Raw genomic sequence first — 54,362 nt, 5'->3', positions numbered from 1 at the left:
TTTGAAGCTTTTGGAGACAAATTTAAAAGAAAAAGTTGTGGTCGAGTAATTGATTGGAATTTGCAAAGCGAGGTAAGTGTCGTGGTTAACCTTAACTTGAGGGAATAGAACCCTTAAATTATTTGTTATGTGAAATGCATGTGAACGACGTATAGGCGTGGTGACGAGTGCCTATACGTCGTCAAATTAATTATTTGCATAATTACTTGAAAAATTATAAATTATTTTAAATTATGAATTAATTATTATAATAATTATTTCTCTCCTATTCTTTGCCAAATATTAATTCTTGAATTCCTGCATTAATTGTTATATGCTACTTGAATTATGTGTATTAATTGTTATTTGACATTTAGCATATTAAAGATTAAAGTGCCTATTTTCTCCTTGATTTCTATAATAATTTGCTATTTGACATTGTTTGTTTCATGATTAAATCATAATTATTGTATGCTTGTTGTCTTATAATTTCATATTAATTGTTGCATTTATTGGGGAAATTCCTTTATAAGAATTGGTAAATGAATATGTTGGAGGAGCGGGTTGCACGCCGCAATAGAATTGATTATAATGAACATATCGGAGAATTGGGTTGCACGCCGCAACAGACTTATTAAAAGTCCATATTGGAGGATCGGGTTGCACGCCACAACAGACTTATTGGAGGATCGGGTTACACGCCACAACAGACTTATTAAAAGTCTATATTGGAGGATCGGGTTGCACGCCGCAACAGACTTATTAAAAGTCCATATTGGAGGATCGGGTTGCACGCCGCAAACAGACTTATTAAAAGTCCATATTGGAGGATCGGGTTGCACGCTGCAACAGAATTGAATGTGAATATATTGTGAGAGCGGGTTGCACGCTGCAACAGAATTGATGAAAATGATAATTGGTTATGACTGTTGAGTTGGCTTCAATTATTATAAACAAGTTACCTGATTTATTTCTATTATTGTTGTTGTTACTAATATTGCGTACAGGTAATGTAAGTGACCCGCCTTAGCCTCGTTACTACTTCGTTGAGGTTAGGCTACCAGTACATGGGGTCGGTTGTACTGATACTACACTCTGCACTTCTTGTGTAGATTTTGCAGTTGGTCCCAGCGGCGTACCATAAACTCGCTCGGATTTCAGCTACTCAGAGGAGACTTGAGGTATAACTGCATGTCGTTCGCAATTTTGAAGTCCCCGTCTACTTTACTTTAGCTATGTGTTTGTTTTTCAGACAACTTTATTTTATTCAGACCTTTATTTGTATTTATTCTAGAAGTTCGTGCACTTGTGACACCAATTCTGGGATGGTCTTTAGATACCGTTATTTTTATGAATTATTCACTATATTTCAGGCGTTACTTCCACAATTGTTCTCTGTTATTAATAAATTTTAAAAATTATTTTAAAAATGGATAATATTATTCTAACGTTGATTTGCCTAGCAAGTGAAATGTTAGGCGCCATCACGGTCCGAAGGTGGGAATTTTGGGTCGTGACAGTTGGTATCAGAGCACTAGGTTACATAGGTCTCACGAGTCACGAGCAAGCTTAGTAGAGTCTGAAGGATCGGTACGGAGACGTTTATACTTATCTCTCAGAGGCTATGTAGTTTAGGAACAATATCACTTCTTTCTTATTTTGTCGTGCGATTTTATTCTATCATCGATGATTGAACCATTCTACTCTTATTTTCTCGCAGATGATGAGAACATGTAATACCTCTACCGATGGGTAGGGTCCAGAACCGTCGGTGGCAACTATGGCCAGGGGTAGAAGTCGAGGCCGAGGTCGTGCTAGAGGCCGAGGCCGAGGCAGAGGTAGAGCTCAGTCCAGAGTTCGAGCAGTTGCATCTGTCGAAGAACCTCAGGTGGACCTTCAGGAGGAGCTTCCAGTTTAGAATGTACCAGTTGGACCAGTTTAGGTCCCGGAAGGATTCATAGCCACTCTAGCACTTCAGGACGCTCTAGACCGTTTGGCAAGTCTTATGGAGGGCGTGGCCCAGAATGGTACATTTCCAGTAGCACCAGCTATCTCACAGGCTGGGTGAGGAGCACAAACTCCTACTACTCCCACTCCGGAGCAGATGGCTCCCCAGAATCAGGCTCCAGCAGCCCCGCCAGTTGGAGTAGTTCAGCCAGTTGTTGCGGCACAGATCCGTGATAGGCCCGCCATATCTTTTGAGGCCTGAGACTGGATAAGTTTACCAAGCTCTTTCCAGTTCACTTCAGTGGTACATCTTCTGAGGACCCACAGGATTATCCTGAATGCTGCCATGAGGTGCTATGGAACATGGGTATAGTTGAGACCAATAGGGTTGATTTTGCGGTATTTCAGATGACGGGTTCCGCCAAGAGGTGGTGGAGAGATTATACATTGACCTGACCAGTCGGATCGCCTGCACTTACATGGGAGCAGTTCTCTAAGCTATTTTCTGGAAAAGTTCCTCCCTATCACACCAAGAGAGGAATTCCGTAAGCAATTTGAGCGTCTACAGCAGGGTAGTATGACTGTTAGTCAGTATGAGTCCCGTTTTGTAGATTTGGCCCGTCATGCTCTCCTTTTATTACCTACAGAGGGAGAGAGAGTGAGGAGGTTTATTGAGGGACTCACTCACCCTATCAAACTTCAGATGGCCAAGGAGACCGGAAGTGAAATTTCTTTTCAGGCGGCTGCTAATGTCGCAAGGAGGATCGAGATAGTTCTTGCACAGGAGAGAGGGCAGAGGTCCGATAAGAGGCCTCGTCAGTTCGGTGGTTTCAGTGGTGCCTCGTCTGGAGGCAGAGGTAATTTTGGTAGGGGTCATCCTCCCAGACCGTTTCATTCAGCACTTCATGTATCTCCCGGTGCTTCAGGGGGTCACGGTCCTATTATGCCTTACTCTGGGCAGCCAGTATTCAGTGCACATTCAGCTCCTATCAGTGCATCACCACTCCAGAGTTACTACATCGGTTATATAGCCCATTTGGGTCAGCTTCAGCAGCCACAACATTAGGATGGGTGTTATGAGTGTGGTAACATTGTCACATCAGGAGGTATTGCCCTAGATTGGCGAGTAACAAATCTCGGCAAGATTCTCGTGCCATCATACTGGCACCGGTTGCTTCACCGCCTGCTCAGCCAGCTAGAGGTAGGGGTCAGGCAGCTAGAAGGGGAGGTCAGGCCATTAGAGGTGGAGGTCAGGCCATTAGAGGTAGAGGTCAGACCGTTAGAGGAGGAGGCCAACCAGTTAGAGGCCGTCCCAGAGGCGCAGTTCAGAGTGGTGGGCCCCAACCTCGATTTTATGCTTTTCCAGCTAGGCCTGAGGCCGAGTCATCTGATACTGTGATCACAGGTATTATTCCAGTTTTCCATAGAGATGCTTCAGTTCTATTTGATCAAGGATCTACTTATTCTTATGTGTCCTCCTATTTTGCTTCATATTTAGTTGTGCCTTGTGATTCTCTGAGTGCTTCTGTTTTTATATCTACACCGGTGGGAGACTCTGTTATAGTAGATCATGTTTATCATTTGTGTGTGGCTACTATTGTTAATCTTGAGACTAGTGTGGATCTTCTACTCCTTGATATGGTAGATTTTGATGTCATATTGGGTATGGATTGGATGTCCCCTTATCATGATATATTGGATTGTCATGCCAAGACAGTGACCCTAGTTATGACGGGGTTACCTCGGTTAGAGTAGAAAGAAACTCTTGGTCATTCTGCCAGCAAGGTTATTTCTTATATGAAAGCTCGACGTATGGCAGAGAAAGGGTGTCTAGCCTATTTGTCTTATATTCGCGATCCCAGTACGGATGTTCCTTATATGGACTCAGTACCAGTTGTTCGTGAATTTTCAGAAGTATTCCCTGCAGATTTGCCGGTGATGCCACCCGACAGAGATATTGACTTATGTATTGATTTGGCTTCGGGCACTCAGTCCATTTCCATTCCACCATACCGTATGGCCCCTCCATAGTTGAAAGAATTGAAAGAGCAGTTACAAGACTTGCTTGATCAGGGATTAATTAAACCCAGTGTCTCACCCTGGGGTGCACCAGTATTATTTGTAAAGAAGAAAGATGGCTCTATGCGGATGTGTATAGACTATCGGCAGTTGAACAAGGCAACTATCAAAAACAAATATCCGCTGCCAAGAATTTGTGACTTATTTGATCAGCTTCAGGGTGTCAAGGTATTTTCGAAGATCAATTTGATGTCTGGTTACCCTCAGTTGAAGATTAGGGCATCTGATGTCCCTAAAATAGCTTTTCGAACTCGGTATGGGCATTACGAATTCCTAGTGATGTCATTTGGGTTGACAAATGCCCCAGCAGCATTTATGGATTTGATGAATCGGGTGTTCAAGCCTTATTTGGATTCTTTTGTGGTTGTATTCATTAATGATATCTTGATTTACTCCAGCAGTCGAGAGAAACATGAGCAGCATCTTCGAAGTATGCTTCACACCTTGAAGAATAATCAGTTATACGCCAAGTTTTTAAAATGTGAGTTTTGGTTAGACTCAGTTAGCTTTTTGGGGCATGTTGTATCGGCAGGAGGCATAAAGGTGGATCCTAAGAAGATTGAGGCTGTTCAGAATTGGCCTAGACCTACTTTAGTTACAAAGATCCAGAGTTTCCTGGGTTTGGCAGGTTATTATCGTCGGCTCATGGAAGGGTTTTCATCTATAGCAAGCCCATTGACCAGATTGACCCAGAAAGGTGTCCCATTCAGATGGTCAGACGAGTGTGAGTTGAGCTTTCAGAAGCTCAAGACCGTTTTGACTATGGCGCCAGTGTTGGTATTACCCACAGGTTCAGGATCGTATACGGTATATTGTGACGCATCTCACATTGGGCTTGGTGCAGTATTAATGCAAGATGGCAAGGTAATTGCATATGCGTCGCGGCAGTTGAAAGTTCACGAGAAGAATTATCATGTTCATGACTTAGAATTGGCAGCCATTGTTCATGCGCTGAAGATTTGGAGGCATTACCTCTACGGTGTCTTGTGTGAGGTATTTACCGATCATTGTAGCCTTTAGTATTTGTTCAAACAAAAGGATCTTAATTTGAGGAAGAGAAGATGGTTGGAGTTGTTGAAAGACTATGATATCACCATTTTGTATCACCCCGGAAAGGCCAATGTGGTGGCCGATGCTTTGAGTAAAAAGGCTATGAGTATGGGCAGTCTTGCGTATATTCTGGTTGGTGAGAGTCCATTAGCTGCGGATGTTCATACTTTGGCTAATCAGTTCGTGAGGTTAGATGTTTCAGAACCCAGTCGGGTTCTAGCTTGCACAGTCGCTCAGTCTTCTTTATATGAGCGCATCAGAGAGAGGCAGTATGATGATCCTCATTTACTTGTCCTTAAGGACACGGTGCGGCACGATGATGCCAAACAGGTTGTTGTGGGGGGAAGATAGGGTTCTACGAATGCAAGGTCGTATTTGTGTGCATAATATGGATGGGCTTCGTGAATTAATTCTTGAAGAAGCACACAGTTCCAGGTATTCTATTCATCCAGGTACCGCCAAAATGTATCAAGATTTGCGGGAACATTATTGGTAGAGGAGAATGAAAAAGGATATAGTCGCATATGTAGCTCGGTGTCTGAATTGTCAGCAAGTTAAGTACGAGCATCAGAGACCTCGTGGTTTGCTTCAGAAGTTAGAAATTCCTGAGTGGAAGTGGGAGCGTATCACTATGGATTTTGTTGTTGGGCTCCCACAGACTCAGAGAAAATTTGACGCAGTTTGGGTCATTGTGGACAGGTTGACCAAGCCAGCACATTTTATTCCAATGACAGTTACATATTCTTCATAGAGGTTGGCTAAAATTTACATTCATGAGATTGTCCGCCTTCACAGGGTTCATGTGTCTATTATTTCAGATCGAGGTACGCAGTTTACCTTACATTTCTGGAGGGTTGTACAGCGTGAGTTCGGTACGCGGGTGGAGTTGAGTACAATATTTTATCCACACATAGACGGACAGACAGAGTGCACTATTCAGATATTGGAAGATATGTTCCGCACTTGTGTTATAGACTTTGGAGGTTCTTGGGATCATTTCTTGCCACTTGCGGAGTTTGCTTATAATAATAGCTATCGGTCGAGCATTCAGATGGCTCCATATGAGGCATTATACGGAAGGCGATGCCATTCGCCAGTTGGCTGGTTTGAACCGGGAAAGGCTCAGTTATTGGGTACCGATTTGGTACAAGATGCCTTGGATAAGGTCAAGATTATTCAGAATCGACTTCGCACAGCTCAGTTTAGGCAAAAGAGTTATGCCGACCGTAAAGTTCGTGATATTGTATTCATGGTTGGAGAAAAAATATTGCTTCGGTTATCACCCATGAAGGGTGTTATGAGATTTGGGAAGAAGGGTAAGTTGAGCCCTAGGTATATCGGGCCATTTGAGATCCTCGAGAGAGTGGGGGAGGTAGCTTATAGACTTGCGCTGCCTCCAGGGTTATCCTCAGTTCATCCGGTATTCCATATGTCTATGCTCCGGAAATATCATGGTGACCCGTCACACGTGTTAGATATCAGCTCTGTCCAATTGGACAAGGATTTGACTTATGAGGAGGAGCCGGTAGCCATTCTAGGCCGGCAGGTTCGTCAGTTGAGGTCAAAGATTTACCCTTCAGTTCGAGTGCAGTGGAGAAGTCAGCGTGTTGAGGCAGCTACTTGGGAGTCTGAGTCGGACATGCGAAGTAGATATCCCCACTTGTTTGCCAGTTCAGGTACTTTTCTATGTCCGTTCGAGGACGAACGATTGTTTTAGAGGTGGAGATCGTGATGACCCAAAGGGTCATCTTGTGAATTAAGACTCTATCCCGGGCCTGTTAGCCTTAAAAACCTTATTTTTATTCACATCGATTTGCGTGAGCAGTCCGGGCGTAAATCCGAAAAGCCTTTATGTGGAAATTTATGAAGTAATAATTTTTGTGATTTAAAATTAATTTTTAGTTGACTTTGGTCAACATTTTGAGTAAGCAGACTCGGATCCGTGTTTTGACATTCCCGGAAGGTCCGTAGTAAAATATGGGACTTTGGCGTATGCCCGGAATCAAATTCCGAGGTCCCTAGCTCGAGAAATAATTTTTTGATGAAAATTATAAGACTGAAATTCTATGGATTTAAAGAAATTGATTAGTGTTTGATCTCATTGGTATCGGGCCCGTATTTTGGTTCCGGAGCCCGGGACAGGTTTAATATAATATATAAGTCATGTCTGTGAAATTTGGTAGAAATCAGAGTTGATTTGACGTGATTCGGACGTCCGGTTGAGAAGATAATAGTTTTGAAAGGTTCTTGAGGAATTCATGAGTTTTGGTGCTAAATACATAGTTTTAGGTATTATTTTTGTGATTTGATCGCACGAGTAAATTCGTATGATATTTTTAGACTTGCATGCATGTTTTGGTTTGGAGCCCCGAGGGCTCGGGTGAGTTTCTGATAGGCCACATGATGTTTTGAACTTATAAAATTTTTGCTGGTATAACTGAACCTATTGCAGGCCTCTAATCTCGCAATTGTGAGATCAGGAATCGCAAATGCGAACTAAGCTGGTATGGCAATTGCGAAGAAAGCTTAGGCCAACAGTTCTCGCAATTGCGAGTATATCTTCGCAATTGCAAAAGGCCAATTATCGCAAATGCGACATAATCTTTGTATTTGCGAAGACAGCGAAAATGTGAAGGTTCTAGCATTTGCGATGAACCCTTCGTATTTGCGAGCTTCGCAATTGCGAAGCTCAGGTCGCAAATACGACATCCGCAGCTGATAACTTTGGACTTAGACGAGATTTTTCATTCATTCTTTAATTTTTCGAACCCTAAACCTCAAGAGGCGATTTTTGGGCGATTTTCACGGAAAAACATTGGGGTAAGTGTTACTTATCCTATATTGATTATATTTCATGATTTCATACTTATTTATATCATGAATCCGTGAATTTAATGAAGAAAAATCAGATTTTTATAAATTCTTCCAAAAATAAAAATTTAAGATTTGAAGGTCCATTTGATATCGGAATTGGATAATTTTTGTATGGTTGGACTCGTCTCGGAATGGGTGTTCGGATTTCGTAAGTTTTCCCGAAATTTGAGACATGGGTCCCATTGCTGAATATTTTAATGAATTTCAGATTTTATCCGAAAAATTAGTAAATTCATATGAAATTAATTCATATGATTCGTATTGAGTGTATCGAATTGTTTGTGAATAGATTTGAAGCTTTTGGAGACAAATTTAAAAGGAAAAGTTGTGGTCGAATAATTGATTGGAATTTGCAAAGCGAGGTAAGTGTCGTGGTTAATCTTGACTTGAGAGAATAGAACCCTTAAATTATTTGTTATGTGAAATGCATGTGAACGACGTATAGGCGTGGTGACGAGTATCTATACGTCGTCAAATTAATTGTTTGCATAATTACTTGAAAAATCATAAATTATTTTAAATCATGAATTAATTATTATAATAATTATTTCTCTCCTATTCTTTGCCAAATATTAATTCTTGAATTCCTGCATTAATTGTTACATGCTACTTGAATTATATGTCTTAATTGTTATTTGACATTTAGCATATTAAATATTAAACTGCCCATTTTCTCCGTGATTTCTATAATAATTTGCTATTTGATATTGTTTGTTTCATGATTAAATCATAATTATTGTATGCTTGTTGTCTTATAATTTCATATTAATTGTTGCATTTATTGGGAAAATTCCTTCTATAAGAATTGGTAAATGAATATGTTGGAGGAGCGGGTTGCATGCCGCAACAAAATTGATTATAATAAACATATCGGAGGATCGAGTTGCACACCGCAACAGACTTATTAAAAGTCCATATTGGAGGATCGGGTTGCACGCCGCAACAGACTTATTAAAAGTCTATATTGGAGGATCGGGTTGCACGCCGCAACAGACTTATTAAAAGTCCATATTGGAGGATCGGGTTGCACGCTACAACAGACTTATTAAAAGTCCATATTGGAGAATCGGGTTGCACGCTGCAACAGAATTGAATGTGAATATATTGTGAGAGCGGGTTGCACGCTGCAACAGAATTGATGGAAATGATAATTGGTTATGACTGCTGAGTTGGCTTCAATTATTATAAACGAGTTGCCTGATTTATTTCTATTATTGTTATTGTTACTAATATTGCGTACAGGTAATGTAAGTGACACGCCTTAGCCTCGTCACTACTTCATCGAGGTTAGGCTCAGCACTTACCAGTACATGGGGTCAGTTGTACTAATACTACACTCTGCACTTCTTGTGCAGATTTTGCAGTTGGTCCCGGCGGCGTACCATAAACTCGCTCGGATTTCAGCTACTCGGAGGAGACTTGAGGTATAACTCCACGGCGTTCGCAATTCTGAAGTCCCCGTCTACTTTACTTTTACTGTGTGTTTGTTTTCAGACAGCTTTTTTTTATTCAAACCTTTATTTGTATTTATTCTAGAAGTTCGTGCACTTGTGACACCAATTATGGGATGGTATTTAGACACCGTTATTTTTATTAATTATTCATTATATTTCAGTCGTTACTTCCGCAATTTTTCTCTGTTATTAATAAATTTTAAAAATTATTTTAAAAATGGATAATATTATTCTAATGTTAGCTTGCCTAGCAAGTGAAATATTAGGCGTCATCACAGTCCGAAGGTGGAAATTTTGGGTCGTGACAGTTGGTATCATAGCACTAGGTTACATAGGTCTCACGAGTCACGAGCAAGCTTAGTAGAGTCTGAAAGATTGGTATGGAGACGTCTATACTTATCTCTCAGAGGCTATGAACTTTAGGGACAATATCACTTCTTTCTTATTCTATCGTGCGATTTTATTCTATCATTGATGATTGAACCATTCTACTCTTATTCTCTCGCAGATGGTGAGAATACGTAATACCTCTACCGATGGGCAGGGACCAGAACCCCTGGTGGCAACTATGGCCAGGGGTAGAGGTCGAGGCCGAGGTCGTGCTAGAAGCCGAGGCAGAGGCCGAGGTAGAGCTCAATCCAGAGCTCGAGAAGCTGCACCTGTCGAAGAACCTCAGGTGGACCTTCAGGAGGAGGTTCCAGTTCAGAATGTACCAGTTAGACCAGTTCAGGTCCCGGAAGGATTCATAGCCACTCTAGTACTTCAGGATGCTCTAGTCCGTTTGGTAAGTCTTATGGAGGGCGTGGCCTAGAATGGTACATTTCCAGTGGCACCAGCCATCTCACAGGCTGGGGGAGGAGCACAAAACTCCCACTACTCCCGCTCCGGAGCAGATGACTCCCCAGAATCAGGTTTCAGCAGCCCCGCCAATTGGGGTAGTTCAGCCAGTTGTGCGGCACAGATCGGTGATAGGCCTGCCATGTCTTTTGAGGCCTGAGACTGGATAAGTTTACCAAGCTCTTTCCAGTTCACTTCAGTGGTACACCTTCTAAGGACCCACATGATTATCTTGAACACTGCCATGAGGTGCTGCGGAACATGTGTATAGTTGAGACCAATAGGGTTGATTTTACTGTATTTCATATGACGGGTTCCGCCAAGAGGTGGTGGAGAGATTATACATTGACCCGACCAGTCAGATGGCTTGCACTTACATGGGAGCAGTTCTCTCAGCTATTTCTGGAAAAGTTCCTCCCTATCACACCGAGAGAGGAATTCCGCAAGCAATTTGAGCGTCTACAGCAAGGCAGTATGACTGTTAGTCAGTATGAGTCCCGTTTTGTGGATTTGGCCCGTCATGCTCTCCTTTTACTACCTACAGAGGGAGAAAGAGTGAGAAGGTTTATTGAGGGACTCACTCACCCTATCAGACTTTAGATGGCCAAGGAGACCGGAAGTGAGATTTCTTTTCAGGCGGCTGCTAATGTCGCAAAGAGGATCGAGATGGTTCTTGCACAGGAGAGAGGGCAGAGGTCCGATAAGAGGCCTCGTCAGTTCGGTGGTTTCAGTGGTGCCTCGTCTGGAGGCAGAGGTAATTTTGGTAGGGGTCATCCTCCCAGACTGTTTTATTCAGCACTTCATGTATCTCCCGGTGCTTCAGGGAGTCACGGTCCTATTATGCCTTACTCTGGGCAGTCAGTATTCAGTGTACATTCAACTCCTATCAGTATATCACCACTCCAGAGTTACTACATCGGTTATCCGGCCCATTTGGGTCAGCTTCTGCTTCAGCAGCCACGGCATCAGGATGGGTGTTATGAGTGTGGTAACATTGGTCACATCAGGAGGTATTGCCCTAGATTGGCGAGTAACGGATCTCAGCAAGATTCTCGTGCCATCATACCGGCACCGGTTACTTCACCGCTTGCTCAGCCAGCTAGAGGGGGTCAGGCCATTAGAGGTGGAGGTTAGGCCATTAGAGGCGGAGGTCAGACCGTTAGAGGAGGAGGCCAACCAGTTAGAGGCCGTCCTAGAGGCGCAGTTCAGAGTGGTGGGCCCTAGCCCCGATTATATGCTTTTCCAGCTAGGCCTGAGGCCGAGTCATCTGATGCTGTGATTATAGGTATTATTCCAGTTTGCCATAGAGATGCTTAGTGATATTTGATCAAGGATCTACTTATTCCTATGTGTCCTCCTATTTTGCTTCATATTTGGTTGTGCCTTGTGATTCTCTGAGTGCTTCTGTTTTTGTATCTACACCGGTGGGAGACTCTGTTGTAGTAGATCATGTCTATCATTTGTGTGTGGTTACTATTGGTAATCTTGAGACTAGTGTGGATCTTCTACTCCTTGATATGGTAGATTTTGATGTCATCTTGGGTATGGATTGGCTGTCCCCTTATTATGCTATATTGGATTGTCATGCCAAGATAGTGACCCTAGATATGCTGGGGTTACCTCGGTTAGAGTAGAAAGAAACACCTGGTCATTCTGCCAGCAAGGTTATTTCTTATATGAAAGCTCGGCGTATGGCAGAGAAAGGGTGTCTAGCCTATTTGGCTTATATTCGCGATCCCAGTACGGATGTCCCTTCTATGGACTCAGTACTAGTTGTTCGTGAATTTCTAGAAGTATTTCCCGCAGATTTGCCAGGGATGCCACCCGATAGAGATATTGACTTATGTATTGATTTGGCTTCGGGCACTCAACCCATTTCTATTCCACCATACCTTATGGCCCCGCCAGAGTTCAAAGAATTGAAAGAGCAGTTACAAGACTTGCTTGATCAGGGATTCATTAGACCCAGTGTCTCGCCCTGAGGTGCACCAGTATTATTTGTAAAGAAGAAAGATGGCTCTATGCGGATGTGTATAGACTATCGGCAGTTGAACAAGGCCACTATCAAAAAGAAATATCCGCTGCCAAGAATTTATGACTTATTTGATCAGTTTCAGGGTGCCAAGGTATTTTCAAAGATCGATTTGAGGCCTGGTTACCATCAGTTGAAGATTAGGGCATCTGATGTCCCTAAAACAGCTTTTCGAACGAGTGTGAGTTGAGCTTTCAGAAGCTCAAGACCGCTTTGACTACGGCGCCAGTGTTGGTATTACCTACAGGTTCAGGATGGTATACGGTATATTGTGATGCATCTCACATTGGGCTTGGTGCAGTATTAATGCAAAATGGCAAGGTAATTGCATATGCGTCGCGGCAGTTGAAAGTTCACGAGAAGAATTATCCTGTTCATGACTTAGAATTGGCAGGCATTGTTCATGCGCTGATGATTTGGAGGCATTACCTCTACGGTGTCTCGTGTGAGGTATTTAATGATCATTGTAGCCTTCAATATTTGTTCAAACAAAAGGATCTTAATTTGAGTCAGAGAAGATGGTTGGAGTTGTTGAAAGACTATGATATCACCATTTTGTATCACCCCGGAAAGGCCAATGTGGTGGCCGATGCTTTGAGTAGAAAGGCTGTGAGTAGGGGTGGCTAGTGGGCCGGTTAGGACGGGGACCGGCCCAGGACCGTAAGCCCACATGGGCGGTGGGCCTAAACGGTCCTAAACGGATATGACCGGGACCGTGGGGTAGTGTGCCGGGTAGTGGGCCGATCTCATAGGGGAGGCCCGCGAGACCGGGACCGTTTAGGACCGGGACCGGCTCAGAAGTGGGCCGGTTCAAGCGGGCCTAAACGGGCCTAAACGGGCCCAATGGATAATTTTTTTTAAAAAATTGTTTGACCGTTTGGCCATTTAAAAACTAGCCGTTTGGTTTGCCAAAATAGTCGTTGGCTATTTGCAAAATAGCCATTTAACCCCCTAAATTTTGTTTTAACCCCAAACTTTTTATAATTATACTTTTTCCCTATTTTCAACTATAAATACCCCCTCATTCTTTTATTTTTCTCACAAAATCATCAATCTCTCTCTAATATTCTTCTATAATTGCTTACTTAATTATTACAATTTGTGCAAAATTGTGAAGTTGGTGAATTGAAGTCTTCAAGTCTTCAAGTCTTCAACGATAATTATTTTTCAATAAGTTGTTCGTCAATTCGGTAAAATCGTTCCAACTCTTAAGTTTTAATATTATAGTTTTGTTTGTTTTATTTACTTTGCTTGATTAATTAAGATGGCTTATTCCCTAAAAAAATATTTAGTAAAAATAAGGAAAAATCCAAGAGTGGTGAATCTAGTGGCCAATCTGTTCCTCTTCTACTTCCCCGGCTCCCCGGCCGAAACCTGTTACCCGTCCTACACCTGCTATTCTTGATAGCGATAATAGTTTATTACAATTTACCGAGAGTCAATTTTACCATAATATTGCACCCGGTGAATAATTAAACCATGAATATATGAATGCTCTTTATGGTAATCCAACTATCGATGAAAATGATGATGAAGAAATAGATTTTGATGAAACGCAACCGGATGACGATACACCCACTAGTCCTGCTCCTAAAATTAACCCAACTAATAATAATCCAAATGATCTCCCGTCTGACCCTCCCGTTACTGCCCCTACTTTTTCTAGACAACCTTTTAAACGGCCAGAAACATCTCTTGTTTAGCCATTTTTTACTCGACTAAGAGAAAAAAAATAGGGCTAACTGTAAAACTTATGGCAAAGAGTTAGTTTTTAAATATGTTGGAAGTCGGAGGGGGGGAGGGGAGTTTGACTAGACACATATTGCAAAAGTTTTGGCCGAGGGGACAAGTGCACCTAGTCAGGCTGACCTTAGTACCGGGTCAAATTAATTTCAACCGGGAAGTAACACTGTTACCGGTGGTATTTTATATTATGATCCAAATAAAGATCGGAAAGAATTGGCAAAAATAGTTACTGTTATATGCTTACCCTATAGTTTTCCTTCTAACCCTCACTTTGTGCATTATATTAGAAAAGTTTATAATCCTACTTATAAAGGTTTTTCTCGCACAACCTTAAAGAGTGATATTTATAAATATAAACATGAATATGAATAATATTTGCGCTATTTATTTAAGGATGGTCCGAGACATTTTAAGGATGGCCCGAGACATTTCCGATTCTTTCAAGGATGGCCCGAGACATTTTAACTATTCAAGCTTCAACAGTGGCATCAGAGAGCGCTTTCAGTCAAGCAAGACTTTAACTCAGTGATTATAGAGCGTCTATGAGGGAGAGCTTGGAAAAATCAGTACTTTTCAGAGATTGGATCCGTTCGGAAAGAAGAAATTTTGGACTTGCTAAATCACAACCAGAGGTAGACGAAACTTATGAAGAAATGCTAGTTGAACTTGTGGAGGATGATGCTTCTCCTGGAAGCGGTGATGACCAAGCTTCATTTCCGCCACCACCAACGAAAATTCTTCCGGACCTTGAAGGATTTATGAAATTTGAAAGAGATACCATGTAAAATTAATATATAACTTGTATTTTGGCATATCTTGATTAGTTTCTTTTTCTTCTCAATGGTGGTATTAGCACCTTGTTGTGCTCAATCCATAGGGGGGAGGAATACTAAGAAAGATATTGCCATAATTTTTTAATGCTATAATAAAAATATAACGCATTGCTTTGAATATCTCTTTACAATATTTTTGTCTTTTTATATACCTTAAGCTATACATATAGTATAATATAGTATATACTATACTCTCTCTCTCTCTCTCTCTCTCTCTATATATATATATATATATATATATATATATATATATATATATATATATATATACATCTTACTATATACATAGTATATAAGCCATATTCGATAGTATACATCTTACGATATACTATATATATATACATAGTATATAAGCCATATTCGATAGTATACATCTTACGATATACTATATATACATCTTAATATAGTAAGATGTATATTTAGTATGTGTGTGTGTGTGTGTGTGTGTGTATATATATATATATATATATATATATATATATATATATATATATATATATATATATATATATATATATATAAAGATATATATATAGTATATAAATCGAATATTAATGTACAAATCTGAAGATGTATATATAGTATAGTATAGTATATATATTATAACGTAATGCTTTGAATATCTTTTTACAATATTTTTGTCTTTAAATTTGAATTAAAAAATTTAGGTGACAATTCTATAATATAATTTACTAGGAATTGCCTTAGATATTTTTATTACCATTTTTTTTCTTTAACTTGTATAAAAATAATTTAAAAAATATAAAGTTTTCGTTGGGCCCACTTGGTCCCGCTTAGGACCGTTTGGGCCCGCTTAGGCCCGGGACAGGCCCACTTAACATGGGACCGCTAGTTCGTGGTCCCGGTCCCGGACCGGTTCCAACGAGAAGCCCGCGAAGCCCGGGACCGCTTAGGACCGGCCCGCCTAGGACCCGACTCGCGAAGCCCACTTAAGACCGGGCCCGGCCCACATGCCACCCCTAGCTGTGAGTATGGGCAGTCTTGCGTATATTCCGGTTGGTGAGAGGCCATTAGCTGCGGATGTTCAGACTTTGGCTAATCAGTTTGTAAGGTTAGATATTTCAGAACCCAGTCGGGGTCTAGCTTGCACAGTCGCTCAGTCTTCTTTATATGAGCACATCAGAGAGAGGCAGTATGATGATCCTCATTTACTTGTCCTTAAGAACATGATACGTCACAGTGATGCCAAACAGGTTGTTGTGGGGGAATATGGGGTTCTACGAATGCAAGGTCGTATTTGTGTGCCTAATGTGGATGGGCTTCGTGAATTAATTCTTGAAGAAGCACACAGTTCCAGGTATTCTATTCATCCAGGTACCGCCAAAATGTATCAAGATTTGTGGCAACATTATTGGTGGAGGAGAATGAAAAAGGATATAGTTGCATATGTAGCTTTGTGTCTGATTTGTCAACGTTAAGTACGAGCATCAGAGACCTGGTGGTTTGCTTCAGAAATTAGAAATTCAGTCAGCACATTTCATTCCAGTGGCAGTTACATATTCTTCAGAGAGGTTAGCTGAAATTTACATTCGTGAGATTGTCCGCCTTCACGGGGTGCCCGTGTCTATTATTTCAGATCGAGGTATGCAGTTTACCTCACATTTCTGGAGGGCTGTACAGCGTGAGTTAGGCACGTGGGTGTAGTTGAGTATAACATTTCATCCACAGACAGACGGACAGACAGAGCACACTATTCAGATATTGGAAGATATGCTTCGCGCTTGTGTTATAGACTTTGGAGGTTCTTGGGATCATTTCTTGCCACTTGCAGAGTTTGCTTATAATAATAGCTACCGGTCGAGCATTCAGATGGCTCCATATGAGGCATTATACGGAAGGTGATTCCGTTCTCCAGTTGGCTGGTTTGAACCGGGAGAGGCTCGGTTATTGGGTACCGATTTGGTACAAGATACCTTGGATAAGGTCAAGATTATTCAGAATCGACTTTGCACAACTCAGTCTAGGCAAAAGAGTTATGCCGACCGTAAAGTTCGTGATATTGTATTCATGGTTAGAGAAAGAATATTGCTTCGGGTATCGCCCATGAAGGGTGTTATGAGATTTGGGAAGAAGGGCAAGTTGAGCTCTAGGTATATCGGGCCATTTGAGATCCTCGAGAGAGTGGGGGAGGTAGCTTATAGACTTGCGTTGCCTCTAGGGTTATCCTCAATTCATCTGGTATTCCATATGTCTATGTTCCAAAAATATTATAGTGACCCGTCCCACGTGTTAGATATCAGTTCTGTCCAATTAGACAAGGATTTGACTTATGGGGAGGAGCTGGTAGCCATTATAGACCAGCAGGTTCGTCAGTTGAGGTCAAAGAGTTACCTTTCAGTTCAAGTGCACTGGAGAGGTCAGCCTGTTGAGGCAGCTACTTGGGAGTCTGAGTCGGACATGCGGAGTAGATATCCCCACTTGTTCGCCAGTTCAGGTACTTTTCTATGTCCGTTCGAGGACGAACGGTTGTTTTAGAGGTAAAGATTGTGATGACCCAAAGGGTCATCTTGTGAATTAAGACTCTATTCCGGGCCCATTAGCCTTAAAAACCTTATTTTTATTCATATTGATTTGCGCGCACAGTCCGAGCGTAAATCCGGAAAGCCTTTATGTGGAAATTTTTGAAGTAATAATTTTTGGGATTTAAAATTAATTTTTTGTTGACTTTGGTCAACATTTTGAGTAAACGAACTCGGATCCGTGTTTCGACATTCCCGGAAGGTTCGTAGTAAAATATGGGACTTTGGCATATGCCCGGAATCGAATTCCGAGGTCCCTAGCTCGAGAAATGAATTTTTGATGAAAATTGTAAGATTGAAATTCTATGGATTTAAAGAAATTGATTAATGTTTGATCTCATTGGTATCAGGCCCGTATTTTGGTTCCGGAGCCCGGGACAGGTTTAATATAATATATAAGTCATGTCTATGAAATTTGGTAGAAATCAGAGTTGATTTGACGTAATTCGGACGTCCAGTTGAGAAGATAGTAGTTTTGAAAGGTTCTTGAGGAATTCATGAGTTTTGGTGCTAAATCCATAGTTTTAGGTATTATTTTTGTGATTTGATCGCACGAGCAAGTTCGTATGATATTTTTAGACTTGTGTGCATGTTTGGTTTGGAGCCCCGAGGGCTCGGGTGAGTTTCGGATAGGCCACAAGATGTTTTGAACTTAGGAAAATTTTGCTGGTATAACTGAACCTGTTGCAGGCCTCTGATCTCACAATTGCGAGATCATGCATCATAAATGCGAACCAAGCAGGTATGGCAATTGCGAGTTTTTTATCGCAATTGCGAAGAAATCTTAGGCCAACAGTTCTCGCAATTGCGAGTATATCTTAGCAATTGCAAAGGGCCAATTGTCGCAAATGCGACATAATCTTCGTATTTGCGAAGGCAGCGGAAATGTGAATGTTCTCGCATTTACGAGCTTCGCAAATTGCGAAGCTCAGGTCGCAAATGCGCCATCCGTAGCTGATAACTTTGGACTTAGACGAGATTTTTCATTCATTCTTCAATTTTTCGAATCCTAAACCTTAAGAGGCGATTTTTGGGCGATTTTCACGGAAAAACATTAGGGTAAGTGTTCCTTATCCTATATTGATTATATTTTGTGATTTCATACTCATTTATATCATGAATCCGTGAATTTATGGAAGAAAAATCAGATTTTTATTAATTCTTCCAAAAAAGAAAATTTAAGATTTGAAGGTCCATTTGATATCGGAATTGGATAATTTTTATATGGTTGGATTCGTCTCGGAATGGGTGTTCGGATTTCGTAAGTTTTTTCCGAAATTTGAGACGTGGGTCCCACTGTCGAATATTTTAATGAATTTTAAATTTTATCCGGAAAATTAATAAATTCATATGAAATTAATTCTTATGATTAGTATTGAGTGTATCGAATTATTTGTGAATAGATTTGAAGCTTTTGGAGATAAATTTAAAAGGAAAAGTTGTGGTCGAGTAATTGACTGGAATTTGCAAAGCGAGGTAAGTGTCGTGATTAACCTTGACTTGAGGGAATAGAACTCTTAAATTATTTATTATGTGAAATGCATGTGAACGATGTATAGGCGTGGTGACGAGTGTCTATACGTCGTCAAATTAATTGTTTGCATAATTACTTGAAAATCATAAATTATTTTAAATCATGAATTAATTATTATAATAATTGTTTCTCTCCTATTCTTTGCCAAATATTAATTCTTGAATTCCTGTATTAATTGTTATATGCTACTTGAATTATATGTCTTAATTGTTATTTGACATTTAGCATATTAAATATTAAACTGCCTATTTTCTCCTTGATTTCTATAATAATTTGCTATTTGACATTGTTTGTTTCATGATTAAATCATAATTATTGTATGCTTGTTGTCTTATAATTTCATATTAATTGTTGCATTTATTGGGAAAATTCCTTCTATAAGAATTGGTAAATGAATATGTTGGAGGAGCAGGTTGCACGCCGCAACAGAATTGATTATAATGAACATATCGTAGGATCGGGTTGTACGCCGCAACAGACTTATTAAAAGTCCACATTAGAGGATCGGGTTACACGCTGCAAAGACTTATTAAAAGTCCATATTGGAGGATCGAGTTGCACGCCGCAACAAACTTATTAAAAGTCCATATTGAAGGATCGGGTTGCACGCCGCAACAGACTTATTAAAAGTCCATATTGGAGGATCGGGTTGCATGCCGCAACAGACTTATTAAAAGTCCATATCGGAGGATCGGGTTGCACGCCGCAACAGACTTATTAAAAGTCAATATTAGAGGATCGGGTTGCACGCCGCAACAGACTTATTAAAAGTTCATATTGGAGGATCGGGTTGCACGCCGCAACAGACTTATTAAAAGTCCATATTGGAGGATCGGGTTGCACGCTGCAACAGAATTGAATGTGAATATATTGTGAGAGCGTGTTACACGCTGCAACAGAATTGATGCAAATGATAATTGGTTATGACTGCTGAGTTGGCTTCAATTATTATAAATGAGTTACCTAATTTGTTTCTATTATTGTTGTTGTTACTAATATTGCGTACAGGTAATGTAAGTGACCCGCCTTAGCCTTGTCACTATTTCATCGAGGTTAGATTCAGCACTTACCAGTACGTGGGGTCGGTTGTACTGATACTACACTCTGCACTTCTTGTGCAGATTTTGCAGTTGGTCCCAGCGGCGTACCATAAACTCGCTCGGATTTCAGCTATTCAGAGGAGACTTGAGGTATAATTGCACGACGTTCGCAGTTCTGAAGTCCCCGTCTACTTTACTTTAGCTGTGTGTTTGTTTTCAAACAACTTTATTTTATTCATACCTTTATTTGTATTTATTCTAGAAGCTCGTGCACTTGTGACACCAATTCTGGGATGGTATTTAGACACCGTTATTTTTATGGATTATTCACTATATTTCAGACGTTACTTCCGCAATTGTTCTCTGTTATTAATAAATTTTAAAAATTATTTAAAAAATAGATAATATTATTCTAACGTTGGTTTGCCTAGCAAGTGAAATGTTAGGCGCCATCACGGTCCGAAGGTGGGAATTTCGGGTCGTGACAAAAAGAGAATCGTGGTTCAACAATAGGGAAAACAATGGCACTATAAGAGAGAGATCGTGTAGAGAGAAATAAGATACGGTGATTTTGGGAGAGAATAAACTGAAAGAATGAGAGAGAAAAATATTAGACAACGTATTTAATGGCTTAACGGTAGGAAGTGACCATAAATACATATTTTGCTATAAAAACTAAAAAGTAGCTATATAAAATAATATTTTAAAAGGGTTTTTATTTATAATAAATAGAGTGTAAAGCTTTACTATAGGAGCTAAAATTTCCTAGTGTTTTCCTTAGAGGACAAAAGTCCATATAGCCGTTTGGTTTCCTTTTAACATACCCCACGTTCTGAGCGACTCTTTCCTCAAAGGTCAGAGTTACCTCCCAAGGTAAAATTCTCAGCCCTTCCTCAGTTCATGGCATGGTATAGTCATTTGATTTTTCCAACTATCTTCTCCTAATAATTCTCCATTCATCCTCATAATTCCTAATTATAATGATATTTAATGTGTATTAATTTTTGATAATTAAATTGATAATTAATCTTGTGCATATTGATACTCCTTTTTAATAGACTATAAATAGATTGGTGGTGAATGTTGTGACTTGCTTACTTTCTCTTGCTTTTTATTATTTTTCTAGAATGTCATACTCTCTTCTTTTAGATTGGATCTTCAGAAGAATGATTGGTCGATTAGTTTTAGAATTTGTAGAATATGGGATTCTTTTAATCCCAAGAAAAATGGAGAGTTGATTGGCTTAGATATAATATTTATTGACGAAAAGGTACCTACATGATTCTTATACTTTTATGTATAGATTCTATTTGTGGCTTTTAATTTTAAAATACTTACCTCTTTTCTTTTATCAGCAAAACTTGATGCATGCTACAATCAACAAGAAACCATATAACAAGTTTAAGGATAAGTTGAGTGAAGGTTCCTTGTCAGTGTCAAGAACTTCAAAGTTGTTGAAAGTAGTGGTGGATATAGGCCTGCTGAAAGTACTTTTAAAATTAATTTCTTACTTAAAACTGACATCAAGAGTCTATAATAAGATATCGTTAGTATTCAGATAAATTGATTTCAGTTTATCAAACCAGATATGATTGACTTAATGATGAACAATAATATTGTATTATCAGGTATATTTATTATTATTATTTGCAATATTTTTTTAAATATTCATGTAATTCTGAAATAACTACTTTATGCTCTTCATTTGTAGATGTGGTGGGTTGTTTGTGCGGAGTTGGAGACATGGAGACTGTTGGCTCGAGGTGAAAAAAAAGGGTGTACATTCAAATTGCTAGTGATTAGTGAGTCACTTCTCGTTTTATGTATCTTTAATTTGTAAATCCTCCAAAACTTTCATTTCCTATAATGTTTCAATGCCTCTTCCTCAAATGTGCTATCTTGGTATAGTAAAATCTTTCAAACAGATATGTTAGTTTGGTTCGGGAAAAATAGGCTTCCTGTATGTTGGAACCAATATTGCCTAAACTGAAAAATTTCACATGCTGTTTTACCAATTATTCTATTGCATATATATATTTTTTGATTATATTTAGATAAATTATATGAATTTTTCCTCTATTAGAATCTGATCCATCTTTTTCTTGTAGTTCTATCAATCGAAAATTATTTTATGGGAAGAATTTGGTGAGAAATTCGATCCTTGTTTGTATAAGAAGGATTATGGCCCGTACATCGTGATAGTAACCGCTACAACAGTTAAAGAATTTTGTGGTAATTGTTTTAGATTTAATGATTAAAGTTATATATTCTAATACTTTAAATTTTAGAATAAAGCTATTTTATTATTGCATTTATTGTCAATAGGTGAGGTTAGCTTCGCCACCACCTACGCAAGCAAAATATATGTAAATCTCGATGTAGACTACATAACTTCTATGATCCAAAAGTTTGCAACTATATATGGTGGAGTACAAACTATTGAATGCTCTAATGTTAATAGCATCCCGATTGAGAAAGAGTTATTTTTGAATAGGATGAACATCATTGAGTTATTAGATTGTGACTGGGGTCCTGAAATAGAGGTTATTTTGCTATTTTGCTTCTTAAGTTTTATGTTTCTCAAAATGCAAGATGCTTATAATATTATTTTTTAAATAGTAGGAATGCATTGTTACCATGAGGGGAAAGATTACATAAATAGACAATTATTTTGGTTGATATTATATTTCATGCAATGCATTCTCAAAGAAGATCGTACATGCGAATGATGTTTATAATTGCTAATTTATAACAAAAAATGCAAGTTTCCTTTGGTGAAGTAAGGAACCAATCTATAATGTGAATTTGATTCATGTTAGTTATTTAAACTAACTGGTTATGTAAAATAAGGTATAAGATACATGTAAAAGTCAGAGACAAAACTGAGAAGAGCAATGTTGTCTATTTAATTTTGTTGCAGAGAAGCTACTTAATACATCAGCTCACAAGTTGTTTAGCAGGCTATTAGTAGATAATAATGATGTACTTGCCCAAATCCACAAGCTTTGTGGAAAACCTTTCTAAATTCTCAAGTGGAATGAAAACCTTTGATATGGTAACATTTTCGAGCCCCGCTTGAAAATTATAATTGTTTAATCTTAAGCTTGAAAATAAAATCATTTTCGCAAAGGCTATGGATTTGGGCAGGTACATCATTTTTATCTGATGACAGCTTGTTGAACAATTTGTGAGCTCTTGTATCAAGTAGGTTTTCTGCAACAATATTAAATACGACAACACTTCTCTCCCCAATTTTGTCTCTGACTTTTACGAGTATCTTATACGTTATTTTATATAATCAGTTAATTTAAATAACAACATGAATCAAATTTACACTACAAATTGGTTCCTTACTTCACCAAAGATAACTTGCATTCTTTGTTGCAGATATGATAATTATAGACACTATTTGCAGGTACAATCTTCTGTGAGCACGTATTGCATGAAATATAGTACCAACAAAAAAAGTTATCTATTTCTATAATCTTCCCCTTATGGTAACAATGTATTTCTACCATTTAATATATACATATATTAGAAACATCTTGTAATTTTGAGAAACATAAAACTTAAGAAGCAAAACAGAAAAAGAACTTCTATTTCAGGACTCGAGTCACAATCCAACAAGTCCTTGACGTTCATCATGTTCAAAAATATCTCTTCCTCCATCGGAATGCTATTAACATTAGAGCATTCAATAGTTTGTACTCCAGCACACGTGGTTGCAAACTTTTGGATCAAAGAAGTTATGTAGTCTACATCAAGATTTACTATTTTGTTTGTGTAGGTGGTGGCGAAACTAACCTTAACTATTGACGATGAATGCAATAATAAATAGCTTTATTCTAGTATTCAAAGTATTAGAATATATAACTTCAATCATTAAATTTAAAATAATTACCATAGAATTCCTTAACTATTGGGGTGGTTACTATCACGACGTACGGGAAAAAATCCTTCTTATACAAATAAGAATCGAATTTCTCACCAGATGCTTCCCATAAAGTAATTTTTGATTTGATAGAACTACAAGAAAAAGATGGATCTGACTTTAATAGAGGAAAATTCATATGATTCATCCAAATATAATCAAAAGATATATGCAATAGACTAATTGGTAAAAAAGAAGGTGGTTTTTTTCAGTTTAGGCAATATTGGTTTAAAAAGACAGGAAACCCACTTTTCCCGAACAAAACTAACATATCTGTTTAAAAGAATTTACTCTACCAAGGGAGCACATTTGAGGAAGAGGCACTGAAACATAATAGGAAACAAACGTTCTGGATGATTTACAAATTAAATAAACATAAAATGACAAGCGACTCACTAATCAATAATAATTTGGATATCCCTTTTTTCCACCTCGAGCCAGCAATCTCCATATCTCAAACTCTGCACAAACAACACACCACATCTACAAATGAAGAGCATAAAGTATTTCAGAATTACATGGATATATAAAAGAATATTGAAAAAAAATATAATAATTATACCTGATAACACAGTATTATTGTTCATCCTTAAGTCAATCATACCTGGTTTGATAAACAAAAATCCGTTTATAGGAATATTAACAATATCTTAATCTAGACTCTTGACGACAGTTTTAAGTAAGAAATTAATTTTAAAAGTACTTTCAACAGGCCTATGTCAACCACTATTTTTAACAACTTTGAACTTCTTGATAATAGAAAAAAAAAACCTTCACTCAACTTGTTATATAGTTTCTTGTTGATTGTAGCATGTATCAAGTTTTGCTAATAAAAGAAAAGAGATAAGTATTTTGAAATTAAAAGCCACAAACAAAATCTATATATAAAAGTATACGAATCATGTAGCTACCTTTTCGTCAATGAATATCATATCTAAGCCAATCAACTCTCCATTTTTCTTGGGATTAAAAGAATCCTACATTTTACAAATTCTAACCCTTATCAACCAATCATCCTTGCGAAGACCCAACTCTAAAAAAAAAGAGTATGACATTCTAATAAAATTATGAAAAGCAAGAGAAAGTAAGCAAGTTATAACATGCGCAACATTCATCACCAATCTAAACAGGAGTATCAATAGGCACAAGATTAATTATCAATTTAATACTCGAAATTAATATACATTAAATATCATTGTAATAGAAAATTATGAGGATGAATAGAGAATTATTAGGAGAAGATAGTTGAAAAAATCAAACAGCTATACCATATCACAAACCAAAGAAAGATTGAAAATTTTATCTTGGGATGAAGCTCTCACCTTTGAGGAAAGAGTCGCTCAAAACGTGGGGTATGTTAAAAGAAAACCAAACGGCTTTATGGACTTTTATTGCCAAAGGAAAAAACTAAACGACTATTGGGCTTAATGTTTTGGGCCATTTATTATTCTGGGTAGTGGACTGATAAAATATTGTTAGAAATAGATGAAGTGAATGAGTGAAATAAAAGAAAAAAATCAACAAAACAAAAATAAAATAAATATGAAAGCCGCTATAGAGAAATGTCACATATCATTCCCAAATTTATATATCTATAGAGATTGTAGTCACAAGTGTTCTATAGAGAGTTCAACCATCCAAAGATTGACCAAGATCACAGGCCAATGCAATTCTTAATGGTTTGGATGGAATCTTTTCAGGAATTTGAGGGGATGTTTTGATTTTTGATGATGAACTCACTACATCCTCTAGGCCAAACTTATTTGTTGTTTAGCTCGTGATGAAATACAAAGAGAGATTGAAGCATCATCAAATTTAATTTCAAGAATCTTCCGAATTAAACTAAGGAATTCATTGTTATGGATTGAAAATTTGAGTCGCAACTCGAACATATAGGAAGAAGGCGAAATTAAAGGATCTCTGTTTGGTAATTACCGTATATTTTGAATGTGAAGTACCTCAAACACAGTAACTAAGTTTTTATTCTTGTCGAGATATCAATACGCTCCGCTGGCAAAAATTTTACCAAGTGAACTTAGTCAACTGACCCTCAATTCTAGCCACTTTAGTATATAATTTCTTTTTACCAACTCCTCTAAAATGGATTGGGCTTAATATATAAGTGAAATTGCATGGCAATAACAACCCAATTTATAAGGGGTGGTTTTACTGTTTAAGTTTTGATCTTATTAAAATTAGTTTAGCAAAAATAGCTTTCGAATCAGAATTAGGTTGCACGACTTTTGATAGATTGACAAAACTTGCCTTGTTACAAGTCCTACTCATATGTCCTAATTGATCTCATGATTGTAGTACAAATTAACATTACTTTGATAAAATAATAGTTCACAAATCCTAATAATCACCAAAAGGTGTGATGAATGGATCGTCATATCTTGTTTGTATAAAAGTTTTACCAACATATTTGTTATTTAAAATTGATTAAAATAAACTTCAAATGACTCCAAAGTTGATATTCAATTTTCTAATACCAATTTTTTATTTTCATTGGTTACATTCAACCCAAAACGAAATTAATAGATCTACTATTTCTTCTTCGACATATTTTTCAAGTTCATTAAAATCCAACAATGATAATCTTTAAATTTTCTCAACCAAACAACATAAATCATTAAGGATAAATAATATAAGCGCAATAGAACATTACCCGCTCACTTCAACCACTTTAAATTTTCTACGCACATAACTCATTCTTTTCGATTTTAATGTTCAAATAGTCGAAACACAATTATTGTGTTTTTACATAAAAAGATCAAAGGAACATGGATGAGATAAGATAATTGCTCTTTAGCCCACAGAAACAATTTATTAGCAAAGCTTGAAAAATAGAAGTTCTATGAAACGCTTGAGTAAGGTTTAGAGCCATTTGAATTGGCTTAAAAAATAATTTTTCACTAGAAATAATTTTTTAGTAAAAAAACAATAAAAGTTGTGGCTGTCCAGATTATTTCTTTTAGCTTGTTTTAAGATATTTTTAACTTATTTTAAATACTCTTTAATTTTGCCAAACATTAAAAAAACTATATAAAAAATTAAAAGCTGATTTGACCAAAGTTGAGGGTCATTTGCTCAAATTCTTCTTCCATACATGACATAGGTGGGCCTCTGAACCACTACTAGGGGTGTTCGTCGGTCGGTACAGTATAATATTTAGACATTTCGGTTCGGTATTTTTGGTATTCGGTTTCTTACAATGCTATACCAATACCGTACCTAATTAAATTCGGCATGATTCGATTTTTCTCCTTTTGGTTTCAGTTTATTTGGTTCGGTAATTTTGGTTTATTCGATTTGAATACTAACTAGTGCGTAGAGTCATAGAATGTAATATTTTAATTAAAGTACTCAAAAGTACAAAACTAAAAACGTTTGTTGAAATAAATTTTGTCCAAAATCAGTAAATATCAACGCAGAGAGTGAAAAGTGTACATAAAAGAATAAATTTGATCATTAAAAATGTCTTATTACTTGTTTAGAGTTAATTGATGAACTTAGAGAATAAAAGAAAATAAAATTTTATTTTTTTATATTTATGTTATAATTAATAATATATGTATTGTGCAATATAATATATATTTCGGTACAATATCGATATTTCAGTTATTTTATTTTAAAATACCAAATATCATACCTAATGCTAATTTTTTTTAAAAATTAAACCAAATACCATACCGAATACCAAAATATCGAATAACAAATATAAAAATTTTCGATTTCGATACGATAATTCGGTATTTACCAAATTATGCACAACCCTAACCACTACCAACATAACAGCTGTTGCAATATGTAAGACCTGCAAAAGTTTTGTCCTTCATTGCAATTATAAAGCTTTTCTTCGTATTAGGGTTTTCCTGTAAACACTATATATACAGGAGTAAGCCTACACAAAAAAAACATCAGTCGGTCACCAATGCCACTCCACTTAAATTGGCTGCCGTTTCTTTTCCTTTGCTCCGCCTGAACAACCTATCTGCTAAGTCTGCTCCTCTTCAAGTTTTGATTGTTGTCGGTAACTAGTTTTCCTCTTACTCTCTATTTTCCCCACTAATTTTATATCTTCATTCTGTTTTCGAACAATATTAGGTAGATTAGCTTCCCTAAATGCATCATTTTTTCAACTATATTTAGGTATAAATATATGCAAACCGAAATCTTTTTGTTTTTATATTATATGATTTTGATTGTAATGTAAAAAAATGGCTTCACAAAAGAGTCAGCAGCAAGTACCAGTTAATGGTAACCCGTCTGCCGCATGAAGCCTAAATAAACCAATATCCAAAATGAAGACCCATGAGATTCATTATTATTTCATGACACAATATTTTTTGGTACATTAAAATTGTTTTCAGAATTTCTGTATAATTTTGATTATTGGAGGAGGACAGGCACTTCTCAGACAACGGGGGTTTATTTATTTCTATAAAAAACTACCTTTTGCACGGTGCCTACAAAAAGCTGCTTATCACGATTGGAGGGTGTTCTGCTTTTTTGCTAAGCATTCCTTCAAATTAAAAGTAGCCAAATTATTTGTGTTAATTTTCCTCCTTTATTAGGCGATGATGAGTTGCTAACACGTAAGAAGATCTAATTTAAGCTTGGATCAGCTTGGATCTTCGATGAAATTCACTTGTTACGCTTGGCTTCTGAGCTTTGTCTATTAAATGGTTATTTATTTTTGAAGTCCGAGTTACAAAACCTGATGATAAAAGCAGGGATCAATTGCCTTATTTGTGAATTGGTCTCTCGTAAACGTCAGGGAAATCAGAATTGCATTGTTATTGGGTGAACCACTTGACCATTTTCATGATGGAATGGTTCAGTAAACGATGATACATATTTATTCTAGATACTATTGTTTTTGTTGTGCTAGATGTCTACTGATTAATGCTTGTGTCCAAAGTTGAAGATAACAGCTGTTTTAGGTGTTTAGCTCATACTGTTTTAGCGGTTTAGCAAATTCAGCTGAGCAATTTCCTATGCCATAAGTTCTACACCATTAGACAGTCTCGAGATCACATATTTCCTATGTTTACTTTTTTTCTTGGAGTATTCACTGCTTACGGCTTGCGGGGCATTGCCAGATATAGTCCGATGATTAACAATTTAACAATAGCAAACCAACCTTGATGATGGTAGTGTACTTATCTTGAGATGTCGAGCGGATTATACAAAGAAGTAGCTCCAAAAGGTTAAACACCAACAGACCACTCTTTAATCTTTAACACCATCGCTAACATAAACTAATATTAAAGGACATTACTTTTTTTAAATGTAGACTACAGATCAGTGTGATTTGGGATTTAGGTACATTGCTGCATTTCAGTATATATTTGTCACGTATGCTTAAAGATTAAATATATTAAATATATCACGAATCCCAAATATATATTTGTCATATCATTGAGATTTGGGATTCGACTTAAATGTAGGTAAAATTTAAGTTTAAATATATATTTGTCAAATAAAATCCAAGTTTTATTGTTGCACTTTAAAGTTTGACCACGTATGCTTAAAGATTTCTATTGCACCCCTTAATTAGCAGCCACCACGTTTCATAAATAAAGGAAAAAACTTAAAAAACCTTTGTCCCAAAACATCCTTCTAACGTTCCCAAAGAAAAAAAGAAAAATGCATAAAAGAAAAAGCCCTGCATACAAATTTCAGATTAAAGCTCAAACCCAAAGCATGATTAAAGCAAATTTGAACTCGATCATAATCATGAATTCAAACTAGGTCCTGAAACGCCAAAATCAACAAGCTTCAATTAAATTTTTAAGTTTTTTCAAAATGTCAATAATGGTGATTTTTACGAGACTCAAAAGCTCCTTTGTTCTTTTTAGTCTTCGGTGTTGGAGAGACAAAACAAGAGCAGATAAGACAAATCTAGGGTGGGGATTGGCGAAGAAGTCGAAACCCATGAGGAAACGCTGTGGTTTTGAGAAGGAATACATGAGTTATGTTTTTTTCTTTTATTTGAAACCGAAATTATTTAAAAAAGGGAAAAATTAAAAAAACTAAATTTGAGGATTTTCCCTCCCTCCTACGACATGATTTATAGCTTTTCATGTGCTTGTTTTATGTGTTACACACGCGTGTGATGTGTAACAGGTGTGTAAGAAGGATTTGGTGACAAGGTCGAATTTCGCCTTATTCTCTATTGACATTTTTTCCTAGTAATACTATAATAAAGACTTTATTACCAATTTTCTCTATGTTTATTAGTTTTTCCAAATGCCCTACATTAACAATTTTTATACAATTAGTATATTAACTTTCCAAGCCCCTAGGTTTTTAATATTAGGGCAAAGGTCCAAATATGCCCTTGTGTGTGTAATACACTTTAATACAATTAACGAAAGAGTTAATTAGTTTGGGTGAATTACGTTTAGAAAAGGGTATATATGAGTCAATTGTATAACTCTAAGGACATAAGTTTTTTTAAATACTGAAAATATAATAATTAAATTTTAGAGAAAATTCCACAAATATTAGAAAAAAATACACTCACAAAAGCTAGTTACACTCAGTACATGAGCATCTATACATCACAAGTCTGGAAAATACGGTCTATAATAGTCAGAGACAATGTATGTGAAACACGACAGCTACCTCTGAATCTTCGAAAAGTCAACTGTGCGAAAGAATCAACACTACTGTGTCCGGGATCACCTGGATCTGCACACGAAATGCATGGTGTAGTATGAGTACACCAACTCAGTATGTAACAATAGTAAATAAGAATTGAAAGTAGTGTCGCGCTTCACATCTAAGTCCAAATACAGTAATTTCCAACATAAAAGAGTAGGCATGCTCTCAAGTTCAACATTTAAAATTCCACAGTAATTTCATATCAACTTCGACTGAAACAGAGGATAATGTCTTTCAGAAATTTTCAAAACAGTGATATATGACAATTGAAATGCAGCAATAATGAAATCAATGCATCCTCTCAAAGTAAAAGTCACTCAGTCCTCCCATTCACTCCAACCTCACAGTCACTCTTTCCTCACAGTCACTCATTCCTCCCAATCATCAACACTCGGCACTCGCACTCACTAGGTAAATGCGCTCAATAGGGGTTTGTACACACTCCGGAGGGGCTCTTTAGCCCAAGCGCTATAACAAGCCAATCATGACATAAATCAATAAAACATGCTGCGGCGTGCAGCCCAATCCCGTAAATACCCTCACAATTAGGCCCTCCGCCTCACTCAGTCATTAACATTTCAAGTCTCGCGGACTCTCACAAATCATGATAAGCAGCCAACAACAATGATATGATGCATCAATAATGAATAAGAGAGACTGAAATGTAATATGTGAATAAAAATCGTGACCGAGTATGAAACAACAATTAAGCACATAATTCAACATGTACACGACCTATATGGATCCCAACAATGTCAACACATAGTTTAAACATGATTTATAGATTAATTTCTCTACATACGTGAAAAAATGTACGGATGCCAGCAGATTATTCAACTACACATTTCAATGGAATTGATCAAGTCATAATTTCTACGGTGCACGCCCACACGTCCGTCACCTAGCATATGCGTTACCTAATAACCAGTCACACAATACATAATCCGGGGTTTCATACCCTCAGGACCAAATTTAGAACTGCTACTTACCTCAATCCGAGCAATAATTTATTCCAATATGCCTTTTCCTCGCGATTCGGCCTCCGAACGCCTCGAATTTTAGTCAAAATAATTCGATACAATCAACACGAGGTATACGAATCAATTCTATATGAAAATGCTAAATTTCATAATAAAATATGAAATTAACTCAAATATCGACAGTGGGGCCCATGTCTCGGAACCCGACAAAAGTTACAAAATATAAACGCCCATTCAACCACGAGTTCAACCATACAAAATTACTATATTCCAACTCCGATTCGACATTCAAACCCTCAAATCAATTTTTTTGAAAAATTTCTATTCTAATCCCCCAAATCATGAAATAAGTGCTGGAAATAATGTTAGATTCATGAATAACGGACCAAATCAAGTTAAGATCACTTACCCCAGTCCAGTTTGTGAAGTTTGCCTCTGAAAATCCCCAAACCGAGCTCCCCAACTATGTTTATGTCAAAAATGGCCAAAAACCCTATTTATAATGCCTCTGATGTTTTCGAGCGCCACAGGTAGCGTGGGGCGCTGCCTGTGGCGCAGTTTCCAGGACCCCAACAATTTCCAGCACGAAGGCTAGTGCCCCACGCTACCCTGGGCGCTGGCGGCGACGGAAAATCTTTTCCGACACGAAAATGGGCATAACTCTCTCATACGATGTTTGAATTCGATGATTCTTTTTGCTATGAATCCTGCTTCAATCAAACCTGAATTTGGATCCCATTTCATTAATGTGATGCCACTTATCTTTGAAGAAACGACGTCGAAACATCCTACATTCGATGCCAAAACCTAGCAAATCAAGTTCGATTGACCTAAATTTTTGCACACAAGTCATAAATGACATAACAGACCTATTCTAATTTCCAGAATCGGATTCCGACTCCGATATAAAAAAGTCAACTCTCCGGTCAAACTTTCAATTTAAATTTCTATTTTATCCATTTCAAGCCTAGTTTAACTACGGACTTTCAAATAATTTTTCGGATACGCTCCTAAGTCCAAAATCACCATACAGAGCTATTGGAATCATTAGAACTCTATTCCGGGGGTCGTTTATACATAAGTCAATCATCCGATCAACCTTTTCAACTTAAGCTTTCATCTTTAAGACTAAGTGTCTCAATTCATTCCGAAATCTTACCGGACCCGAACCCATTACCACGGCAAGTCACATAATAACTGTAAAGCACAAATTGAGTAGTAAATGGGGGAAATAAGTTTTAATACTCAAAACGACCGGCTTACTCGTTACATTCTCCCCCTCTTAAACTAATGTTCGTCCTCGAACAAGTTTAGAATTATACTTGGAGTCTCAAATAGGTGTGGATATTTGATCCGCATCTCCCGCTCAGTCTCCCAAGTAGCTTCTCCAACTAGCTGACCTCTCCACTGCACTTTCACCAAAGTTATATCCTTTGATCTCAACTTTCGGACCTGCTGGTCCAAGATGGCCATCGGCTCCACATCATAAGCCAAATTACCATCCAACTGAACCGTGCTGAAATCCAAAACATGAGACGGATCTCCGATATACTTCCGGAGCATAGATACATGAAACACTAGATGAACACCCGATAGACTAGGTGGGAAAGCAAGTTCATAAGCCACATCTCCAACCTTCTTAAGTATTTCAAAAGGTCCAATATACCTAGGACTCAACTTGCCCTTCTTCCCGAATGTCATAACACCCTTCATAGGTGAAACTCAGAGTAGTACCTTCTCTCCTATCACGTAAGCAATATCGCGAACCTTTCGGTCGGCATAACTCTTCTGTCTAGACTGTGCCGTGCGAAGTCGTTCCTGAATCAATTTAACCTTTCCAAGGCATCCTGAACTAAATCAGTACCTAATAGCCTAGCCTCACCCGGCTCAAACCAACCCACCAATTTTTAAGGGAAAAATTAAAAAAACTAAATTTGAGGATTTTCCCTCCCTCATACGACATGATTTTTAGCTTTCCATGTGCTTGTTTTATGTGTTACATGTGTAACAGGTGTGTAAGAAGGATTTGGTGACAAGGTCGAATTTTGCCTTATTCTCTATTGACATTTTTTCCTAGTAATACTATAATAAAGACTTTATTACCAATTTTCTCTATGTTAATAAAGTCTTTATTACCAATTTTCTCTATGTTTATTAGTTTTTCAATTTTCTTTTATTTGAAACCAAAATTATTTAAAAAAGGGAAAAATTAAAAAAACTAAATTTGAGGATTTTCCCTCCCTCCTACGACATGATTTTTAGCTTTTCATGTGCTTGTTTTATGTGTTACACACGTGTGTGATGTGTAACAGGTGTGTAAGAAGGATTTGGTGATAAGGTCGAATTTCGCCTTATTCTCTATTGATATTTTTTCCTAGTAATACTATAATAAAGACTTTATTACCAATTTTCTCTATGTTTATTAGTTTTTCCAAATACACTACATTAACAATTTTTATACAATTAGTATATTAACTTTCCAAGCCCCTAGGTTTTTAATATTAGGGCAAAGGTCCAAATATGCCCTTGTCTGTGTAATACACTTTAATACAATTAACGAAAGAGTTAATTAGTTTGGGTGAATTACGTTTAGAAAATGGCATATATGAGTCAATTGTATAACTCTAAGGACATAAATTTTTTTAAATACTGAAAATATAATATTTAAATTTTAGAGAAAATTCCACAAATATTAGAAAAAAATACACTCACAAAAGCTAGTTACACTCAGTACATGAGCATCTATACATCACAAGTCTGGAAAATACGGTCTATAATAGTCAGAGACAATGTATGTGAAATACGGCAGCTACCTCTGAATCTTCGAAAAATCAACTGTGCGAAAGAATCAACACTACTATGTCCGGGATCACCTGGATCTGCACACGAAATGCATGGTGTAGTATGAGTACACCAACTCAGTATGTAACAATAGTAAATAAGAATTAAAAGTAGTGTCGCGCTTCACATCTAAGTCCAAATACAGTAATTTCCAACATAAAAGAGTAGGCATGCTCTCAAGTTCAACATTTAAAATTCCACAGTAATTTCATATCAACTTCGACTGAAACAGAGGATAATGTCTTTCAGAAATTTTCAAAACAGTGATATATGACAATTGAAATGCAGCAATAATGAAATCAATGCATCCTCTCAAAGTAAAAGTCACTCAGTCCTCCCATTCACTCCAACCTCACAGTCACTCTTTCCTCACAGTCACTCATTCCTCCCAATCATCAACACTCGGCACTCGCACTCACTAGGTAAATGCGCTCACTAGGGGTGTGTACACACTCCGGAGGGGCTCTTTAGCCCAAGCGCTATAACAAGCCAATCATGGCATAAATCAATAAAACATGCTGCGGCGTGCAGCCCAATCCCGTAAATATCCTCACAATTAGGCCCTCCGCCTCACTCAGTCATCAACATTTCAAGTCTCGCGGGCTCTCACAAATCATGATAAGCAGCCAACAACAATGATATGATGCATCAATAATGAATAAGAGAGACTGGAATGTAATATGTGAATAAAAATTGTGACCGAGTATGAAACAACAATTAAGCACATAATTCAATATGTACACGACCTATATGGATCCCAACAATGTTAACACATAGTTTAAACATGATTTATAGATTAATTTCTCTACATACGTGAAAAAATGTACGGATGCCAGCAGATTATTCAACTACACATTTCAATGGAATTGACCAAGTCATAATTTCTACGGTGCACGCCCACACGTCCGTCACCTAGCATATGCGTTACCTAATAACCAGTCACACAATACATAATCCGGGGTTTCATACCCTCAGGACCAAATTTAGAACTGCTACTTACCTCAATCCGAGCAATAATTTATTCCAATATGCCTTTTCCTCGCGATTCGGCCTCCGAACGCCTCGAATCTTAGTCAAAATAATTCGATACAATCAACACGAGGTATACGAATCAATTCTATATGAAAATGCTAAATTTCATAATAAAATATGAAATTAACTCAAATATCGACAGTGGGGCCCATGTCTCGGAACCCGACAAAAGTTACAAAATATGAACGCCCATTCAACCACGAGTTCAACCATACAAAATTACTATATTCCAACTCCGATTCGACCTTCAAACCCTCAAATCAATTTTTTTGGAAAATTTCTATTCTAATCCCCCAAATCATGAAATAAGTGCTGGAAATAATGTTAGATTCATGAATAACGGACCAAATCAAGTTAAGATCACTTACCCCAGTCCAATTTGTGAAGTTTGCCTCTGAAAATCCCCAAACCGAGCTCCCCAACTATGTTTATGTCAAAAATGGCCAAAAACCCCATTTATAATGCCTCTGATGTTTTCGAGCGCCACAGGTAGCGTGGGGCGCTGCCTGTGGCGCAGTTTCCTGGACCCCAACAATTTCCAGCACGAAGGCTAGTGCCCCACGCTACCCTGGGCGCTGGCGGCGACGAAAAATCTTTTCCGACACGGAAATGGGCATAACTCTCTCATACGATGTTTGAATTCGACGATTCTTTTTGCTATGAATCCTGCTTCAATCAAACCTGAATTTGGATCCCATTTCATTAATGTGATGCCACTTATCTTTGAAGAAACGACGTCGAAACATCCTACATTCGATGCCGAAACCTAGCAAATCAAGTCTGATTGACCTAAATTTTTGCACACAAGTCATAAATGACATAACAGACCTATTCCAATTTCCAGAATCGGATTCTGACTCCGATATAAAAGAGTCAACTCTCCGGTCAAACTTTCAATTTAACTTTCTATTTTAGCCATTTCAAGCCTAGTTTAACTACGGACTTCCAAATAATTTTTCGGATACGCTCCTAAGTCCAAAATCACTATACAGAGCTATTGGAATCATTAGAACTCTATTCCGGGGGTCGTTTACACATAAGTCAATCATCCGATCAACCTTTTCAACTTAAGCTTTCATCTTTGAGACTGAGTGTCTCAATTCATTCCGAAACCTTACCGGACCCGAACCCATTACCACGGCAAGTCACATAACAACTGTAAAGCACAAATTGAGTAGTAAATGGGGGGAAATAAGTTTTAATACTCAAAACGACCGGCTTACTCATTACATTTTCCCCCTCTTAAACTAACGTTCGTCCTCGAACGTGTTTAGAATTATACTTGGAGTCTCAAATAGGTGTGGATATTTGATCCGCATCTCCCGCTCAGTCTCCCAAGTAGCTTCTCCAACTGGCTGACCTCTCCACTGCACTTTCACCGAAGTTATGTCCTTTGATCTCAACTTTCGGACCTGCTGGTCCAAGATGGCCATCGACTCCACATCATAAGCCAAATTACCATCCAACTGAACCGTGTTGAAATCCAAAACATGAGACGGATCTCCGATATACTTCCGGAGCATAGATACATGAAACACTAGATGAACACCTGATAGACTCAGTGGTAAAGCAAGTTCATAAGCCACATCTCCAACCTTCTTAAGTATTTCAAAAGGTCCAATATACCTAGGACTCAACTTGCCCTTCTTCCCGAATGTCATAACACCCTTCATAGGTGAAACTCGGAGTAGTACCTTCTCTCCTATCACGTAAGCAACATCGCGAACCTTTCGGTCGGCATAACTCTTCTGTCTAGACTGTGCCGTGCGAAGTCGTTCCTGAATCAATTTAACCTTTCCAAGGTATCCTGAACTAAATCAGTACCTAATAGCCTAGCCTCACCCGGCTCAAACCAACCCACCAAAGATCTACACCGTCTCTCATACAAAGCCTCATACAGAGCCATCTGAATGCTAAACTGGTAGCTATTATTGTAAGAAAACTCTGCAAGTGGAAAAAATTGATCACAAGAACCCCCAAAATCTATAACACAAGCGCATAACATATCCTCCAGTATCTGAATAGTGCGCTCGGACTGTCACTCCGTCTGAGGGTGAAATGTTGTACTCAACTGAACTTGTGTACCTATTTCTCACTGCACTGCTCTCCAAACCTGTGATGTAAACTGCGTGCCAATAGTTGTTCCTAAACCTTCGAATCGCTATTCCACTTTATCACGCACATATCCGGGGGTGATCCCATGCCATCCTATTCTATATAGGCCATGCAATACCACGTAATTGAAGATCATTACTTCAACCTTAGTCCATAAACCTTGGAATTTAATTTCCAACATTTAAAATTTCTTTTCAAGACCCGAATCTCACATCTATACACTGTATAAGTATGAACAAACTGTATCAAGCCATAGCTATAACTCCAGATATAATCGTATAACATACTACACAACTTACATACTCGCATCACCATTCTCGATCACAGTAACTATTGAAAACCAACCAGGTACTGGTATTAAACCCCATATCAAACAAAACCTCATCCTAAAACCTTCGTACACTGCTGATAATGAAAGAAACACGCGAAATCTCATAACCCCTTATCAGATCAACAAGTCATGGTGCTTTCTCGCCCCAACCAGAACCATAATCACCTTCTAAGATGACTTTCAATATTATCCTCCCAATATACCATAATAAAATCTGATAGTACCCATTCTAGGTCCAATGACCATATACTATTAAACACAACTATCCCACAAACATGCCACACCAATACAACTCAAGCCATAACTGCGCAACCTTGTACCCAATATGGAAGATGTCTCAAAAAAGAGAACCGTATTGCAAGTTCAATAAGCACCACCCCAATTGCAATGCTATAAGCTCATTATATATATAGTAGAAATAAGACACACGAATTTAATAACAGTAACCAGCTCTTCTAGAGCTCACATTAACATCACTCGCACGGATAACTCACGTGCTATAGTATCAATATCTGGACCCGCACGGACAACTCACATGCCAATAAAATCAATATATGAATCCGCATGAACAACTCACGTGCCAATAATATAATCTGCATGGCATGGTCACATGTCTCTAGTCCAAGCATATCAGACATGAGCAATCAAATAAGTACACATGTATATGATAAATGAATTAAGATTCTCATGCTTCTAGATTGGTATAAATAACACGCCACAGAGTAGGCATGTGTAAAGTGTGCTATCACAACTCAATTCAGCAGGTTAACGCAGAAATGGCAACTACCAAGGTTATTCAAGGAATTAGCCTCTTTGAAACCTCAAGTATAGCCTAGGTAGTTCTCAACAAAGGTACGAATACGAGAAACTTTATGACTTTACACTTAACAGTCAACTCTAGGCATATCTTTGCCTAAGCCTTCTTCCGAGTATGAATACTTGCCCCAATGTCCACACTTGGCTCAAACCTCCCATATGTACACACTCATGGCGCGCAACTATAACAAAAAATTAACGCAATTAGTGCCTTTACTGAGTTTAAATAAAATACTCAACAATTTTCTTTTGAGAACTCCTAGTCCCCCAAATTCATAGAACACATGAAACACCGTAACTGATCACAACTCCAGCACTCAAATGACTATCACATCCTTTATGCACGATCATCCCACTAGGAGTACTTCCATAATTCTTTCATGCCACATAACGATAATTGGAATATCAACATTCTATCACCCAGGTAGTACCACAATATCGATGTACATCCGTAAGTCAAAACACAATGCGCCTTCTGAAATACGCACCCTTCTCAGGGATTACCGAGAAGCTATAACATTAATCTAAATGTCTGAAACTGACCATTCTATCCAGAATTCGTGACCTTCCCTTCAAGAATAAACTGTCACCTTGTACATGTAAATCTTAATCTCGCACAACACACCACATCTATCATGCCATCATGTGACAAATACGAGAATCTCATTATCAACTCTGAGTCACCAGCAAATTACATACCCGGTCAGTTAGAAACCTCTATCTTGCTTCATTCCAAGTGAAAATCACAATACATAACACGTTCCCCACACCGGTAGAAAATATCAAACTTAAACCATGGTAGAAGCCATCAAGAACACTTTGAAATCCATTTGCACATAACCAAGCTATCAGAACTGAATTCCTCTAACTCGACCAAGCCACGCAGGTCACCAAACCCAAGAATATTGCCACCAAAACATCTGTAAAGTCTCACCACATCATAATTACCCAAAAGAACCGAGCATACCATTACCATACTGGTCTAGCCTACTACCCAATTGTCCTATTTACTTCGAGTTTCTTCTGAATTACCCTCAAGTTGACACTTCTCCTTGTTAGAACACTATTGTCCTTACCCAAAGCTCACTACAAGACATCCTAAGATAAAACCATACCGCTCTAAGGCCCATAAGCCATTGTATTCTTCTTAAGCACCACAAAAGTACCATAACCGAGACCCCGACACTGAAAAGACCTTATGTGGACTTAAAATTGTTCCTTTTTCCCTTTCTTTCACTGAAATGTAGAATCCATAGTCATACAGAATCACCGTAAGTCCCGAAACCATCCAGTGTAAATAACCGATTCTGGCAATATATAAATTCCAAAAAATTTTCAATTGACACATATACATTTTGAATCCATTAGAACCCTTTCGAAAGTCACCCACTATGCTAAAATCTAAATTGCACCGCCTAAACGGGCCGAAAGACACAAGCCCCATTAGCACAACAGTCCCCAAAGAAGTAACCCCGCCTTAACACCACCAATCAAATTCATACTTCGTGCGCACTACATCCTTCAAAATAACAATTTAATCATTTCATGATTTTTCATATTTTCATAAAGTGCAATATAACCCGCATTTAAGAAATTTTCTTACTCGAGTCATCCCCGATCTCAACCTCTGCAAGTCATAACTAATCAACAAGTATGCCTCAGACCAAAACCAATACCGCACATAATCGTGCAATCAAATCGTAGATAGCAGACTCCCCCACTTGGCTCAAAGCCATATAACAAAACATCCGATAACTCACAATACCCATACTCTACTATTGTCATAATCCCACAGTCAATTCCATGAAAAATCATCACAAGCTTAGGTAACACAAACCATAAAATACCTCATATCATCTACTAAGCTCGCCTTCATCCCCGTGACGGTCAAGTCAACTTTCTCAACTAATCCAAAATCAAATCTCAACATATATACCCCGCTGGGAGAAAAGAAACCCCACACTCAACATTATAAAGAATACACATATGTAGATTACTCCGAAAGAGATAATTCACCTACTTAGCCTCAAATTGGCATCTTGCTATACCCTTTCACAGCCACAATTACTACGGAATCACTTAATATTTCTGAGTTTGAACTCATCAACACGAAATGAAAATCTACTTCGCTCTAGAATTAAACAACATGACAGATCCCTCAACGCACTCACAACTCAAGACTGTACGTCACATCAAAACATGAATCAAGTACACAATAGCAAACTCTTGAGTCACAAGTAAACTTTATTTTCTCATTCAACCCATCTAAACACATCCCGTATTCACATAATACTCATCATGTAGTCATTCAACCGCTCATCAAGCCACAAATTCCACTCATAGGGATACTACCGAACACATAAGTCCAAACGCACAAGTTCTCACAACCGAAACTACCGAGATTAAGTTGCGGTTTAACCCCGGCCTCAAGTCCTCCAGACTGGCCCATCACCAAAATACAGAATACTCATCTTGAACCTCGTTCATGGAATCATAAGCCAGCGATGCACATATGATACCGAACGCTCACATGCGCACACGAATGCGTGGAAGGGATTCAAAGAGTTATGTTTCAAGACGAATCAATGTCGCATGATAGAATACAAGAAAGTGAAATTTCCTAAGGGTTCGACAGCCTCTCGAAGATAAGTACAGACGTCTCTGTACCGATTCGCAAGACTCTACTAAATTTACTCATGACTCGTGAGACATATATAACCTAGATTCTTATACCAACTTGTCATGACCCAAAATCCTAACCTGTCGTGATGACGCCTATCTCAATATTAGGCAAACCGACAATATCGATAACCCATAATTTTTTTTAAATACTGAAAACATAATAATTAAATTTTAGAGAAAATCCCACAAATATTGGATATAAATACACTCCCAAAACCTAGTGTCACTGAGTACATGAGTATCTATACATCACAAGGCTGGAAAATACGGTCTATAATAGTCTGCGACCAAATATAGTAAACAAGAAAATAGGGAAGGAGAGACAAGGTCTGCGAAATACGACAGCTACCTCTGAATCTTCAGAAAATCAATTGTGCGAAAGAATCAACACCCATTTTGTCCGGGATCACCTGGATATGCACACGAAGTTCAGGGTGTAGTATGAGTACAACCAACTCAGTAAGTAAAAATAGTAAATAAGAACAGAAAGTAGTGACGAGCTTCACAACTAAGTCCAAATACAGTAATTTCCAACATAAAAGGGTAGGCATGCTCTCAAGTTCAACATTTAAAATTTCACAGAAATTTTATATCAACTTCGACTGAAACAGAGGATAATGTATTTCAGAAATTTTCAAAAGAGTGATATATGACAACTGAAATGCAGCAATAATGAAATCAGTGCATCCTCTCAGAGTAACAGTCACTCAGTCCTCCCATTCACTCCAACCGCACAGTCACTCTTTCCCCACAGTCACTCATTCCTCACAATCACTCAGCACTCGGCACTCGCACTCAGTAGGTACCTGCGCTCACTGGGGTATGTACAGACTCCGGAGGGGATCCTTCAGCTCAAGCACTATTACAAGCCAATCATGGCATAAATCAATGAAACATGCTGTGGCGTGCAGCCCGATCCCATAAATATCCTCACAATTAGGCCGTCGGCCTCACTCAGTTATCAACCTCTCCACTCTATCGGGCTCTCAGAAATCATGATAAGCATCCCAACATCAATGATATGGTGCATCAATAATGAATAAGAGAGGCTGAGATGTAATATGTGAATAAAAATTGTGACTGAGTATGAAACAATAATTTAGCAGATAATTCAACATGTACACGACCTCTATGGATCCCAACAATGTCAACACATAGTTTAAACATGATTTATAGATTAATTTCTCTAAATACGTGAAAAAAATATTCGGATGTCAACAGATTAATCAACTATAAAGTTCCATGGAATTGACCAAGTCACAATTCCTACGGTGCATGCCCACACGCCCGTTACCTACCATGTGTGTCCCCTCATAACCAGTCACATAACACATAATTCGAGGTTTCATACCCTCAGGACCAAATTTAGAACTGTTACTTACCTCAATCCGAGCAATTCTTTATTCCAATAGGACTTTTCCTCGCGATTCGGCCTCCGAACGCCTCGAATCTTAGTCAAAATAATTCGATACAATCAACACAGAGGTATATGAATCAATTCTATATGAAAATGCTAAATTTCACAATAAAATCCGAAATTAACTCAAAAATCGACAATGGGGCCCATGTCTCAGAACCCGACAAAAGTTACAAAATATGAACGCACATTCAACCACGAGTCCAACCATATAAAAATTACTAAATTCCGACTCTGATTCGACCTTCAAACCCTCAAATCAATTTTTGGAAAATTTCTATTCTAATCCCCCAAATCATGAAATAAGTGCTGGAATAATGTTAGATTCATGAAAAACGAATAAAATCAAGTTAAGATCACTTACCCCAGTCCAATTTATGAAGTTTGCCTCTGAAAATTCCCAAACCGAGCTCCCCAACTATATTTATGTCAAAAATGGCCCAAAACCCCGTTTATAGAGCCTCTGATATTTTCGAGCGCCACAGGTAGCGTGGGGCGCTGCCTGTGGCGCAGTTTCCAGAACCCGAACAATTACCAGCGCCAGGGCTAGCGCCCCACGCTACCCTGGGCGCTGGCGGCGACGTGAAATCGTTTCCGACACGAAAATGGGCATAACTCTCTAATACGGTATCCGAATTCGATGATTCTTTTTGTTATGAATCCGAAATTTCAATACGGATCTAATACTTCAATCAAAACTGAATTTGTAGCCCATTCTCTTTATGTGATGCCACTTATGCTTGAAGAAACGACATCGAAGAATCCTACATTCGATGACGAAACCTAACAAATCAAGTCTGATTGACCTAAATTTTGCACACAAGTCATAAATGACATAATATACCTATTCTAATTTTCAGAATCGGATTCCGACCCCATTATCAAAAAGTCAACTCCCCGGTCAAACTTCCAACTTAAATTTCTTTTTTAGCCCATTCAAGCCTAATTTTACTACGGACTTCCAAATAATTTTTCAGACACGCTTCTACGTCCAAAAATTACCATACGGAGCTGTTGGAATCATCAAAACTCTATTCCGGGCGCGTTTACACATAAGTCAATCATCCCGTCAACCTTTTCAACTTAAGCTTTCATCTTTGAGAATAAGTGTCTCAATTCATTTCGAAATTTTACCGGACCCGAACCAATTACCCCGACAAATCACATAACAATTGTAAAGTACAACTTGAGCAGTAAATGAGAAAATGAGGTTGTAATACTCAAAATGACCTGCCGGATCGTTACACTACCATAAACGGAGTAGCATAAAATCTAAATAGAATCCATTGAATCGGTATTCTCCTACATTTGACGAACAAAATTCATGTGGAGAAGAAAAATCACTGTCACTGTGATATAATTTTGAAGTTTGATAGCGAGTCTAATTCAAAGCCTGATAGAGATTCAAATGGCGACTATGGCAATCTTGCTTCAACACTCAGGTCGGTGGGATATTACTGGCCGATATGTCGATTTCAATGTCGACGGAGTTGTAATCAACATAGAGTCAAGCTACGATGAGTTAATTTCAGTCATTGCTCGGCAATTATCTATAGATACCTTTGTTAAAATAATGGAGATCAAATATATAGTCAATGACAGGTGCCCTCCCATAAAAATTCACAATGAATGGGGCTACAAGTGTATATAGAGACTAAAAGGAACTACAAGGAGTTCAGAATGTATCCATTATGTATAACATTGAAGGAATTCGCGCTGGACTGAAATACGATAAATGAGAATATCATTGCAGGGTCCTTCAAAAATGCACAAAATAGCCTGATACAATTACCATACAATGGTGATACATTCAGCAGTGTTTTTAAGAAAATAAATTTGCTTGAGGTGGATCCATGTGATGACAATGGTGGTTGCGAGTGTTTAATAATAGCAGACACACTACCTAAAAGAATTGAGGTGAGTCAGATTTACCAAGACAAATATACGATTGTGAGTGTGATGAAGCATTATGCAGTTATGAACAAATTCCAATTCAGGGTGAAAAGGTCATGTGAAAATACGTAATTACTTTTGACAAATATAGAAATATAATATTAACATGCAAAGAAATGTATATATTCCTGGTTACTGTCTTTAATTTTGGTATGGTAAGTGGATTAATTTCGCTTGATGCTTAAGTAAGTGGATTTTTGTTAATTAATTAGTGCGTTAAAGGGCTTATACTTTTGGTTTACAATTGTATAACTTTTGTATGTTAATTGTATTTAATCATTTTTTGACTTCCCAGCTACTGCCTCGAGTGCCTTAACAAGCATTGTGCATGGAAATTTAGGTCTACAAGCCTTAACAAATCAACCATGTTCAAGGTAAAGGAATTCAACAGTGCACACACATGTTCGTTGATGGATAATACTTATATACGTCGGCAAGCAACTACCAAGGTCGTTGGGAGTATTATCATGACCAAATATGCAGATCCAAAAACTATATACACACCGAAGGACATACAATTTGACATGCTGAAGGTATATGATGTGAACTTAACATACATGCTGGAGAGCACAACAAAATGCTTTTCGAATGTTGCGAGGTGATCCAAGTGAATCCTACAACCGACTACGTAGCTATTTATATATATTGGAGAAGACTTACCCCGGATCAGTTGTGAGGTTGGACAAAAATAGATGATGAGTGCTTTTTATATGCATTTGTAGCTCTATACACATCAATAAGGGGTTGGGAGTATTGTTGGCCTATTGTAGTTATGGATAGTAGCTTCCTCAAATCCGCATACAGGGGGACCATACTAACTGCAAGCACATTGGAGTATTAATTGTATTATTGGACCATACTAATGTTTTGTTTACTAACAGTATTAATTGTATTTTTTTGTTCTTTGAACAGTTTTGTATGATAAATGTATGTTTATTGTATACCTAGGTGTACATATTACATTTTATTCATTAAATGTGTGGATTTGTTAATCTTTATAGGTGTGGAGTTCAACATAGTATGTGTATACAGTCACAGATGGTTGTAAGAGATTCATAGTTTGCCTATAGAAAAGGAATTGCAGTTGTGGACGTTTTCAATTGGATGAACTGCCATGTGGACATGCATTGGCTGTTTTGCGATAAAAAATCCTAAGAAGTGACGAGTATTGCTTAGTCTACGCAAATCTTCTTAAGACATATGAAATTTCGGTGGAAACTTTTAACGAAGTGAAAGCTAAAAAGTATAAGGTGTCGTGCAACAATTGTGGAGGGTTAGGACACAATAAGAAGACATGTCGCAATGTTCCTTAGAGAAAATATAATAGTTAATTCTTCCAAAAAAGTACTTTTTATGTGATGCAGTTTAGTGTCAAACGTTTATCTGTTGTAGTTTTATATATTAATTGAATGTTTATTTGTTGGTATACTAGCTTTTTTATATTTTTTTATTACAATAAATATATGAAATAAATGAATATAATTTGTATTTCATTATGCATCAGTAGAGTAGAATTTAAAGATGAAACAGAGTTATAAAATCTCGTCAAAATTGTATAGGAATAGTATTATCATTCTAGTGAAATGTAACAAACACCACCTAAATATATTATAATTGTAGGGTAATAGTATTATAATTGTACAACATTTGTAGCATAAATGTTTTGGAGATCGCGTAGATCTAGTATACAAAGGTATCAAATTTTTATCAATTTTGTATTACATTTTGTATATGTAGTTTGAATAATATGTGTATAAATATAGTATTAAATTTAAATGGAACATGTATAAAAAACTGTATCTTAAATTATATAGGAAAATTTTAATACGTAATAATATTATACCTAAATGTCTTGTAATTGTATGCTAATGATATTAAAACTGTATATTATTTGTAGCATAAATGTATTGGAGATCCAGCATATATGTTATACAAAGGTATCAAATTCTTATTAATTTTTTATAACATTTTGCATATACAAATGGTATAATATGTGTATAAATATAGTAATAAATAAAAATGGAAAAGGTGTATAAGAATTGAATCGTAACTGTATGGGAATTGTATCAAACAAAATTTTACAAGTATACGCTAAAAAAATTAAAGTGATTCATGTGTATTCTGCATCCATCCTTGAAAAAGATAACTAATTCTCGAAGCTAACTAACCATTCCTTCAAACAAAGAAACTACTACATCATTTAACAGGACATCAATATTAGTATTCACCAGAAGTTATCTCCAGAACTTTTAATATTATCAAACAAACAATAGAACAACTCAGTCAAAGGCGGATAGCACTACTATACCAGTGTATATTAAATGTATTAAATCAGTACCATGAGTAATAAAGATTATAAATGTATAAAGTTGCGGCAGAATTGTAAGTGTTGTTCAAAAATATAAAATTTCCTGGTAAAGAACTGCAACAATTTAAACAGCATAACATATCAACAAAATACTTAAATTGTAACGTAAGAATCATTATAAAGACATCAAGTCCTTAGCATCCAAACTATTACAGTCCAAGTTCCCAAAAGACATCGTCTCCAAATTTCTTATAACCTATTTGTTGCGAATTCTGAATCTTTGTTTCTTTGGTGGACCACCTCTCTTCCTTGCAATCCTGCCGGTGACCTCACTATCACTAATAGCCCCCAATTCTTGTTTTCTTCTTGCGTAATCCCAAAGGAGAGCTCCAAAACGTCTACGGTGCTCTTCTATATTAAAGTTGATACTTGTAATTGAAAACTCCTGTCACGACCCAAAATTCAACTAGTCGTGATGGCACCTAACCCAACCCGTTAGGTAAGCCAACTATTCACTATCCAATTTCAATGTAATTTAACAAGACAATTAAGTAAAAGAAAATATCTAAATCTTATACAATCCCCAAGGACTGGTAGTACAAATCATGAGCTTCTAAGATTAGAATTTACAAAACTGGTATGAAATAAATACATCATCTGTTCGAAATGTACATAAACAGATTCTTATAAATCTAAAGGTACCATGAACAAGAGGTAGCTACAACCGGAATGCAGGTACGTCTTCAATTCCAGCTCCCGTCGAGTACAACAACATCAACATCCAATATCTGTACGCAAGGTGCAGAAGTGTAGTATGAGTACAACCGACCCCATGTACTCAATAAGTAACAAACCTAACCTTAGGTTGAAAGTAGTGACGAGCTTGTACCAAGGTCGGGTGCAATTTCAATAACTAACAATAGTTCATAACAAAATAAAACAAGTAATACCAGAAGTAACTAAACGATCAAATGCTCAACAAAATATGATTTCTGAAAATAGTTCTACATTTCAAGTACATCAATGAAAACCCAAATCGTTTACCGAAGTTGTCAAAAATATGAGTAAGTTGAAAAAAGTAATTTTCCCAAAAATCCTTTCCACAATAAATAAAATATTTCATTTTCTTTCCAGATAGCTAGTGAAAAATGCATCATTATGCCCATAGGCCAGTATGTGTGAGAAGTCATGAATAACGTGATACCGTACAGCATGAGAAAAATATATTTCTATGCCTGTATGTCATGTGTGCATGTCAATGCAATGTATCTCAGTGATAATATCATATGCATACTCTCAGAGTATCAATTCACTCAGTCCTCCCCAACACTCAGTCCTCACAGTCACTCAATCCTCCCAATCGCTCGGCACTCGCACTCAGTAGGTACATGCGCTCACTGGGGGTATGTACAAACTCCGTAAGGGCTCCTTCAGCCCAAGCGCCATAAACCGCACGGACAACTCACGTGCTATATAAATATCTGGATCCACACGGACAACTCACGTGCTATATAAAGCCTATAAGGCCTGCTACATGGGGGCAACCCCGATCCACATAATAATAATAATGTATATAAAGCCAACATGGTCTGCTGCGACGTGCAGCCCGATCCTAAAAATATCCTCACAGTCAGGCCCTCGGCCTCCCTCAGTCATCAATCTCTCCAGCTCTCTCTCATGGGCTCACAATGTGTGATAACCCAAAAGGTTATCTTTAAATTTAATAATTATTTCTATGTTCTGAGACCTCAAATAGCACCATTCAGCTTTTCTCGACTTGCGTGCATAGTTCGTAAATTTTTTCGGAAAGATTTAACATGAAAAATTGATTAAAATGTGAAATAGACCTTTAAAACTCAATTGGATTGACTTTGGTCAATATTTTTAGCAAACGAACCCGGATCAGTGTTCTAATAGTTTCGGTAGGTTTGTATCGTGATTTGGGACTTGGGCGTATACCCGAAATCGAATTCGGAGGTCCCTAACTCGAATTATCGGGCTTAATGACTTAATGACTTTAAAGAATTGACCAATGTTTGACTTTGTAGATATCGGGTCCGTATTTTGGTTCCAGAACCTGATATATCTCTATTACTATATTTATGACTTATCTACCAAATTTGGTGAGAAACGGAGTTAGTTTGATATGATTCGGACGTCCGGTTGTTAAAATAGAAATTCTAAAGTTTTCTTAAAAATCTCATTTGATTTGGCGTCCGATTTATAGTTCTAGGTGTTAAATTGGTGTTTTAATCGCGCAAGCAAGTTTGTATGAGGTTTTTGGACTTGTGTGCATGTTTGGTTTGGATCCCCGAGGGCTCGGGTTTGTTTCGGACGAGCCTCAGATCATTTTGTTCAAGAAAACATAGCTGGAATTCTGGTGCTTCACAGTACTGGTTTCCTTCTATGCGATCGCGTGACTATGTCCGCGATCGCGAAGGCTTAGTGTCATTGATGAAAATTTAAACTATGCAATCACATAGTAACGTCCGCGATCGCACAGTGACAACAGGCAAAGCACCACAAACGCGAGGGCCAAGCCGCGTTCGCGTAGAAGGAATGAGGCAGAAGCTGAAGCACAAAACAATGTACTACACGATAGCACTGAGATGTTCGCGATCGCGGAAGGCTAAGAAATAGTGCTTCGCGTTCGCGAGAGCACTGCCGCGTTCGTGTAGAGCAAAAAGCCGGGCAGCCAAAAATGTGCTTCGCTATCGCAAAGCATTGTACGCGATCGCATAAGGTAAAATCTGGGCAAACAGAACTTTGAGCTCGGGTAAGACGAATTTTGGGCGATTTTCACCGGAAAATATTGGAGTAAGTGTTCCTTATCCTATATTGATTATATTTCATGATTCCGTGAATTTATGGAAGAAAAATCAGATTTTTATATAATCTTCAAAAAATCTAAAATGAAGATTTGAAAGCCAATCCGATGTCGGAATTCGATAATTTTTATATGGTTGAACTCTTATCGAAACGGGTGTTCGGATTTCGTAAGTTTTTTCAAAATTCGAGACGTGGGTCCCACTGATAATTTTCGAATAAATTTCCAAAATTCGAGACGTGAGTCCCAGTAATTCGCGAGGCAAGGGTGTATTGGAAACTTGAGTTTGGTTGCAAAGCGAGGTAAGTGTCGTGGTTAACCTTGAGTTGAGGAAATATAACCATTAAATTATTTGTTATGTGAAATACATGTGAACGACGTATAGGCGAGGTAACAAGTGTCTATACGTCATCAAATTAATTGTTTGCATAATTACTTGAAAAATCATAAATTATTTTAAATCATGAATTAATTATTATATTAATTATTTCTCTCGTGTTCTCTCCTCAATATCATGTCTTGAATCCATGCTATAATTGCTACATGCTTATTTGATTTATGTGACTTAATTGCCACTTGACGTTTAGCATACTAATTATAAAAATGCTCATTACATCCTTAATTTTCACAATTAATGGCTACTTGTCATCACATATTTCTAATAAATCATAATTATTGTATGCTTATTGTCTTATAATTTCATATTAATTGTTGCATTTATTGGAGTAATTTCTTTTATAAGAATTGGTAAATGAATATATTGGAGAAGCGGGTTGCACGCCGCAACAGAAATGAAAGTGAATATATTGGAGGAGCGGGTTGCACGCCGCAACAGAATTGATTGAAATGAATATATTAGAGGAGCGGGTTGCGTGCCGCAACAGAATTGATTGAAAAGATATATTGGAATCAGGTTGCACGCCACAACAGAATTGAATATGAATATATTGTGGGATCGGGTTGCACGCCGCAACGAAAATTGATTGAAACAATAATTGGTTATGACTGCCGAGTTGGCTTCAACTGTTGAAAAGAGATACTTGTTTTATTTCTATTATTGTTGTTATTATTGTTATTGCGTACAGGTTAATGTATGTGACCCGCCTTAGCCTCGTCACTACTTCATCGAGGTTAGGCTCGACACTTACCAGTACATGGGGTCGGTTGTACTAATACTGCACTCTGCACTTCTTGTGCAGATTTCGGAGTTGGTCCCAGTGGCGTACCATAGACTTGCTCGGATTCAGCTACCAGTGGAGACTTGAGGTATAGTTGCACGAAGTTCGCAACTCTGAAAATTCCCTTCTACTTTATTTTAGTTGTGTGCTTTATTTCATACAACTTTATTTCGTTCAGACCCTTGTTTGTATTATTTTAGAAGCTCGTGCAGATATTTAGACATCGCTATTATTATGGATTATTCACTACATTTCAGACTTTACTTCCGCATTTGTTTCTTTGTTATTAATTAATTTAAAAATTGTTTTAAAATGGCTAATATTATTCTAACGTTGGCTTGCCTAGCAAGTGAATATTAGGCTCCATCACGGTCCCGAAGGTGGGAATTTTAGGTCGTGACAGTTGGTATCAGAGCACTAGGTTACATAGGTCTCACGGGTCACGAGCAAACTTAGTAGAGTCTGAAGGATCGGTATAGAGATGTCTGTACTTATCTTTCAGAGGCTATGAAGTTTAGGAACAATAACGCTTCTTTCTTATCCTGTCGTGCGATTTTATTCTATCATCGATAATTGAACCATTCTATTCTTATTCTCTCGCAGATGGCTAGAAAACGTAATACATCTACCGACGGACAGGGACCAGAGCCCCCGGTGGCAACTATGGCCAAGGGTAGAGGTCGAGGCCAAGGTCGTGCTAGAGGTCGAGGTAGAGGTAGAGGCAGAGCTCAGTCTAGAGCTCGAGCAGCCGCACCTGTTGTAGAACCTCAGGTGGATCTTTAGGAGGAGGTTCCAGTTCAGACCGTACCAGTTGGACCAGTTCAAGTCCCGAAAGGATTCATAGCTACTCTAGTGCTTCAGGATGCTCTAGTCTGTTTGGTAAGTCTTATGGAGGGCGTGGCCCATAATGGTATATTTCCAGTGGCACCAGCTGTCTCATAGGCTGGGGGAGGAGTACAAACTCCCACTACTCCCGCTCCGGAGCATATGGCTCCCCAAAATCACGCTCCACCAGCCCCGCCAGTTGGGGTAGTTCAGCTAGTTGTTGCTGCATAAGCCGGTGATAGGCCCGCCATGTCTTTTGAGGCCTTATTGAGACTAGATAAGTTTACCAAGCTCTTTCCAGTTCATTTTAGTGGTACACCTTCTGAGGACCCACAAGATTATCTTGACCGCTTCCATGAGGTGCTGCGGAACATGGGTATAGTTTAGAATAATGGGGTCGATTTTGCTGTATTTCAGATGACGGGTTTCGCCAAGAGGTGGTGGAGAGATTATACATTGACCAGACCAATTGGATTGCCTGCATTGACCTGGGAACAATTCTCACAACTATTTCTAGAGAAGTTCCTCCCTATCACATTGAGAGAGGATTACTGCAGGCAATTTGAGCGTCTACAGTAGGGAAGTATGACTGTTACTCAGTATGAATCCCGTTTGTGGATTTAGCTCGTCATGCTCTCCTTTTATTACCTACTGAGGGAGAGAGAGTGAGGAGGTTTATTGAGGACTCACTCACCCTATCAGGCTTCAGATGGCCAATGAGGCTAGAAGTGAGATTTTCTTTCAGGCGGCTGCTAATGTCGCGAGAAGGATCGAGATGGTTCTTGTACAAGAGAGAGGGCAAAGGTCTAATAAGAGGCCTTGTCAGTTCGATGGTTTTAGTGGTGCCTCGTCTGGAGGCAGGGGTAATTTTGGTAGGGGTCATCCTCCCAAACTGTTTCATTCAGCACTTCAGGCATCTCCCGGTGCTTCAGAGAGTCACAGTCCTATTATGTCTTACTCTGGACAACCAGCATTTAGTGCACATTCAGCTCATATCAGTGCACCACCACTCCAGAGTCACTATAACGATTATCCGGCCGGTTCGGGTCAGCTTCAGCTTCAGTAGCCACAACATCAGGATGGGTGTTATGAGTGTGGGAACATTGGTCACATCAGGAGGTATTACCCTAGGTTGTCGAGTAACAGATCTCGGCAGGATTCTCGTACCATCATACCGGCACCGGTTGCTTTACCGCCTGCTCAGCCAGCTAGAGGTAGGGGTCAGACAGCTAGAGGTGGAGGTCAGGACATTAAAGGTGGAGGTCAGGCCGTTAGAGGTGGAGGCCAGACAGTTAGAGGTCATCCCAGAGATGCAGTTTAGAGTGGTGGGGCCCATCCCCGATTTTATACTTTTCCAGCTAGGCCTGAGGCCGAGTCATCCGATGTCGTGATCACAGGTATTATTCCAGTTTGCCATAGAGATGTTTCAGTTCTATTTGATCCAGGATCTACTTATTCCTATGTGACGAGCTTGTACCAAGGTCGGGTCCAATTTTAATAACCAACAATAGTTCATAACAAAATAAAACAAGTAATACCAGAAGTAACCTAACGATCAAATGCTCAACAAAACATGATTTCTGAAAATAGTTCTACCTTTTAAGTACATCAATGAAAACCCAAATCGTTTACCGAAGTTGCCAAAAATATGAGTAAGTTGAAAACAGTAATTTTCCCAAAAATCCTTTCCACAATAATTAAGATATTTCATTTTCTTTCCAGATAGACAGTGAAAAATGCATCATTATGCCCATAGGCTAGTATGTGTGAGAAGTCATGAATAACGTGATACCGTACAACATGAGGAAAATACATATCTATGCCTGTATGTCATGTGTGCATGCCGGCACTCGACACTCGGCACTCGCACTCAGTAGGTACCTGTGCTCGCTAGGGATATGTACAGACTCCGGAGGGGCTCCTTTAGCTCAAGCGCTATAAACCGCACAGATAACTCACGTGTTGCACGGACAACTCACGTGCTATAGTATAAATATCTGGATCCGCATGGACAACTCACGTGCTTCACGGACAACTCATGTGCTATATAAATATCTGGATCCGCACGGATAACTCACGTGCTATATAAAGCCTATAAGGCCTGCTACAGGTGGGAAGCCCCGATCCACATAATAATAATAATGTATATAAATCCAACATGGCCTGCTGCGTCGTGCAACTCGATCCCAAAAATATCCTCACAGTCAGGCCCCAGGCCTCCTTCAGTCATCAATCTCACAAGTCTTTCTCTCATGGGCTCACAATATGTGATGACCCAAAAGGTCATCTTTAAATTTAATAATTATTTCTATATTCTGAGACCTCAAATAGCACCATTCAGTTTTTCTCAACTTGCGTGCGCAGTCCGTAAATTTATTCGGAAAGTTTTTATGTGAAAAATTGATTAAAATATGAAATAGAGCTTTAAAACTCATATATTATGACAATTCCGATAGGTCCGTATTGTGATTTGGGACTTGGGCGTATGCCCGAAATCAAATTCGAAGGT

General features: G+C 38.0%; 3 long non-coding RNA genes and 2 other non-coding genes across 6 annotated transcripts; 4 read left to right on the top strand and 1 right to left on the bottom strand.

Annotated features, from left to right (window-relative positions):
* Nucleotides 1-22,060: 22,060 nt before the first annotated feature.
* LOC117278700 (uncharacterized) lies at nt 22,061-22,605 on the top strand. The gene is made up of 3 exons (XR_004509044.2): nt 22,061-22,177; nt 22,271-22,488; nt 22,568-22,605. It is a non-coding gene; the product is annotated as an uncharacterized lncRNA (long non-coding RNA).
* A 1,498-nt stretch (nt 22,606-24,103) lies between these two features.
* On the bottom strand, nt 24,104-25,882 carry LOC104104120 (uncharacterized). Of its 2 annotated transcripts, XR_011410469.1 has the most exons (3): nt 24,788-25,818; nt 24,439-24,480; nt 24,104-24,359 (listed from the first exon to the last, which is right to left on the bottom strand). It is a non-coding gene; the product is annotated as an uncharacterized lncRNA (long non-coding RNA). The 2 variants fall into 2 exon arrangements; XR_011410468.1 differs by having other exon boundaries at nt 24,439-25,882.
* Nucleotides 25,883-27,795: 1,913 nt separating this feature from the next.
* LOC104104118 (uncharacterized) lies at nt 27,796-28,769 on the top strand. The gene is made up of 2 exons (XR_688064.4): nt 27,796-27,909; nt 28,454-28,769. It is a non-coding gene; the product is annotated as an uncharacterized lncRNA (long non-coding RNA).
* LOC117278701 (small nucleolar RNA R24) lies at nt 28,451-28,552 on the top strand. The gene has a single exon (XR_004509045.1). It is a non-coding gene; the product is annotated as a small nucleolar RNA R24 (small nucleolar RNA).
* Nucleotides 28,603-28,737, top strand: LOC117278702 (small nucleolar RNA snoR74). Its single transcript, XR_004509046.1, has one exon. It is a non-coding gene; the product is annotated as a small nucleolar RNA snoR74 (small nucleolar RNA).
* Nucleotides 28,770-54,362: the final 25,593 nt, after the last annotated feature.

Source organism: Nicotiana tomentosiformis, chromosome 8 (genome assembly GCF_000390325.3).
Source record: "Nicotiana tomentosiformis chromosome 8, ASM39032v3, whole genome shotgun sequence".
Taxonomy (NCBI): domain Eukaryota; kingdom Viridiplantae; phylum Streptophyta; class Magnoliopsida; order Solanales; family Solanaceae; genus Nicotiana; species Nicotiana tomentosiformis.
This window is presented reverse-complemented; position numbering and strand designations above follow the sequence as displayed.